Consider the following 60,948-nt stretch of genomic DNA (forward strand, 5'->3'; position numbering starts at 1 on the left):
GCTGGGGCTCCACACTATCACAGACACTAAGCCTTTGTTCCCGACCAGTCAGACACCCCAGCTGCGAGTGGACACACTGTGCTCACAGCGTCTCTCTATGTGAACTCTCTACCTCCACTCATTATGTGTGAAGAAGGCAAAAGCTCATTATCAGTACAGTTGGGCACAAGTAGCCTTTTGAAGTTGTGAGGATACAGCAATTACCTCTGAACTACAGACCTGGGTTTGTTCTCTCAGTTCTATTGAAAACTTCACAGACATTCGGCTTTTTCACTGGACTGTACAAGACAAGAGGCAATTGTTGCATTAGTCTCTAGTGACTGTGATGCATCTGTGGACCTTTGTTTATATGTTTTTTTTTTTCTTGTTCTTTATAGTCAAAGTGGTGAATGCAGGTGTGGATAAATCATCACAGAGAATCAGAGACAGCCACCATGCAAACCACTCAGTCTTTCACATAGGCTAGACTTTAAGCTTTTCTATTATTGTTTAAAAGTTTTGTGTTCACTTTAGTTGGATGAGTTGTCCATATATCAGCTGAGAAATCTAACTGTGTTGAGTGAATAATTTCCAACTCACTGACGCATACATAAACATACATAAACAAACAGTAACCTAAGTAACACTACACTACTTAAATGCATACATGAGTTGTACTTTAAAACACTAAACAGCACCACATTAAAATGTCAGTAAAGCTATCAGCTCTAACATAGCGGTTACTGTACATGCACAGGTCTTGTCAAACAGGTTACGTTGCTCACCTAATTCTAGTAGCCCGTCCTAAATACAAAGTGAATAAAGAGCTTTGTATGACAAACAATGAAAAGACACCAATCCTCTGATGTCATCGCCTATGGTACAAAATACGGTGAAGTTACAAAAAGCTTGTAAAACAATACTATGGCAAAAAGCCACCGCAAACTGCCTTACAGCCCCAAGTCCATTACGCACTCCTGAAAGCTCTCCCATTCATACACAGTTTACTTTACCCACCGATGGATTTCGCCCCTCTTTGCACCGCTGAGACATTTCTGCTGAAGGAAAACTTCTGACCTGAATCATAAAGATATATTTATGATGACAAATGCGTTAGCCATGAACCCCAGCATGTCGTATAGATGGGCATCCAGATGGCAAAGTCCTCCCAGCACAGTAATCCAGCAGCAGAGCTGTCATTAAGCAAGAGATTGAGCAAGAGGTAGCAAGCACAACAGGAAAAGTTGCCCGACAATTCCAGGAAAGCCAGCTCCACCTACAGCTGGAGAGCTGGCCAGTACTAGAAGAAGAGAGAGCAGACAACAGCGAAACAGTGTGTGCATGTGTGTGTATGAGAGAGAGAGAGAGAGAGAGAGAGAGAGAGAGAGAGAGAGAGAGAGAGAGAGAGAGAGAGAGAGAGAGAGAGAGGGAGAGAGAGAAAGAGAGAGAGAGGGGAGAGAGAGAGAAAGAGAGAGAGAGTCAACACTGACAAATAAGCAGAGTACAAGAGTGTGTACAGCCCCAGCCCATGCCCTCACAGGCAGGTTAGTGTCCTCTCAGCCCTGCCCATTCAGAAATTCAAAGCATTGGGATCAGTTTCAGGTTTCCTTGTGTGACCATCCCTCTGCTTCTAGCCACACAATGCTGGGGATTGGAACTTTTTAGCCACCAGGGACCCACACAGAGGAGCTGGAAACACAAACACAGCACAAAGCTAACATGACACAGAGATGCACCCCGAGTGCTACCATTCAAGCTTTATATTTAGAACCCTGACCGGTTTAAAACAGTAACCTCATAAACCTCATGAGTGCACAAAGTGAAATAAACACCACAGCGTCAGTAGCAGACGAGAAAACAAATGAAAACACTAACACTATGTAGCATCAGCCGCTACATCTAACCAAGTCTGTCCCAGTTGGCCCTCGTGTGGGAATCACCGAGGTACCATCTGCTTACCATGTGCCTCTATTTCCAGACACACCCCGCTGTGCACCATTTGAGTCCTCCTGTCATTCAAAGGAGTCCCCAGAGTAACTATCCTCTCTGAGAGACACATACTCACTGTAAATATTAAAGTGCCAAAGTTCAGACAAAACAGTGGGTGTGAGCTACATTGCCTGGGAGATACATGTGGGAATGTGTCAGCCGTTCTCTTGGATTCTGTACGCTACCAAAATGTATTCTCAAATCACCAGAACAAGGAAAGCAGATCAATTATTCTCTTGTCCTTCATCTCTGCTGCTCACTCATGTCCTGCTCCCAATCCAACAAAATGGACTTCAAGGACAGGTGTACTTCAAAATCTGTCTTTGGAAAAATAGATTATTATTATTCCTAACATGAGTATGCTGATGAAACTGACACAGAGTTCATTCAACTAAGATCAAGCTAGAGCTGGAAAGGTTTTCAAGGTAAGAAAAACACAAAATAAACTCAGTAATAGAAAGAATTATCACAGAAATAAAGTATATAGAGTACCTCACCTGATTCTGCTTACTGTTAAAGCTGTCACGTTAATATACAATGATAAAATTCCACTGCCTGTTCACTGGAAGCTAATGTTATAGCAATCTGAGGAAACATTTGTATGAATTCTCTCAATTTAGAGCACAAATCACTTGTAAACGTTCCTGTTTTCCCTGTGTAAGCAGGGATTTATGAGTGTAATAAAAACCTAATGGTAAATGTAAATAGTTATGACAGGTGTGAGACGTTCTGAATGGTTCTTGACTTTAACTGTGTGATTCTTCATCAAACCAGTAATTTGAGTCAAATCTTAACATTAGTTTTTATTCGATTAGGGAATAAGGGGTCATTTGGAGATGAAACAATTACAGTCTCACACATACGAAGACTATTTTCTGCTGAAGCACTTTCTAATCCTTTTGGTTATGGTCTTTTATCACCCTTAATGATGGCTCTGAACCATGTATTCAGCAACTGAAAGAGTGTGATTGCTCTTTGTCTTTTTTCCTGGGGCAGACACCTAACATATTTATCGGTAATCCTGTCTCTACACCGTGGCTGTGACCAATGTGTGGCCTGTTGCTGCTCCCTAAAGCAGCCAGCTCAGCAGCAGCCCACTCAGGACTAATGTGATTTACAGCTGTAGCAGCACAAGCCAGCTGATTAGACTGACAAATCTACCTGATCTCCAGCTGCACACATTACGGAGATTAGCCACATAGATCCTGGCCTTGACTAACATTCATTATTCTGCTATTCCAACAGCAGTGGAGGACAAATTAATTACAAATCTAAACATTTATGCTGTTCAATTTTGCACTCATGTGTAATAGAACGAAATGGATTGTAGTGCATGAGTCTGTACAGGTTTGAAGATGAGGGAAAGTGATCTTAGATATAAAACAATGAAAGTGTTATTAAAGATATGACTCAAATATTTTATTTCAAGGCTTCACTTTTATAGGGATGTATGGTTAATAATGAATTTACAATCAATCTAATGATACACTTATGTTCACTGTTGTTTATGGATATATTTCTCTCTTTGAGTTATTTATTATTTATTTATATTTGGCCAGCACAATTAAGAAATGCAAAGGTAAAAGATTATATGTGTATTTGTATGCATGTATGTGTATGTTTACTTGTATGTTGTGTGTATATTAGTATACAGATGTATGAGTATGTGTGTGAATAGATATATAAATATAAATATAAAAGTAATATACAAAGGAAGAGAGAGATAAATATATATTATTAATGATATTTTATGGAGAGGGGGTGGGATTACATAAATTGCACTTCTTCCCACCCCTTTTCGTGCAGTTAAATGAAACTATTGTGCTGTTTTTCTGTCTAAGATTGTCTTGATTGTTGATGTTTGTGTTATTATTTATGTTTTGCTTGTTCATGTATATTGTAAAATTTCATTGCATGTTGGGAATAAATCACTAAATGTGAAAATCAATCCATCAAACACATCAGAAACTTGAGTAAATTTATAATATTATTTTTCTTTCCTTTTTTAATTGTACTTTTACTTATTGTTGGATCTTTATTCTATTAAATTTATTTATGTTTTGTCTTATTTATTTATTTAATTTATTTATTCTTGTAGTTTTTTTTGTCTTCTTATACTTATTTTACAGAATTTGTGGTACAAATATGTAATGTGTCTAATTATTGTTTTGCAGATTGTGACATATTTCCTTTCTTTTATTCTGTCTCTATGCCCTAGACTATACAAAAGCCTCACTGACTTACTGACTGGTGTCTGAGTTTTATAGGTCATCGTGGTCAACATCAGAAGCTACACCAAACTCTCATTTCCTTTCCGTGGCTTGGCAGGTGGCATCCGCGGGAAAACACTGAATCCTTTCCACGACCACAGGAACTTTACACAGTGTGACTTATTTCCAAGCCTGTTGCTCAGAGATGTCAGAGGAAGACTGTTGAAAACTATCCGAGAGCATCAAAATGTAGGCTACAAACTCCCAATCATCCTTTTCATCATTATTATTTTTTTTTTTTCCAACGTCATGCAACAAGAAATATGGTATTTGTTATAGTTGTGCAGCGCGTTCAAAGTGCGACATCATGTGGCTGATGTGAAAATTACATATAACATCTTCATAAAAATACCTAAATTGGGTGAGGCCAAACCAAATAAAATAAAATAAATAAAAGCATTTTAAGTACTTTTTATTCAGTTTAATGCCTAATAAGTATAGTGAAATGAATGAATAAATCTCTTTTCTATTATTTCTATTAAAACAAATGTGCTGTTGCTGCTGCCTATTCCACCGCCACATGTGTTACCATGGTTACAGCTTGATGTCTGTTTGTCACACCAGCGATCAAAGTGAGTGTGTCCTCTGGGAAGATGTCTAACATTAACAAGAACAAGCTACGTTACTAATTAATAAGGGAAACAGAGTCGACAGCAATGGCCCAATTTTACCCCTTTTCATTTTCCCTTCATATACAAATGACTACAATGTGGGTTCTATTCTATATGACTGTGCAGTTTGTTTAGGGAGGGCGGGGGCGGGGGTCCACATATTCCGCCAGAGCATATATGTTACTTTTAGAACAAGAGACATGTCCCTGTAGGTATCGTTTATTTTATCAGGGGACACATATTCTGTAGGTCATGAGGTTGGCAGGTATGGATTAAATCCTGCTTTTATCTACCTGAGTGCTGCAGAGGAATTCTATTTGAGTATCAGTCATGTCATAAAAACTCACCATACAATAGAAACAATAGCCTGTTTGAATACCGCAAAGTCCAGAGTTTGTTCATGCATGTTAAGATCGATTACATGATCCTGTCTGGTATGAATCCCATGTGAATGTTTTAGGAAATATTACAGAGCGAATACTGATGAGTTACTTTGAGACTGATATCTGCACGGCTACTCCCACTCTTTTATACTTTATAATCACCAAAATTCCCCATGGCTTTCTCACTTAGTCATCTTATCCTCCAAGTATTATTCAGCTCAAAACATGAAGGAATTTGTGAACACAGAACAGGGCCAAACAACTTCAGCGCTTTGAGCCCAGCCTGGCCTGCAGGCTTTAGAAACACATGATGACTCAATGTTTTGGTCGCAAAACACTGAATAACAATCTGACAAAAAATATATATATATAAATAGTGTTCAACAAGAATGCCCCTTTGACTTACCTGCCACATGATTACATCCATAAACAGGCAAGAGAGAAAAGAGACACCTTGAACGTCAGTCACTGTTGATATTTACTGTAGGTTGTACCAGCTCATCCACTGCAGCTATTTGATCTCTAGTACAGTGACTCTTCTGCTCTAGTGTCTTATGTCAGTTATGACCCTCTAACCCTGTTCTCTAAGCCTTTCTGAACACCAGCAGGAGGATCGAAACTTTCCACCCTTTTCTACCCACTCTCTGAGAACTGTATCCAGACACAGTGGGCTGCAAATTGTTATATTAGCCAATCATACGGAAGGGGCAGGACTTCTGCTGTTTGGGTCTATCACTCAGGGCTATCACAGCATGGAGTGAAGCCAGAAGTCTCAACAAAGCTGTTTTTTTTTCCCCCTTGTCATCTTAAAACAAATGTCATCCCAATGTTATGAGCCTAAAGTAAAAAAAAAAACACCAACCAACTGATTTACAGCACGTCGATGGCCAGAATACAAAACCTCCTATCTGAAAAAATCACTTTTTTCAGGACACACAAAAAAAATGTTTAGTTTTATTAAAGTATGGTCTTTGTTAAAGATATCCAAGCATATTCTACTGTTCTCAGACTCTCTTTCTATATTATGAGTTAACAGTACATACTTGGTATTTACACCTCCCAAAGTGCAGTCTATTTAATGTGAAAACTCAAAATCTAAAAATTTGCAGATAGGACGTTTTGTTTTTTGGCCATCGAATAGTTTTTAGTCTTTTTCAGATATCTGCAACTTATCTAAAAGAGAAGTCTGTTATGTACTGTTTAGCAGCCAATGAAATTCAATACCATCAAACTAAGTAGTGCATGTGCTAATAGAGTAATCAATGATGTACTCTTCACAGTGGATCTATATGTGACTCTAACATGGACACACAACCTTCCTGTTATGTTCAACTCTCAGATGCTGATCGAGCAAAACCACACCAAGTCCTGAACCTAAATTCAGCAACCTTAATTTTTTAAACGCTCACACCCTTTTGTTTTTCCATGTGAATACATTCCCTGACCTAGAAACACACAGGAATGTTTTGTGGTTGAGACATTTGACTTAGATAGTGTTGAAAGTTGTCTCAAATTCTTGGCATCTGTTTGCCGCCCTTTGGCAGTATGGAAAATGTTCCCAACACAAACATGCGTTGGCTGACATAACTGGCATCCAAAAATCCGACCGAACCCATAAAAGTTTGATCAATTTCCACCGTCACTATTTGCGTATGAGGATTGAGGGATAAAGTTAGTATTCATTACCTGAGACGACCTTGTCAGCAACATTAAGTCACTGCTTTGGTTACAGTATCTGTGTAAAGCAAATGTTTATATTATGTGGTTAAACCGCACAAAAGAAAAAGTATTGATTTGGATTAATCCAGAACTCCTGCCAAGGATGACTAAAGTTTCAGTTCAGCCTGCAGCATTCAAGAAGGCATTGAAGGTAATGTGAGAGTAGTGAAAAAACATATTTCAAAGTTTGCTTAGACATACTGATAATAGTTAAAAGCATTGTATAAAATAACCTAAGCATCTGAAATACTCGAAACACTTCAAACACTTGAGCTCAGTGATGTAATGCAATCTAAAGTCACCAGTTATAGTATTGACTGTAACATTGTCCAGGTAATCGATCATTAATTTCTGTTTTTCAAAAATACATTTTAAGGTCTAACTTAAAAGAGTCTTCAAACTGTCACCCATTAGAAACACACCACTGGAGATAAACACTTCTTACCTCAGTCAGCCAACCACACACAGTCCATAGTCTTGGTGACAGATGAATACAGAAATAAAGCCCAGGAGAAGATTTTTTTTTTTTTTTTCTATTTCTAAAAACAGTGGCTTTCTTTAGAAGCTTCCTTTAGCGCCCACTTTTTCCTTGGGTTCTGTTGCTTCGTCTGTCTTACCGCTATCTCTGAAATTCTCCTCACACAGCCTCTTCTTCTCTAATCCTCTCTAGAGGAAGCCGAAACTGCTCCAAATGGTTGAACCAGGCACCGACTTCTCAGGCTTTTTCTCTTTGTATTATTTTGTTGGCTGGGATCATTAACTTAGTCCCATGAGAGCATAGGAGGTAAATAACCCCCCTCCTTCCTGTGGGAGGCTGTCAATCACATGTGATGATGAGGTGTGGAGGGGGTGCTTTTAACTGCCAAGGAGACACTCCTGATTGGCCACCGGGGAACAGAAGTGTCGTGCATGACAAATGGGAGCACTGGAATGGATGGGCCTTTAAAGATGCTCTGCTGAGATTACTTGTACATTTATCACAAGATTGTATTCAGCTCGTTCAGTGCTCACCATTCAAAAGAAAATGAAGCTGTTTTTTAGTGATGGAGTAATCAAGGTTGACATATATGCTTTTCTACGCAACTAGATTCATGATAACATTGTACACGGTTAACCGAGTAAATGTTCAGGTCAATGGGAATAATTACAAAAGCGTTAAATGACTGTTTTTTACCGTCTGGACAATCGATGTGTGGTGACTTGGAGGAAGGCATAAAGCTTCTGTTGCCATGGTGGCATGGCAAGAGCAACGATGCATCTTGGCACTCGAGCCAAATGCCACTCTAATCTTTTCACTGGCAAACCTTCAGCTCTCTCTTCACAGCTTGTTTGTTTCTCAGTCAGGCCTACTGCTGTCTGTCACTCTTCACTTCCTTCAAACATCCCATGCCAATCCAAAGTCTGCTGCGTTTTGTAAAGAGCAGAATGTTGTAAAGATGTTGTTAACAGGACAACAATACCGGAGAGGGGTCATTCTGCTCCCAGTGACCATGACTAAACGTCCGAGGCTGACAAGTGAGGAGAAAGAATAGACAAATTAAGCATGGCTTCCAGCGTGAATCCTTTTCCTGTCTTATTCAGCATGTTAGCAACACATTCATGGGTTCAATTGTAAGTAAATGCATACATTCGCAGCATAAAACAGTGACAAATACACATACAGCAGGGCTACAGTACTCCCATGTCACCCCTCAGATGCATGACAATTTAGAAAAGAAAGGGTTTCTCCGTGTTACTGTCGCCTGAGGCCAACTACAGCATTACATCTATAAATGGACTCTTAAATAATGACTTTCATATGTCATGTGCTCCAACTGTGATCTACTCCACTGCAAGAAAATGCCATAAAGCGCATGACATTTACATGGATTGTGGAGTCGTACTGACATTTGAGGCCAGTGCTTTTTAAAGGTGAAAATGGTTTGTTACTCCAGGGTCACATTAAAGTTGCACCCGTTCTGAACAGTAATAAACATCAAGTGGAAAAATGTCTGTTTCTGTTTCAACCATTTCAAATAAACTTGTGGTCTGTAACCCAGACAACTGTCCCTACCTCAACTACTGGAAACCCAAAGTGATTTTTGATCCAGGCTGACACATAAAGCTGGTTTGGCTACTGGTGCAGAAAATAAAAGAAAAAGGTTTTATCTTTTTTTTTCTAAAATTGGCTCCAAATTCCAAACAAATTTTGCAAATATGAAAGTCCAAAAATGTGGTATCTTCTATACCCTACTTTGGCAAAAGGGAAATTGACTGTAAAAGTGTCAACCAAGATGCTGAGAATATGCTGTATTATAATGTACATACTGTATTCAGATGTGCATAAAGAATGAAAGAAAATCTGCTATTCATAACAAATGATTATTCATTCCAACTAAATAAGGCCATTTGCCGCCTGAGGCAGTCCTTTTAGTGTTAGTTGGCATGTCAAGCTGTATTAATTGGTGAAAGAAAAGGGCCCAAAAAGCCCTTTTGAGGGAGCAGATAAGAAGGTGGAACTGGCTGTGTAATCTGATGTAAAATAAACTTTGATCTGCATTTGGTAAAAAGGATTTGTGAAAGGGACCCAGCTAGGAGACTTTTGTAATCTGTGTCATCTTGTAACAAGGCTATAATTCACCTCAGTGTTGAACCATTAATAAACTCACTCCACATTGAACAAAGAAATACTGGAATACATGTGTAACCCCCGGTGTTCTAATATGCAGAACTGTGAGCAAAAACCAAAATGTAGTGAAATAGATCAAGACTTTACAAACATGCTCATTAAATTCAACCAGCAGGAGAACACACTGCATAAAGTCAACAACGTCACCAGAACTACCCACAGAAACAAACCATCGCAACTTTTCCATCAGATTTAGAAGCCAGAAAAAAAAAAAAAAACAGGAAGTCAAACTCACATGATATTGTCCAGGATGATCCTCTTAAAAAAACAGGTGAAATTCATATCTTCAACTGACACGTCGGCATTGTATTACTGTAGCATATGGATGAGAGACTAATAAAAGATACAGTAGCATCCTGGCTAGTCTCTTTCCACACTGACTCCCTCATTTCTAAAGCTCCCCACCCTGTTTCAGCCCCATCCGTATGCTCATGCAAGCGTAAAACGTGCCCAGGAAGCGTCACTTCCACTGGGTCATTTCATACTGTCTCCATTAATACCCCGGCCCATCCTGCCACCCCCACCCCCCCCTCTAGTTCACTCTCTGGGGTTGAGCTCTTGCCCCTGGCTCCCCACCCTCTCAGCAATAAGACAAAGAGGTAGCAAATGGGGAGACAAAGGGGGCTGTATAAACCTTGGGGACCACGTTTTGATGAGTTTGTGTATACACAACCAGGCCTTGAACAGATGGGGTCAGTCTCCAGGGCTCTGCTGCATCGTTGCATTTAATACACAGAGCTATATATTAGAATAAATGTTGTGCTCTGCTGCCCAATATACTGCTCTCTTCACATCATGGATCACATGTGTGTGCAAGGCAACACAAAGCAGAATAGTTTTATCATGCTGAATACCCCTAATCCTGAAGAAACTGCCATAATTAGAGTCTGAGCGAACACGTCTGATTGAGTCAGAGCATGTTTTGGCATCAGTATGGTCTTTTTTAGTACAAACGCTGATCTAAAGAGAAAACATTGTTTTCCTAACTAGGACAGTCCAAAACAGCCACTTCTCCTTCTGGCAATAAGAACTAACATGAAAGTAAAGCCTGCCCTCGTCATGGCAAAGGTTCAAGATTTTAATTACTTTCTTCCCGGAGGCATACTGTCCATAACAAAGCGACACACAATCAATCCAAAACATCAACAAAATAAATGAGCACGCTATTACCGAACCAATTACTATTTATTGTTATTTATCTGAACTTTTAACAGAGGTGCTATTTCAGAGTGTGGATGTGAGAGTGAATGAATAATGGATCAATAATGTAAAGTGCTTTGGGTGCCTTGAAAAGCACAATAGAAATCTAATCAATTATTATTATTATCATTATTATTATTATTATTATTATTATTAGAGGTAGCATTCAAGAAAGAAATGTATAAAACATTATCTGTGAATTCAGTCAGTTTGTGTCTCTATGCATTCGTATGTGCTTTATGATTAGCTGGCAGAACATACAGGACTGTTGTGGCCGTTGACCTGGAACTGATTTGCTTTCTGAGTTCGCTGCAGCTTTAGTGGAGCTGTGTTTATGGTTTACCAACAGAAGAATCAACTGTCAAAATAATAACTGACCTAAAAAGTGATTGAAATTAGTAGTCGATGTTTACAGACACGTGTTTCTGTGTAACCTTGCAGTCTTTAATGTATGGATGTTCATTTTGATGGTCCAGATATTGCCTAGCAAAAGGGTCACGTGTATACAATGAGCAAGTCTTTGATAACACTTGGAGGTAATATAGTATTATATTATACAAGATTTCCAAAAAAGTTGTGACATTTTCTAAAAGATATTCAAAAGCCATATATATATATAACCTGACATTTTTAGAATAAATACATATTGAAATGTTCTATTTTGATTTAATGCACCCTGTTCTCTCTTCTAACTGTATGTTCTTTTAATATTTGGCACTTTTATTTTTCTCTAGATGTTCTTTTTTATGTAAAATACATGGGATTACTTGTTATGCAAGAGAAAATAAGTTTTTAGCTATCAAAAGCACAAACACGGTCAATTATTTTTTGTAATTGTTGCAAAACATAAAGACGAACTCCAGATATAAACATGTAAACATGTATTTGCAACAATATCATTCTGTATATGAGTGAGTTGAGGCATCAGAATCTAAATTTTTTTTATATGCAAAATACAATCATGTTGGTAGATGGAAACATGGTTAATATAGCCTTTTTACGGTTAACCTTGTGCATCTCTCTAATTTACCTCCCTCTAGTGACCCTTGGGCCAAAAATGTAGATGCACAAAACAATGCTATAAAATCATCATATATCAATATTTATTTCTGCTTTTTTCTGCATAAATTCCTTAAACCACTTCAACTCTGCGTAAAACTACCAAAAGGTCAACCTTTTTCAAATTTTAACCCTTTAAATACAAGTTCTACCAAAGCAGCAACAACATTGATTTTATTTGAATTAATATTGTTTATGTGAGTTTAAAAAAAGGGATTCCATCGCAAGTGAATGAGACATTTTTTGCCTGCACTGGGTCCTGCACAAAATTTACTGAAGCAATGAAATCAGTGTTCGTGCTAATCTTTCACAAGTCCAAGACTCTGATATAAAACAATTCCTCCATCATGTATTATCTGGAAAATATCTCACATGTTGTGTTTTATTTGTTTGAATGTATAAGTTTCATTATGTATTCAAAGTGGAATTTAAAAGGTTACAATCCTGAAAATGATTTCAAATTTATGCAGAAAAATACTGATGTGCGTATATGAAACTGGGTTAATATTGGTATCTGGCACTTTTCCAGCTTTTTAGACCCAATAATAAAAGAGAAATGTAGACATATTTTCCCTCCAGGATGTACCTAATGATGGCCTCAGATAAAGGCAAAAAAAATTATACTCTTGCTTTGAGCCATCCCAAAATTAATGAATTTTTCATAAAATATTGGGGCCAAAAAGAGGACCAAAATTGGGACAGGAAAGGCTACCTAAGTGTCAGTGCATTTGATCTGGAAAACATGGCTTGAAATGGTCTTATATACCACTATAAATAAAGACACTGTTTTAAATTTGACGATTTTCTAATCTAGACATGTGGGTTTTTCATGAATTGGCAGTCTCATTCCAGGTTTTGCACGTAAACCATTGTGTCCACTTGCGTTACATGCAGAACCTGCCCATTTAAACACATACAGGGTGTCCCATAAGTCTCCATACATAGGAGACATAATACATTCCATACATATATGGTTCTAACATGTATTCCTTTATATTTCTTCTTTATAGTTCTTCAGCAGACACGTATTGAAATGTGTTCCCGACAAAATGGCAGTCATATAGAGCACATTATATAAATAAAAATGGTTTATGTCAAGAAATGTTTATTTTTCCTATGTATGGAGACTTATGGGACACCCTGTATAAATTGCAAGTGATTTTGCAAGAGCGGTCATTTTTGTGAAACACTCTGCCTCGCATAATTAGTTTGATTCCCAAAATGTACCTGTGAGAGAATAAAAAGATTTTTAAAAAATAGTAGCGCATAATTTTTGTGTCCTTTTAAAGAGTTACATGTGGGTTTTTGCATAAAATAATATAAAAATAATATAAAAATGTGTTTTATCTGAAAAGTTGTTTCTCTTTTGTCTCAGTAAATGTTTATTTTCAAAATAGACCCAAAGTGCTTCCAAACTTGCTTCATAACATTAGTCTACATCTGGTTTGAATTTTTTGCCCCCATGTCCTGTTTTTAGGGACCAGTTTCATAGAAGCACCCATATGATGATTTTATAGCAGTTGTTTAGTATATATATTTTTGACTTCAGGGTCTCCAATGAGTGCAGAAATTGTCTGTAGGGTATAATAGACCTGTGAGAGTAACTAGCATTAGGTTAAAAGAAAAAGTAAAAAAAAAAAACATACCATAATAGCCATAATGATCACCAAATCAAAAAAGAAAACAATAAAAATGTACAAAAATGGCCCGAGGGCTCCCTAAGTATTATATAGACGTTGAGGCAAATTACCAAATCATACATATTATAGAAAATGCCCTGCATGGGTTTCCTGTATGTGGTGTTTATATGTGTGTGCTTCACTGCCTGGTTTCATAGAATGCTCAGCTGGAGTCACAATAACAATCACGATGAAAAAACGGAGGCCAATTCCAACATTTTCCAACAACACTTAACAACCATACAGTGACATGCAGCTGTGACATTTTTTTCATTTGTGTTGTGTGTTTAGTCCTCTGTTGTAGGCTGCGTTTCTTTCAAAAGTATTTTTCTGAAAGGGTGCGGTAAGCGACTGCTGCATTCTTTGTTTGGAAAAAGTCTGTAATTGCTTCCAGCTTCTGAGGGATCAAACAGTACAAACCCAGTGTCACGTCTTTCATCAATACACAGCACAAGGCTTATCTGAGATGGTGCGGCTGAAGTGCTCAACAACTCTTTCCACGTCTGAATCCATGCAAAATCCATCCCCAAACAACACATAAGTAGCAGCGGTGTGAAACAGCAGTATTGCTAACGCTGGAAGCTAAAGGGGCTTTACCTAGAGGTTTTAGACATATGCTATTCCTCCATCATGCAGTCAGAGAAACTCAGACCACAAATACACCCAGATCTGAAACAACCAAGAATTGCTGGAGGAGGTCTAAACATCTGTTGTGCTGTGCTGTGTGCATGTGTCCAAGGAGACTGTTAAAGCCAAAGGCAGAAACCCAGCTGTTGGGCTCTGATTCGCCTGCATGTGGGCCGAGGGATGTTTTCGAAACATTATCGTTCAGAATAAGACACTTCTGCTGCTATCACTGATAACAAACATTTATCTATAAAGCCTAGAAGATTTAAAAGCCCAGTTTCAGTACTGTTAAGGTATAGCTCCAAAGGTTAAAAAACAGTCAAATAGATCAGTTTTCTATTTTTGCAGTGAACCTCAGCTTAGTAAAACCCCACCAAACATCCTCATTTACACTCTACGCACATTCCTTCAAGACACCGCTGGACACATTCCTCTCAGTTTTGGCCTCTGAAGCACATTCTTTGGAGTTTTAAATGGATTTAATATTTGCTCTTTTTGTTCCGAAGTATCACTGATAACGGAATATACTTCAACTGCACAGTGTGATGAGTCCTTATACATGAGCAGCACATTTCCATCCACACTTATTGGCTCTGACACTGGAACTGAATAAGCATCAGCTCTCACCCTGTCACAACAACAACGCCCACAGCACTCACAGCTGCTGACGGAGCTGGCACCGGTGACCTGACGGAGACTGTTTTGTTTACCATTTGAGACCTAGATTGAAGAAACTGTGCTGTGTAATGAGAGTAAGATTTAAAAAAAAAAAAAAAAAAAAGTGATAGAAAAACAATCAGGAGACATCCAAGGCATTCAGACAACTGTCTTCAAAGACCTGATTCTAATTAAAAAGATGTTTCTGTGAATATGACTCAGTACAAATACTAAAACAAGAACAAATCCTGCAGTTTTGGGTCTCTTGAAACTAAGAAGTGTTTTTCACAGCAATAGCAGAACCAGATGCTTCATGGAGAAAAGCACTGAAAACCAAAATGAATTCACCAGAGTTCCCTATCCACAGCTATTTGGCACAATTCTGCATTCTTTTCTTTCCTAAAACAACAAGGCTTTGCTCAGTTCTCACCAAAACCAGAGTTAGAAGAACGGCGACTTCGCTCATGACCATAGGCGATGTTGTGAAAGTACACAAAACTTGGATAACTAAAAACTGACAATGAATTATCCCTTCTGCACAGGAAATGTCATATTTTGCCAGTTCTTTAATTTGCCCAGCAGCTGTTTTATGTGGGAGCTGATATCTCAGAACTATATTCAACTGCCAGCAGATTTAATGCGTGTCTAAACTGGACTGAGCCTGCTTTTAACACAACACATCCACATCCACCCAGGCTGCCTTTAATGCTTTACACACGTGTAGCACTTTGTCTTGTAATAAACTGTTTTTGCATTCATGTGTCGAGTCTTCTTTCTGACTTTTTTTTGGCTACAGTTTGCTGATTTACATGAAGGAATTAGTTCTGCTTCTTCCACAAATACAGATATAATATAATAATAATATGTAATTACTGTAAAACTATTCCACTGAACAAAATGAAACAGAATCTAGCTTTGTGGGTTAGTTTGTGTGGTAGTTTTTTAACCCATAAAGACCCAAACATCCACCAGCGACCGAAATCATTCACTGATATAAAATGTTTCCACTAATCCTATCAATACATCTAAATAATTGGAGTAAAATGCAGTTTGTCATCTTTTTGTGGTCATCACATATGACCCATTTAGACGTTCAGAGGCTCCATTATCTTCTACAACATTGATTCACCAGTAAAACCCATGGAGTTTAATCAATGATAGTGGATAGAGACACTTATTTCATGTTCAGTTAACCCTCCCACCCTTTCTCCAGGGGAGAAAATCAGCGAAAATGCCCATGTAAAGATATTCTTTTCTGTCAAATATTTGTGTATAATCTTATATACCAATATTTGGAACCAATATTCACTTGTAAAGTCTTTGAAAAGGTTTGTTAAGCATCTTTGTGTTATTTATGCAATTAATTATATACATTTTTTAAATCGGATTTTATATTTTTTGCGTGTTTTTTGGCCTTTTGTGTTGATATAGTCGGTTAATTTAGTCCCATCAGCCTGCCCGCAGGCCGAAAAAATTATATTAATATTCATCTACTATAAAAATATAATAAATCAGGACAATGAATGTTTTTTTTTTTTTCAACTTTTGCTCAAAGTTTAGACCCTAATATTAATAAAAGTACATCAAAAGTGTATTTTAGTGCAAACTTTAATGTTCAAACATGATTTTTAATCTTTGTGGGGTGAAATATACACTATTAAAAATCTCCAACACGAACAATTAAATTATGCATGTCATCGTCAATCCAGCCGAAAAAAAACAGGCGAGGATAAAAAATTCCAATTTCTCTTTTAGTTTGTTACAGTTTACTCAGGCATAGTAATAGATACAATATTTTAGACAATGGGAATAGATTTTGTGAGGTCTCTAAATGTCCATAGACACCAAGAACATCCATATGAACCTTATTATTGTGAAGTAATTCTTCATTTACTTTGGGTATGTCTTTTTAGGCATTTTTCCACTGAAAATATGGTCAGGGTTTAACAGGTTAAAGTGAAAAAATAATAGGCAGATGAGATAAATGAAGTTGTGCTGAAAAAAAAAGATACCAAACATGGGTATAATATAGATTTCTTTATATAGTATATAAAAGCAAATTCAGAAGTAATCAAAAATGGCCAAAATAGGCTCAGACCCCTAAGGGTTAACGATATATTTTGCAGAAAAAATAACTTTTCTCTTCAGTTTTCTCTGTTTTGGATATAATAACCCTCATATAGAGGGATTACTTCTTCCATTCCAAACGTTTATTAGAGGTTTTGTTATGATCAGACAAGAAGACAAGTAAACATATTTCCTCAACTCTACTTGTCTGATCACAAGAAAACCTTTAACGAACATAATAACCCTCAACTTTAATCTGAGCTTTAATGAACATCGTCATAAACAGTACGTTAAATACAAGAAAATACCTGATTTTCACTTAAAAATGCTAAAAACAGAGCATAATATTAGAATGAATGGTGATAAATCACTTACGAAAGGTTCAAAAAAAGAGAAAAATGAACGTGGGAGCTGCCACCAAAGTAACACTGGGTCTTTATGGGTTAAAGTGAGAAAAAAATAGTTGTTTGCTAAAATTTCTAGTTCTAGTGCTCGGTTTGTGACAGACAGCATGTGCTATTGTACATTTCACACTAATAAATCAATCTTAATCAAGTTCCACTAAACGTTTCTTGATCTTATCTTACCTGCTTCCCCATGGTTGCAGTGTGGTAAATGCCTCTCCTTGTTTAATTCTAGGCTTTTACAGAGTGTGCCTCTTAGACAGCTGGCAGATCCCCTAAGGTAAAACAGACAGGAGGTTGTAGGTGTTCTGTCTGCCTGCACACTCCCCTTCACTGGGGTGTGTACACGCACATACCTCAATGACACACACTCTGCTTCTCATCTGTGCTGCAGGTTTACACAGGAGCATGGAAAGCTCTGGAGAAGATATTTAACCCTTTGGCAAGCCTTGAATCAGAATACTAAAGGAATTATAATCCCTAAATACTGCTACACATCTGACAAAATGTGTGATCTGCTCTGAAAATGTCAGGCAGGGGCAATGATAATGTTAATAAACATCAGATTTTTTTTTTTTTTTTTACAGTATCATACTCAAATGTAAGAGGCAGAAAAATCACTGAGAATGTATTTCTAAGGCTGTATCTTATAGTGATAAATTGCACGTCAGCATCAGATAATATAAAGGGCTTTTTGTCACAGTCACAAACACCTACATTGAGTTACCAAGCACAGAAAAATAAGACTCACACTCAGGATTCATTGTAGCCAGCAGGCAGAAAACAGCAAGAATGAGGAAAAAAAACAAAACAAAACAAAAAAATGTTATTAAGCAAGTGAGAATTGGTTGTCTCCACCCTAATGAGAATTCATCTGCTGAGATAGATGAGTCAGTATGAAAACACAATTCCATACTTGCAATAATGAGATCATATCTGAAGAACTGGGTGTGCAAACCTTAACAAAAGTAGAGGAAAAAAAAGTCAGTACTCTAAACATTTTTGTAACTCTTAAATAAAACATAGGATGAACCATAGATCATGTCACAGAGGGTTACACAAACAAAAGCTAAAAAATAAAAATAAATAAATAAAAGGCACCTTTTTATGTATTCATAACAAGTGTTGTGCAAAGTGCGGAGCAGTTTTCAACACTAGAAGAAGTCAAAGCCCTGAGAGTTTCTAAGCCACATATTCTAAAACGCCTCATTAAATTAAGAAAAAACAAAAAAACAAAAAAAAACATACAACTTCATTATTAAAATAATAGAATTGTTAAAGCAGTGCTCAATTAGTTTGCGCATCATGTGCAGCGGCTCTTGGGAAAACACCCGACTTATTATGCTGCCAATTATGCAATTACGCTAGGTATTCAGAAACAGGTGTCCTCTGCCGCCTGGTTGATTTTTTAAGCTTTTTCTGACATACTGTGTTGTTTGTGAACCAGTCGTATACAGATGTTGATACCAGTTTACATGTTACTCTTAATGAGTCCGACTCAAATTAAGGGAAGCTTCAAAGTGTCTCTGAGAGGAAATTCCAAAATTAATTTCCCGATTCCCTTTCTAAATTACTTCCATAACAAACATCACACCTCGACATGCACCCTGACTCTCCTGTTGTCATTAACCCTTTTTAGGGCACTCATAGAAATACTCTGAAATTCAACATTTCAATCTTCATGTGGTACTGGACTTTATTACCTCCACCAGGAGGTATTGTGATCACTTTGCTTTGTGTGTTTGTGTGTTTGTTTGTTTGTTTATTAGCAACTTTACAGGAAAACTATTCCAACCATCTTTACCAAATTGTACCCACAGATAGGCCTTGGCCCTGGGACCAACCCATTAAATTTTAGGGCAAGTAGGCCAAAGTTCAAGGTCACAGCAAGGTCACAAAATCTTAAATTTTCCTGTCTCTCATCATTGAGCAATTTTCGACAATTCACAAAAAATTCAACTCCAATTAGCCTCCAATTTGATCCACCCATAGCTTGTAACAATATCTTGTATCTGGCACAAAATTGTCCACATCCACTGTGGAATGTGGACTCTGTGGACATTTCAATTTAACATTGAAAATCCCATTTACCACACATTTTTCATTATAACTCAACAAATATTGATTGGAATTTAAAATAATTTGACAGACACATGACTGGGACCAAGCTTCAGCTTTTTCTGCTGTATGGAACAACCTTGAACCTGTTTAATTTAAAAAGAAACAGTCAATCCACACATGCACACCGTTCAGGGTGCTTGGCAGAGGTTTGTGTTCTCTGAACACTTGTTACTTTCATGAAATTTTATGTTATGTAGAAAATCAAGCTCAATGAAGTTACCATATTTGGTTCCTTACCCGTACATGGCAAAAAATAAAAATAAATCCACGAAATAAATGTAAGAAAATACAAGAAAAACATGTGTAAGATGAAAGGAACATGTATTTTAGAACTGTCGCTGTAACTGTTTTGTAATGTATACGGAAATGACCAAAAATCGTCACTTGCCTGATAAAGAGTTAAAGCCAACTCCATGTGAATAGAAGCATCTTCATGATTATTATTTGTATCCTTTCTCTTTTTTTTCTCTTCTTTTTACCTCCATCAAGAAACAGCGGAGGTTATGTTTTCATCGAGGTTTATCTGTTTGTTTGTTCGCTTGTTAGCAAGATAATTCAAAAAGTTATGGACAGATTTGGATGAAATTTTCAGGAAATGTTGATACAGGCACAAGGAACAAATGATTAAATTTTGGTGGTGATGGGGGGGACTGATTTTTTTGTTGGTTTGTCTGTTTGCAAGATATCTCAAAAAGGTATGGAAGGATTTGGATGAAATTTTCAGGAAATGTTGATACTGGCACAAGGAATAAATGATTAAATTTTGGTGGTGATGGGGGGGAGGGGACTGATCTGTTTTGGTGGAGGTCTGTGCTCTCCGAGTGCTTTTCTAGTTCAGTTTATTTCCTTTTTTGTTCTCTTTCTTTCTGGATTTAGTCCACTGTTCCAGCTTGGGTGAGTGAATAATCATGGAAACACAGCTAGTTTAAAGTTGTTTATTGTTGATTTTATTTTTGTATGTAATACTGACGCAGATTTTACACTGTAACACTCTAAAATGTTTAATAACTTTAAACCATTGTTCCTACCAATGCATTTGCACATTTCAGGTGAAATGCAGTTTTTCCTCTTTTCAGCGATAATAGAAGTGTCTCATTTGGACATTCAGACAATCTGAGCAAAAGCAGTGGTTAGAGACACTTTTCTTTACATTCAGTTAATGATATATCTTGCTGAAATAGTCATCTTTTCTTCCATTTTCTCTTTTTTTATATAACAGCCTTGACATCTGCACTGAGCTTTCATGAACATATACATGATCAGTAGATTACATACTGTTAGAAATACCTGTTTTTCAGAATAAGAAAGGTTTGACATACAGAGAAAGAAAAATAATTTACTTCTATGTGTTTATGGGTTAAAGATCGAGGTTCATGATTATGGATGACTCCTGGATAACGGCCCCATGCTCTCACAGTTATTCCTATTTTTTAACTAAAACATGGCCATGATGGTGTGAAGGCTAGAGAGTGGGCAGAGCTGCATATTCTGTATATTCAAGGCTAAATGTCAACCAGGTCAGACAGGGCTGCAGTGTTAAATAGGAATATGGTGGTGAAAAACATTTAGTTAAGAGAAATAATATTTTTCCAGAGAAAAAAGCAAAGATGCTAAAACTGGAAACAGTGATATATGCAATGCAAATAGTTTTGTTTGTCTCAATTTGTCAGGGAGATTTTATTTCATAGACGCATTCTGTCTAGCAGACTGAGAAGCCACGGAGCACTTTGAAATTATTTGTTTGGAAGATTACAACAAATATGCTGCTGTGACTAAAGAGAAGATTGTTAGCACTCCAGCCTTCTGGGAAAAATAAAAGAGGAAGAAAGCTTTAAAAAGATCCCAGAAGGACACAGCACTATTCACAAGTCCTGCATTAATCGTAAGCATGTGCTTAATTCTGACAAACCAATTTCATGCTTTTGGAAGAAGAAATGTGAAGTATTATATTAGCCATTCAAACCCCTTAAACTTGTCCTCTGATAATTTGGACCCCTATGCTGGAACGGTGTCTGTTTTGTATTATTAAATTACCTTCATGCAGGAACTTGTGTGTTACATTTTAGCAGGAGTCTGTGTTTAGTGCTTTTCAATCATCAAACCAAGCACTGAATGACTGCTTTTTATATATACACGTGTTCCTTAAAATCTCTACAGATGTAAAAATCAGACTGTAGCATGTGCAAAAGTTTTGCTGCATTTTGACTGCCTTTCTTCTTCAACTCTTCTTCAGTTTCGATGAATATTGTGTGCGTGTACTGTGCGTTCTGCTGCCTTCCCTTATGTGCATTTATGTGTAACTTTAACTGCTCACCTTGAGAAATCACTTCATGTACATCACTTCTCTGTCAGATTTTTGTCTACTGGAACTTTCTGCGTGAAATCTGTCATTATACTTTAGAAGGTTCATGGGTCTTTATGGTGTCTAAGCGGCTGCTTCTCGCTCTGTCAGTGTTCACCAGGGAATCACATGGACTTTTAATGAACCTAGCCTCCAGCACGCCGGCAACTGCACACCTCTGAGGACTGAACATGGCATCAACTAGACAAGTCAGCACAAGAGGAAATAAAAGACATTATAATGATAAAAATAATAATTTGTAGTCTCATTTGACCTCTCTGCTGTCCCATATTACAACCCTGACAATAATAATGAGATCATGAAGACACATCTGGATACTGTGTTTACTTATGTTTCATGGGAGTCATGGTTTCAATCAGTAGTTTTCTTTTTCTTGTTCGAGTTTGAAGGCTAAAGAAAACTGCCTGTTGAAAAGTGCCTTTTAGTGACTGCTCTGAAATGTACCGCTGACAAAAATTTAAACAGTCAATCATTTACTGCCTAGCCTGCAAATAAGCTGACATATTGAAGTTGACCCAACTTGATCTCCTGTTCCGCCTGGTACACCGCCTGCATCCCAAATGTAGTGCTGTGCTGCGTCATGTGGACTCAAGTAAAGCAGAGGAAAAACATTGCTGGCAATATGTGCTATCAAATCCGTGGTGAATTTGGGACAGCACACCAATATCCAACGCGCCCACGCACATACTGCTCTTCACAGCCTGCACTGAGAAGAAATATGTAGATTTACTTCCTTATAATGTGTTCTGTCCCTTATTTTTTCTGAATGCGAAGAGGTTTCAAAATGAATACAATTAGCAAGTTTTTTTATGTTTTTTTTTTTTCAGTTGGAAAATGTGACGGCACAGACGGAAAAAATTATATTAGATTTTGTAGGGTATTCAGAATTAGGGCAGAGGAAAAAATGTCCAGTTATATGGCAATAAAGACTGTCTTCTAATCATGTAAAACTAGACAGCACCATTTCAGTGCTAATTATGAAAGAGATATCGCCTAAAACCCAAATTAAACTGAGCTATTTCACAAAATTACGTTAATATGATAGATAGATAGATAGATAGATAGATAGATAGATAGATAGATAGATAGATAGATAGATAGATAGATAGATAGATAGATAGATAGATAGATAGATAGATAGATAGAGATAGAGAGAGAGAGAGAGAGAGAGAGAGAGAGAGAGAGATAGATAGATAGATAGAGAGAGAGAGAGATACATAGATAGATAGATAGATAGATAGAGAGAGAGAGAGAGAGAGAGACAGATAGATAGATAGATAGATAGATAGATAGAGAGAGAGAGAGAGAGAGAGAGATAGATAGATAGATAGATAGATAGAGAGAGAGAGAGAGAGAGAGAGAGAGAGAGAGATAGATAGATAGATAGATAGATAGATAGATAGATAGATAGATAGAGAGAGAGAGAGAGAGAGAGAGAGAGAGAGAGAAGAGATAGATAGATAGATAGATAGATAGATAGATAGATAGATAGATAGATAGATAGATAGATAGATAGATAGATAGATAGATAGAGAGAGAGATAGAGAGAGATAGATAGATAGATAGATAGATAGATAGATAGATAGATAGATAGATAGATAGATAGATAGATAGATAGATAGATAGATAGATAGATAGATAGATAGATAGATAGATACGCCAGTGACAAATTACATAAAAAAACCCATTGGAATCTCTTTATGTAACGCCAATGCCGCCCCCCCATCGGGCCCTTAGGATCCCCCAGTGGTTTGATGGCACTGAAAATGATGTGAATCATACGCTTTCAACATAAAATGACTCTGACAGAAGGCATCCTGCAGACTATTGGCCAGCTGATCCGGAAGGAAGATGAGCGAAAGGCAGTGCGACATGGAGAGGGAAGCAAAATGTGAAGCTCTGGAGGAACATCTCTGAATAGTCCAGACTGATGAAGAAAAGAAGGAGCAGAATGAGGATGAGTCTGAATAACCCCAACAGCACCTCCCCAAGACCACTACAAGACCACACAAGGAAAAGAGGGCATTTATTAAAGAGGAAGAAGATTCTGAATTTCCATCCTTTCATGCTTCTTCACCTATCACACTTTTCCTTTCGATATCATGTTCCCACCATTTCTTCCTTGTATCCCCCTTAATCACAACTGTTGGAGCCAAAATACATTTTTGTTTGTGTATTCCTTTTTTTTGTTGTGACCTTAATTTAATAATTGTTTAATGGGTGTGGCTGTGATGATCACCACATGTGCAATTCTGCATGGGTGTTGGTATGGGTGTTGGAAGGTTATATATACCTGCCATGTGAGGTGGGCAGTGTGTGTGTGTGTGCATGTGTGTGTGTGTGTGTGTGTTTGTGTGTGTGTGTGTGTGTGTGTGAGGACAATTTTCTGACTGTGAGCCATAGCGTAAATTAAGTTGGCTGGTGTTTTTAGTGTTTTTATGTTAAGGAGCCTATTTTGTTTAATTATAGTAAGTATACAGGGTGCATAAAAAAAAAAAAAAAAAATCTATATATTTTGAAAAATTACCCCCAGTTCTACATTTGATCATTTTTGGAATTTTTTTTTACAGACATCGGTAGGTAGGGGATTGGTGGATATTTGTCCAAATTTACAGACCCAGGTTTCCATGCATGAGTGAGCAGGGGCAAATTGTGCAATCCAAGTTAACCCATAAAGACCCAGTGGGACTTTTGCGGCAGTTCCAAAATGAATTTTTCTCTCTATTTAACCTTTCGGAAGTGATTTATCACCGTTTACTATGATATTATCCACTCTACTTTGCATTTCTACAATAAAAATCAGGTATTTTCCCATGTTTAATTTACTGATCGTGTAGATGTTCACAACAGCTCATATTAAAGTTAATTTTCATAATATCAGAAACAGAGAAAAATGAAGAAAATTGGACTTTTTCAACAAAATTTATCATTAACTGAACATAAACCAAGTGTCTCCATCCACTGTCATTGATCCAACTCCATGGGTTTTACTGGTGAATCAGTGTTGTAGAAGATGATAGTGTTTCTATGGTAACTATGGAGCCTCTGAACGTCCAAATGGGTCATTTCTGATGACCATGAAAAGATGACAAACTGCATTTTACACCAATTATTTACACATATTGATAGGATTAGTGGGTCAGAAGTTATTAAACATTTTATTTTGGTAGATGATTTTGGTCACCAGTGGTTGTTTGGGTTTTTATGGGTTAAAACTGGTTTGCGCGAAGTAGCGGTGGGATTTAAATCCAATCAAAGGTCATGGGAGGGGACAATGGGCATCCATCTTGTTCTCCACAAAATTGCCAGGTGACTTTGGCCACCATGTCAGTTTCATTTCTTTACCCATGGCAGCTGTTCCTGCCTTTCAGAGTTAATTCAACTTGTTTAGGCCTGAAAATGTCACTGAGGACAGGCCAAGGTAGGGTTAGGGTTAGGGTTAACAGACCCTGCTGACATTCTCCTCCTCCCATATCTGTTGCCATGTCCACCAGAACTAAGTGTTTTTGAGATAGGTCTGTCTTTTTTGTGTGCTTTTCTTTTCTATCTGATGTCTGTGTGTGTATTTTGATGTCAGTGTGTGTGTTTTTGTGACAAATCCTATGTGCAGTCATGTGGAAACAAATATCCCTTCTGGGACAAATAAAGTCTAAGTCTAAATAAAGTCTAAGTCTAACCATAACCCCTTTTACTGGATTTAAATCCCACTGCTTTTTGTGCAAACCAGTTTTAACTTGGATTGCGCAATTTTGCCACCGCTCAGTCATGCATGAAAACCAGGGTGTGTACATTTGGACAAATATCCACCAATCCCCTACCTAATGACAACAATAAAAGAAAATTCCAAAACTTATCAAATTCGGAACTGGGGGTAATTTTTCAAAATGTACAGTTTTTTTGATACACCCTGTATATTGTGTAAAGTCAGACACCCCATTGTAATTGATAGTAAGTCTGTTATTGCATGCTTTATTCACCAAGAGAGCAGCTTTGAGTACATTGTTAACTTATTAATACTGTTTGGTAAATTCCATATCCATAAATGTAAAGTGTTGTAAATGACCCCCAGTTTACACAGATCTGGGTCTGTAAATTTGGACAAATCCCCTACCTACCAACGTCCATAAAAGAAAATTTCAAAAATTGTCAAATGCGGAACTGGGGGTAATTTTTCAAAATGTATAGTTTTTTTTTTTTTTATACACCCTGTAGAACATAGGTGCCAAACATGCCGGCCAGGGGCCAAAACCCGCCCGCCCAAGGTTCCAATCTGGCCCGCAAGATGAATTTACACAGTGCAAAATGCAAAAATTACCCTGAAGATGTTAACAGTCAAGGGCATCAAACTCAAAAATAACAGCATAATAACCTAGAAATAATGACTCCAAATCCAGCTGAAGTGGCTCGGGCATCTATTTCGGATGCCTCCTGTACGCCTCCCTGGGGAGGTGTTCCGGGCATGTCCCACCAGGAGGAGGCCTCGGGGAAGACCTAGGTCACGTTGGAGAGACTATGTCTCTCGGCTAGCCTGGGAACGACTCGGGATCCCCCCGGAAGAGCTGGAGGAGGTGTCTGGGGAGAGGGAAGTCTGGGCATCCCTGCTTAGACTGTTACCCCTGCGACCCAGCCCCGGATGAGCGGCAGATAATGGATGGATGGATGGATAATGACTCCAAATTTTCTTCTTGGTTTAATGTGAAAAAAATAATATGACATTATGCCTATAAATAATGGCAAAACAATTTTTTTTTTTCTTTGATTTATTGCAAAAAACATTAAATTCTGATATCCTTTAACAATAAAATGGCAACAACCTGAACAAATATGAACAACCTGAAATGTCTAAAGAAAAATAAGTGCAATTTTAATAATATTCTGCCTGTTTTGTGCCTTGATAGATCTGATCCATAATGCACATGTAAAAATCATAAGTTGATGCACAACACTGATAAAACTGTACTTGTTTTTCTTCAGAAATTTCAGTTTTTTCCAGCTATTCACATCTTTTTTGTTTTGGATAGAAATAGTTTCATCATCTAATGTTACTTTTTGCACTAAAAAAATTGGCGTTTTCATTATTTATAGGCTTTTATGCTATTATTTTACTGGTCTGGCCCACTGGAGATCAAATTGGGCTGAATATGGCCCCTGGAAGAAAATGAGTTTGACACCCCTGCTGTAGAACAACAACTGTGACCTATAATGAACGCTCGGATTTGATTAATGTCAATAAATCGATTGGCATATCCAAAGACAAAGAAAACCATCACAACCACATTCATTCATGCACGCGTCAAAAAATCCAACAGGTTGAACCCCTCCACACCATAGTAGTAGCTAAAGGTAAAGCCACTACAACTACCTTATCTATGCAATGTTTCCTGTGTAAAGAGGCTGAGGTGGGAATGACTAGACTGGGAACAGATGGTGGAGGCAGTAAACTGGGATTACAGGTGCAAGCAGGTGGCAGTGGTCAGAACTTCAGGTATAAGTGACAAGGTTTACAGTATGATTGTAAGTTCCAATAAGTTCATATAATACTCAAGGACTACATTTCTGTCAGGCCCAGGTGCTTTCGCTGTCAGCTTTGTGTCTTGTTGACCTTCTCCCTCAGTGTGTTTTATTTACAGATTACATTTTCTGGTGTGCATTTTTCTACCACATACTGAACCAGAGACCAATTTCATCTTCACAATAACAAAAAGTAGTCTCCATAGCATATATACAACTTTGTTTTTTTTGCAATCCCACATCACATTGCAGTGCTTTTTACAGATATATGAAAGTGGATGTTTTGCAAATCTCCGTAGTCACTCTAAATAATGAGTATGATTATGAACTATTGAGCGTTTTTTTTCGACTCTATGTTTTCGTGATGAATGTGGGGATGATTTTAGACACAGCTTCTTATTAAAAATCTTTTTTAATAAGCTTGTTTCCAAGGAATGGTTTGTACAGCCATGACACCGACATCAACCACAAGTGCAAACACATAAAAGCTTGAGAACGAGTGGATTTCGGAAAAAAGAAAACAAATTGCTCACCATAGTCTGAACACAAACCAAAACATGCTTTTCCCTAACCCTTAGCCTTAACCTTACAAGAAGTTGTAATTAAAAACCACCACAAACTCTTAACAGATTTATAGTCAGATACTGTGAGAAAAATATAGCCAAATACAAATAAAACCAAACAAAATGCAATGGAAATCTGTGAAAATATGTGCAGATCTAATTAGGAGCTGTAAAGAGTAAATACAATATGATGTATAATAATTTGAAGCAGTCAGTATGAAGTAGGCCAGGCTTTGTAACTAAAATATATGCAGATTTTTGCACTAGAAATGTCTCTTTTTTTTTTTTTTCTACTGCCACAACAATTGCCTTAATGAGCCTGACTGGGATCTATTTTAGTTCTGGGGAATTTTGTGCATCAATCTCGACCTTGAAACACCAGGGCCAGGGCTCTCTTGATACAGGACATTCAGACTCATTTTGGTGGTGACCTTCCTCTGTCCTCCCCGCAGCTGCTCTTGATGTCAATGAGCAGACTCAGACAGGATGGACCCCTGCTGGGACCACTTACAGCTCCCTGCCAAAGGATCAGTTTACATCCATCAGAGCCGCAAAGATAAGATGCGAAATTAAATATTTGATGTTGATCGCTTTCTTTCATGGGAAGCAGGTTATGAGTGAAGAAAGAGCGTCTTCAGGGTCTTTTTTTTCCATGAATGTGTGGCCTTTTAGTGGTTGGAGCGCTGGATGGGACAGGGTGTAGGCTAGGCAGGCGGTCTGCTCCTTTTTTTTTTCTGAGGCGTAGAAAAATGGAAAGCAATGAGGCCGAATTCTCTGTAAAACACATCCAGACATCCTGCTCTGTCTCTTTGGTCTCATCAGAAAGGGACTGTGGACCGGCCAAATACAGCTTGGCCCACGCAGCTGTGGAGACAAACATGACCTAGAAAGTTTAGCCACAAATCTGGGTGTTGAGGAAATCCCCTGGCTTTGCTCAGAAAGGGAAGGGTTTCTTATCAGGTCAAGAAGTAACTCAATATGTTTATTTAAATCACTGCTTATTACTGTTTAATTTATATGCTTAACTCCCCATAATGCAGCCTATTAAATTTTTTAGATTTGCAATAAGCTGGCTTCTATCATGTGTAGCAAAATAATCACAGTGTGGTATCATCACATATGCATGTTCATGTTCTGCAGATTCAATTCAATAGTCCGTACCAGATTTTAATTCCATACATTTTCCTGCTCTTCTATGTTTGTCAGTATTTAATGAAATTCCAGGAATTTATTAATCAATAAAAGTAGTTCATGCGGTCCATGGGGCTTTATAAGTAACCGTTCAGTGTCCAGAATATATGTCTACTGTACATTCATACTGTTCAAGGATTATCATCAGTGAAGGGAGATAGAGGGAGTGCAGTGAGGAGTTTCCTGATGTCATGCTGCCCTCTTATGGCCAGTTTATGTCATAGAACACACACAGCACCAGTAACTACTTGGTTTTAACTTCCTCGGTGGAAAAGTAGATGAATGCGTTATGTTGCACTATGAATCATACACATACAAAAATGCACAGGATGATGTGTAGGGAAATGCTTTTTACAACTGCCTGTAAAACAAAAGTAGAATCACATGGGCTAAAAATGCACAGAGTACAATTAGTGGATAGAATGTATTATAATATAACAGCAGCATTGTGGTTATATTTACAATAAAGTGTATGTGTATTTTTTGCAGCAATGCAATGCTGTGTCACTTTGCATTAGAAAAATAATCTAAAAATTAAAAATTTAGATAATCATACATAGTTTCTGTAAGATTATAACACCATTCAGTGTTTTTTCTAGGCTACCAACGCACCTTGGCACCTTTTACTGTGATTTATTACAAAAATCTCAAAACTATGATAGGTGCTTTTGCCAGGTTTTAATAAAACTGTTCATTTCCACCTGCAGTCCCCAGACAGGTTGGCGTTAACTAAAGTTGTTTATTCAGAAAAGTCACACTCCCTGTATTAGGTATTTCAGATAAAGTGTCATATTCACAACTTCAACTTGTTTCCCATTTTAAATTTAACTTTTTCTGAAACATAACTATTTCATATCACATCACAAACTCTATCCTGCTGTTAATGTTCATTTATTACACGTGTGGATGTGTTGATGTGGTAGAAACTTCTCCCATTCTTCAACGTACAGCTGCTTCTTGGGAACTCAGGTCCTGAAAAATCAGCTCTGAAGAACTGAAGCCATTGGTGAAATCAACAAATCACACCTTGAAGGCTGAGACTAGTTTAATGGAGGAAATGACAAATAAACCATAAAACAGTGTGACATATAAAAATTATACTTAAGTGGACACCTGACAAAACATAGGAAAACATGTCAGAATAAATTACAAAGTACAACACATTTACAAATGATATTTCTGTATGCAACCAGTCTCTGAAACACTGTTTAGTAATCATTCCTGTGAATCAAACACACAAATAGGGGTGTATCCAAGCAGAAAATGAGAGCAGAGAACTAATGTGATGGTTCAGGCTATTTTACACTATGCTTAAAATCTAGAAAATGATTACATTAAACAGAGTTGTGGATAGTAACTCTTATTAAAGGCATTTTCCAGTATTTAGTTTCTGGGGAAAAAAAAAAAAATATATATATACATATATATTTACACAAGTGGAAATATAGATGATGTACAAAAGCATGAACATAAAGAATATTAATGTTTTTACATTCAGCATCGGGGAACATTCATGTATTCAAATTATAGACTGGTAAAACTCTAGAAAAGTCTAGTAACAATATTCAACTCTGAATACAAAAAAACTGGTTAAACAGAAAAATAATATAATATAATATAATATAAGTACACAAGTCTAGGGTCAATGACAGTATCTACTACTAACACTACTCTAAACACAGTGACAGATGTCTCTATATGGTAGCTTCAGTATGTTTCAACAGGTCACACCAGTGTTTCTGGCAGTGCATCTGCGTTTTCTTTCGACATAATTTTCCATATATTCCATCTTTCTGACTGCCAGTCCAGTGTACCAGGGTGCTGTCCTGGTCCTGGTCCATGTAAATCTGCAGTAGGAACAGTTTGGGAGCCAGAGCACTGCTGGGACAACGGTGGGCTTTGAAAGTCAACACCTTCTGGCGCATATTTAAGAAGTGAAGGAGTGGAGTGAGAAATATGGGTCTCCCTTAGAGGTCCAGAGTGATGAAGGGGAGAGCGGCCATCTGTCCTGACCTTAAAGAATGGACCTGCTGGGTGTCCTGTCCTTCCTGCCAGGTTTTCTGAACTGAAGGCTCCTGATTGGTTGCTCATTCCCTGATGCAATAATGATTCTGGTTGTCTCTGCCCTCGCTGGTCGTGAGGGCCACTGCTGCTGCGAGTCACTGGGAGGTGTGGCCTGCATATCAGCACATCCAATAAGGTTTGTGTCGGGAGCTTGTTGTTACCTTGGTGACTGCTCAGCCCCTCTGATGATCCGTACGACTCACATTCCGACACGTCTCCAACGGAGCCTGGGAGAAACAATTCATTAACATCCAGCATTCATTACACCTCTCAAGACCATCTGCAGCAACATGTAGAGATATTTTTACCAGTGATGGGATCGTCAGTGAAATCCTTGCTGAGCACTTCTTGCCAGACATCCCAGAAATGATCAGGTGGAGCTTCTAAGAACAATAACATTTAAAGATAACTTACTTTGTGGATAAGAATTACTTTATTTACATTTTACTAAAAAAATACACCAAAACCTTATTGAAGATCTACTTGTGGTATTTTACTCTGATATAAATAATCTGTATTAAAATGACCACTTTTATATAATCTAAGCAACTTTAAGTGGAGATTTTGTCTGCTTGAAAAAAAAAAAAAATTACAATAAGCTTCTATAGGGTAGGGTTATATGACACAGGTTAAAATGATCAGTGACTGAAAAAAGAATTTAAAAAATTCAACTGACATGAAAACTAAATAAATACCGCAATGAACATGAAATGAAATTAAACAGAGCTACATGTAACTTAGCTTTGTTTATACTTTACTGACTATTACAAGTTTAGCTTTTGATTTAGTTCCACTTGTAAATTACCAGGCTCTACTTCAGGTCAAGTAGTGTTAATTGATTTTTGTTTTTTTAATAACACAGTAGGGGAGCTTTAAAATAGAAGCCTTACATACATGTTCACTAAATTATATTTGATATTCTATTCTATTATACACCATAGCTCATGAGGTTGGAATATGATGTTTTTACCTCTTATCATGAAATGTTTGTCATAATGTGATTTGTTCTTGATAGATAAAGTGATAAACTGGGACTCAATATGTAATCATTGTAGCTCATCATAAGTGATTAGTGATATGTATAGGAATAAAAAGAGGAGTGTGGCTGAAAACACAACTAACATGGGCAACAGTCTTTAAGTAAAAGCTTTTGTCATGAAACCAAAATAAAAGTAAAATGACTTATCATTCAGCTAAAAGCATAAATCAAAATAGAAACTAACAAACTAAAATTAACTTTTCTATTCATTTTGTTATAAGGTATAATATTCAACAGTGAAAGTAGAAGAAATGGAAGTGGATCAATAAATGTGCATCACCTTTATCTGCTGAAAGTGTGGGAGAGCTTTTTCCAGATGAAGCACCTTTGGGTTTGAAATGCCCTGAGAGTGTGGTGACAGTGGCTGAGAATGGGCTGTCGTCTTCTGGGTATTTACACATCAGCCGATCGGTCAAAACCGGGGAGTTGTTGTCATAGGGAGACACTTCTCCACTGGAGGCTTTGACAGAGTCACTGGATAAGTGTCTCTCAGTCAGACAGAAGGACTCTTCTGGTCTAAGCAGACCTGGATCTCTGCACAAACAAATGCAAATGTAAATCTGTTTGTTTGAATACTAACAAGCAAATAATATCTGTTATGAAAAAACACTGTCCTAAAAACATGCCATCAGGCCATAAGCAGCGACTTTATTGTGTTTGTTTGAATACTTGTTTGGACACTGGGACAGGACACACAAACGACAAAAACTCACGAGTACTGAGAGGCCTTCCTTCGCAGTAAATAATCCACAACGTCAGGATCGGTTTCAAGCAAACTCATGAGCACCTCATTCTGCAAGTCAGCGGGAACCTAGAAGTACAAATACTTGGATTCACTGAAGTGCATAACAAGCACTGACAAGTGTAAGATTAAGTTTTTGTGACTTCAGATTTCAGTGATTTTCAAACACAGATAGATGTTTGTCAGCGGAATCTTCTTCAGGTTTCTTTTTTGTTTCTGTCTTAAGCTAATACTGAATATGATCAATGAAGACATACGCATAACACAAATAATAATAAGATGAAATGACAGGTTACATTAACCCCAAAATAGAAATAAACTCCATATTTCATAGGATGGTGTATCCCACAGACCCCCATAACAATGAAAAGTAATACTTGAGAGGATACTAAAGAGCAGTTCAGTAGTCTCTCAAGTAGATGACGGAAAAATATTGAATGGTTTTCTCATTCTCTAGAAACTAAATAATGACTGTATGGCAGACGGCATGAACAGATGACAGACAAACAGTAAAAGGATTCAGTTGAAAAAAAATATTGAATGGTTTTCCAATCATGCTCTGGAAACTAAATGACACTGATCCTTCATTATTTTCTAAAAACCAAAAGGAGAAATAGATATAGAATCCTGAAGTAAGTGAAATAATGAGACTGACAATACCAGTACTAATATCATACATGATACGAAACAATGAAACATGAAACAATGCATAGGTTTCTTATGGTTACACAGTATTATGATGTACTATGTACCACAGAGGGCATGTTGCTTGTATAAACAGAAAGAAATTAACTGCAGCTTAGAAAAGCTGCACTAATGATGCATAGCAAATGTCTAATGGGCTTTTTTGCCTTTGTTAATAGATAATTCTCAGAAACTCCAATTAAGCGCATTTGCACTTCGGCTTCTCGTAAAAGAAAGAAAACATAATGAAGGGGAGGATTCTGACCTTGCTCCCAGTCTTCTATGAATGAACCAAAGACCCAAATGACATGTATTAACTTCTCCACCAAGGTCTTTCTCTTGCCATGTACTGCACAGTGCCTTCACTCAGTTAAGCGCTTGAAGGTTCAAGAGTGAAAATCAAATGACATGGTTTCCTAGTTTTATTGTAATACAAGTCTGTTTAATAAGCACATAAACACTTAGTCGCTCTGGAAACCCATAAAGTTAGTGTTTACATTTCATTAGATGGCTCCACTGTATTAAGCTTAAGAATGACCGACCTATAAACATTTTTTATGCTGAGAGAAGACAAGTCTAAGAGGACAAGTCCATTCACCAAATAAACCTCGGGCTGTCTTAAGCAGTACCTTGTTTAAATACTTTCAGACTGACAAATAACATTGCATTTAGAGTAAAGGGCACTTACCATAAATAGTGTTTCATATGTATTGATCATCCTTTGAACCACGCTGATGATGGCTGAACTCTCCTCTGCACGGGCAAAACTCTCCACCACAAACTCTTTATCTGAGTTTTTTTGCTTGTGTAGGAGGTTCGGTCCAAAGATGGTGGCTAAATTAAGTGACGTCATCTTATTTCCTGTTATCTGAAGTAAACAAAAGATAGAGTTTATATACATGACCAGTCACTGATGTTCTTTTTACTGTTGTGACTTAAATTAAAATGAATCCTCAAAGATCTAAACAGCCACTGATGCCTAAAAATATGTACAAAGCAAAAGACGAGCTAAATCACAAAGGTTTATATTTAATTTACTGCTCACTGATACCTCCTTATTTAACTTATTGTGTTGAATTATGGGGATCTACTTTTAAAACCGCAACTGATAAAATAGTTCTACAACAAAAACGAGCCATACGTATCATAAATAAAGCAGGATATTATGATCATACTAATCCTTTATTTTTAAATTGTCATGTTTTGAAGTTTAGAGACTTGGTTTATTATAGAACAATGTAAATTATGTTTAAAGCAAAAAAACAAAACGCCACCAGATTGTATGAAAAAGTTTTTTATAGTGTCTGAAAGTAAATATGAATTGAGAGATGAATGCAAATATATGTTACAAAAACAAAAAAAAGAAGTTAAAAGAAGATGTATTTCTTTTAAAGGGGTTCAACTGTGGAATAGTGCTAATTAAAAACTTCAGCAATGTACTTCCTTTGATATGTTCAAAAAAGCATTAAATCCATCTATATTTGTTATATAAGTTATGGCTGTAACTGGAAAGAGAGAAGAATATATACAGCTGCAGAAAAAATTATTAGACCATCAAAAGTCATCAAAAACAATGGTTATGCAATCAAGTACTAACTCCTGTGTGTGTCATGTGACTAAAACAGACAGAAAAGAAAATATGGAATGTCTAAAAGCACTGTTTTTGTCAGTACACTGGCATAACTATTGATGTAAGAACTTAAGTGATTTTGATTATCATCAAGAAAACACAAAAAATGGTTAGATATCAGCTCCGAAATTAAACTCTTATGAGCTATTTTTGTTGTCATTATATTAGTCCAAACAAATGTACCTTTAGTCGTACCAGGCATTAAAATGAACAAGAAATTGAAGAAAACAAGGGTGGTGTAATAATTTTTTCCACAACTGTATATATGTTTTGTTTTTTTTTTGTCTTTCTACTTGACACCATGTATTGTGCCGCTCAAGCTGTAAAGTAGGCGGGCATTAATAAACTTTGCTTCTGCCTGAGCCTTTTTCAGTCAAATTGTATTATTTCTCTCTTCTTCTGTAGTTTTGAAATGCATATGACTGAAATAAACTAACTAAAATATTTTAGAACTTGTGCACCACTAATCCTATCAGTGCATTGAAATAGTTCAGCTTTTCAGTGGCATCAGATATGACCCATTTGGAAGTTCAGGGGCTCTCTAGTGAATGTAGAATGTAATTTTTCACAATATTCATTCATTTTTTTCTGTTTTGTTATAAAAACCTATGAATTTGCTTTTTTTTCATTGAAAAATGCAAAATGCACAGGAAAATATTATAAAAATGCCTATAAATCCCTTTTCACATGTTAAATGTAGAGTTACCGCAAAAAATGAGGGTTAATGAAGCTGCTTTAAAGTTGCCTTTCATTTTCTATTCAATTCCCCGTTACCTCAAATGAAGCAACAGAAGCTCTTAAGACGCATAAAGCAACACATAAGAGAAGGAAATGTTGGGAATGTGCACCTAATACAGACCAGCCACTATCAATAAAGTTGCTGTTTGCCTAGTTCAAAGAGAACTGGCTGACTTCTTATTCTTCTTTTTTTTTCTTTTTTTTTTTAATAACAGTATGCATGTTCTAGGACGGAGGCCAAGACAAAACCAGTTTTAATCCATGGGAAACAATTACTCTCCATTATGCCGATTTAAAGTCAAACAGCGTGATTAACACAAATTAGATGATCATTGCCGCACAAAAGGACTTTAACTTGACTGCTACAAATTGCTAGGTAATGTGCACATAGAGGGGCGACAGCACCCGCTGTATCTGTAGTTGTTATTTACAACACATAAACTGTGGCGTCAACAAATTATGACTGTACAGAACAGTGTATGCAGAAGCACAGCACTTGTGTGATTAATATGCAGCAGGGTGGTTGGTGCTGCTTCATCATTTACTGAATATACCCATAGTGGAACCTATTATGCATTACTGTATGTCACTTCTCTTTGGTTCAGCACTTTATTCAAATTAGAGGCTGCAGATGGAACACACATCTGGCCTCCTGCCTTTCAGTGGCATTCATTAGTTCTGTTATTCAGTATTAGTCTGTGATAGCTACTCAATTCTTTAATAGATTGCTGGTTGAATTATCAAAAATAAATGATGTGCTGTCACAGGAGCTGTTCCTCAGATGTTTATTCTCACAATAACGTCAAAATAGGATTGTGACTAAAATATATATGCTGTATTTTTGTTTGCTGAAATGTCCATACCTCATGTCCCTCCTTGTCTATGCTGTCATCTGCATGCATAGCCACTGTGGACAACAAGCAAAGGAGGCGCTGTAGTGTGTCACTGTTACAGGGAGGAAGCAGAAACATCAGGAGCTGGATGGCGCTCTCTTGGTCTGAATAATCCAGCACTGCAGAAAAAGAAGTCACCCAGTCATTAAACCGCACCAGAAATATGGTGATTTGTTGACTTTGTTTGTCTGCGGTCCTCACATATTGTGTTGATGAAGGCTGTGTAGAGTTCTCTCGTCAGCAGTGGGTCCGGCATGTCTCGGAGGAATTCTTTAAGCAATGCGGCAACGTCATGGACACAGTGCTCCTCATCTAAATGTACCTCCCATCCCTGGTCGAACTCCTCACGAAGCTGGATGAAATATTATATTGACTGTTTTAATGAGGAAAAGAGGGCAAAAACATCTGACATTTTGAAGCCAGCCTTTTGAAATCTTACCTGGCGTACTCTTTTCTTGGAACTTCCAACGCGGAAAATACCAACTGTCTGTAGACCTGAACAAAAATGAAGATGCTCTTAGTGCCAAAAGAAAAATAATGAGCATTTAGAGTCAAAGTCATTCATAGGGTTCATACAGTATGTGTCCAGACTACACTATTTACATTTCTATTTTCACTGTTCTTATGGTTTACAGTAGAGCTGGGTGAGAGGATGTCCGAGGATGAAAAGGATTAATTTATGTTATTTACACGAACCATGCATTTATACTGAACAGTTTCTCATTTCCAAAGTGGAGGAGACATGAGGCAAGATGCATTTAAGAAAATGAGACATCCCTGCCTCTGAGCTGTCATTTTAAATATATATCAGTAAAATATGATGTATGGAACCACTGCATCATCTGTCATCTGCTATTTAGTTAGAGAATACAGCTGTACTTTGTATTTAATTAGCAGAGCAGTGTTTATGTTGGCTTTGAAATGCTAGTGACAGTGCGTAATGTGTAGTGTAGGGTACACTGTGCATTTACATGAGTTGTTTTTAGGTTTTAAATGCATTTTATCTATTTATTGATGCAGTTGCACTTTATGGCTGGACCCTTCACCTGTCCTTTTCATTGACAGATCTGAGTGTATTATATTGTGGAATGTGTGTCTAATGCAGTGGTTCCCAGCCTTTTTTGGCTCGTAATCCCATTTTAACATCACAAATTTCTGACGACCCCAGACATTCAAAACAGAACCATTGTTTTGCTAAAATTAATTGGGTTTTGATCATGTAATAGTTTGCTATATTATGTTGCAAATAAACACTAATATAACATGACATTTAGTCTATATAATATATATTATTATGGATGGAGGCAGAAAAGCCAGGTGTAGATTACTGCATAAAGTGAGAGTTTGATTTTCCTTGGTCAGGATATGTACAGTCAGTCCAACTTGTATTTACAAGGCTGACAATTAATACTGAACAAACAAGAACTCAAACTATAAATTATGAAAGAGCTGCAGCATCTGAAACTGACCACAATGAACATTTGAAAGATAAACAGTACCACAGTGCTTCAGTTTCAGCTTCAAAGTTTGTCATGTCTTTTATGTATAACTCCCCATATATATTTTTTACTAATAATTTTTTAAAATTTATTTATCAATTTTTAGAAATTTCAGGCAACCCAATTTGAATTCCAGGCAACTCCACGTGGGGTCACGACCCCAAGGTTGAAAAACACTCATCAAATATCCTGTCCTGCTGCGACCCATGTCTGCGAACTGAATTGCCCCTATGGGATAAATAAAGTTATCTGAATCTGAATGCAAACTTCTAATTAACTTTTCGTTCAGGTTATATGGGGATCTCATACATTGTTTTTTTATTTTTTGGATTAAGACAAGTTTGATCGTATATTTACAGGGTGGGGAAGCAAAATTTACAATATTTTGAGGCACGGATTGAAAGACAGTGTATGACCAATTAGTTTATTGAAAGTCATGAGAATTTAAATCTTCAAATCATATTTTACTGCATTTCTAACGGTCTTGTTGTCTACCTCAAGTTCAATTGCCATTTTTCTCATGGATTTGGTTGGATCCTTTAGGATTTTGGATTTGAGAGCTTTAATAAAAGCTTTGGTATGTTTTTTGTTGCTTCCTCCACTTCCAGACTTTCTCGTAATAGTTTTGCTCATAGTCATTCTCTTCTTTACATTATAAACAGTCTTTATGGACACTCCAACTATTTTTGAAATCTCCTTTGGTGTGACGAGTGCATTCAGCAAATCACACACTCTTTGACGTTTGCTTTCCTGATTACTCATATGGGCAAAAGTTTCTGAAAAGGTATGGATAATAGTGTTAGGTATGATTATGACATCAATATATGTTTGGTTTCAAAACAATTGACGTAGTGCCTGCTGAGAAAAAACAACTAAATGTTCATTGTAAATTTTGCTTCCCCACCCTGTAGTCATTTTAAATAAATAACTCACTGATCTTAACATTCCCCAGACTTTTAAGCACATCTTTTGTTCTTGTTTTATTGAATCAGTACTTGTTCTTTTATTGATCAGTTTGGGTCTTTGGTTCTTAGAAAGAGAAACCGACTGCAAATCCTTGTAAAGACGTGCAGTAAAATCGGCGGCATATCATAGTTCATTGCTTGATCTCCCTCACCTTTTTAATATGAGATCTGTGAAGAAAGCTCAGTCAATCTTGGCTGACCCAAGCCATTCCCTCCACAGAGAGTTTGTTTTGCTTCCATCTGGTTGCAGATTTTCAAAGCCAAAATGCAGGACAAACAGACTGAAGCCTTCTTTGTTCCTGCTGCTTTTGACTTTTAAATGACTCAGTGTGACATTTAGGTTATTTATTGTTTTTTTTTTTTGCTACTACTGTTGTTTCTGAATGCAGACCTTGGGGATAATAAAGATTTCTTAAACTTGTACTTGAACTATTACAATTGATTTCTATTTTTAAAGTCCAACTAGTGCTATGCTTTATATCCCAGGGTATCATAACTCTTTGTTGAGAAGACAAAGGATCCACCAGAGAATACTTGAGACCCCTGTCCTCACTCTTTGCCCTTTGAAGTGCATTTTAAGAATTTAGACACCTTTAAAGATGGGACTTTCAGATCAATTTCAGGGTCAAAAGCAGGAGGAGTGAAGAGGAAGGAGTCGGGAAGTGCAAAATGGGCCTCTCGACTTTGGAACAGCCTGCCCGAGGAGATAAGGCTTGTGGAATCAGTGACATCTTTTAAATCACTTCTTTAAACACATTTTCATAGACTTGCTTTTATGTGATGTTTGTCCCTTTTTAATTTTTAATTTTATCCGGTTTGGTTACTAATTTATATTCTCATACATGATGTTGTTTTATCTCACTCCTTCATTTTTACATTGATTTGACAGCATCATGTTATGTTATCCCTGCCCTCTTTACTCTGATTCACACAATTTATTTGAAGTGTCATGTTTTTGCGTTTGCGGTACATATCTCTGTTAACGTGTTGTTTTCTGTTTTAGTGTCTTTGCTTGCATCTTGTATCCTGCTGTTGTGCCCTTCTGCTTTGTCTGTCAAAGCACTTTGTAAACTTCATTTTTAAAGGTGCTACATAAATAAAGCTATTATTATTATTATTATTATTATTATTATTATTATTATTATCATCATCATCATCATCATCATTATTATTATTATTATTATTATTATGATTATTGCCAAGGAGGTTATGTTTTTGCTGGCGTTGGTTAGTCTGTCTGTCTGTCTGTCTGTCTGTCTGTCCGTGTGCAAATAACTCAAAAAGTTACGGACATATTTGGATGAAAAGTTCAGGAAATGTTGATACTGGCACAAGGAACAAATGATTACATTTTGGTGGTGATCGGGGGGGGCAATGATTTGCCTTGGCGGACGTCTGGGCTCTCCGAGTGCTTTTGTAGTTATAATAATAATAATAATAATAATAATAATTATTATTATTATTATTATTATTATTATTATTATTATTATTATTGCCAAGGAGGTTATGTTTTTGCCATTGTTGGTTAGTCTGTCTGTCTGTCTGTCCGTGCGCAAGATAACTCAAAAAGTTATGGATGGATTTGGATGAAAATTTCAGGAAATGTTGATACTGGCACAAGGAACAAATGATTACATTTTGGTGGTGATGGGGGGCACTGATTTGCCTTGGCAGAGGTCTGGGCTCTCCGAGTGCTTTTTTAGTTATTATTATTATTATTATTATTATTATTATTATTATTATTATTATCATTAAATAGAGAAATGAGAACGAGACTACAGAATGAAGCTAGCAAACAGCTTCATTATAACAGACTAATGTGTGTCAAATTGGTGGCGATGGCGAAGTTAGTCATTTACTGCAAGTCATAGTGTCATTGCAATATTGAACAACGTTATCAGACACTGCAGACTCTCCTCATATGGCCCAAGTGTTAAGTGTAGATGTTGAACTTTAAAAATGAGTACCGTATTTTTCCAGGTATTGGCAGCAGAGATCAACAACCCTCGGCACCTGTCTGTAAATAGGGTTGAGGCTCAGCTTTTTGTCTTGGCGCTTCTTCCTCTTTTCAGCCGCCTCGACAGGCAGAGACAGCTGGAGCGCCTCCAAGAGACGAGACTGGTTATCGTCAAGGTCAGTGATGCAATCCACAGACACCCCACCCTGTCAAAAGAGAGGTAACAAGAATACACTGAACGGATGCGCAGCTGATGTTGTTAGTGAGAAACCGCTGTGCAGTCCTGTTAACGGCCACACCACCTCCTCTCACTGAGAGAATAGCCAAAAAGGTCACAAATTTCCAGAGAAATCAAGTGTGCAAATGTAGGCAGACAGATCCCCTGTTGCTTCATGACACAGTGTCAGGTTTATTGACAGAAAAGCCTACCCTCCTGTGTGTCCTTGGCGCTGTGTCTGCTGTGCTGGGCAGAGGTGACTCATTAGGGGTCTCAGAAGTAGAGCTAAGCGACGAGTTGCTGCTGGAAAGCTCTTTGTTAGCCCTTTTGAAGTTGGACGTGAGGTGGAGGAAGGATAGCATCAATTCACTGGGGTCACTGTGCTCGCCCCGCAAGGGATCATGCCGCTGCTTGTGTGTTCGGTCGTTGGATATGACCTGTGACAGTGGTATACCAAACGCTTGGGGCATGGTCTCTGTGTGAGCGAGAGGATGACACAGGGAGACTTAAAGTTCATCTTGTTGGCTGCTAGTCAACTGAGAGATGTTAAATTAGATCCTAGATACACCACTTCTGTTGCCCTTTTTTTTACCCAAAGGATCTTATTATATCTATTTTCTGTACAGAGTCTAACAATTGTGTACATTTGTTCTTCATATTCAAAGCTTGACCAATTAGATAAACGCTGCTCAAAGAACAATATCTGAAGAAAACTACCAGCAGGGTTTTGCAGCGCACATTCTTTTTGAAGTGGCTTTGTAAACAAAAGGACATGAGAGGAAAGAGGAGGCCGGCCTTGCCAGAGGATAGACTATAATGAATGAACCACCACTATTTAAGATTGTTTTTGTTATTTCCCCTGACTGTCTGACAGAAAACATCACTTTCCTGCCAGATTGTTGCAGTAGGCAGGGCAACTCACAGCTCCTCTGAGACTTCTTTACTGCACTGTAGATTCGGATCAGTCAGAGCTCCACGGGTATAAAATGCTGAGAATGTCTGCTTTAGTGATTCTATACGGATTCAGCCCAAAAGGATCAAAGTGGTTTTTCAAGTGTCAGACGCAGACTAGGCTAGAAACTGGAAGTGAATAAATGTCTGACAGGAATCAGTAACTCTACCAAAGCCCAAAAAAGGGACTGTGTGCACCTTCATTCATCTGGAAAGGGTAACTATGATAGTGTGTGTTGAAGGTTTTGAAAAGGAGCACTGAAATTTCTCCTGTACTCATGTTAGAGCAGTGGTTCCCAAACTTTTTTGGCTCGTGACCCCATTTTAACATCACAAATTTCTGGCGACCCCAGACATTCTGAGACATTTTTTTGCTAAAATTAATTTGTTTTTGATCATGTAATAGTTTGCTATACTATGTTCCAAATAAACATTAATTTTAGATGACATTTAGTCTGTATAATATATATTATTATGGACAGAGGCAGAATAGCCACTTTGAGATTACTGCACAAAAGTGAGAATATATTTTCCTTGGTCAGGATATGTACAGTCAGTCCAGCTTGTGTTTACAAGGCTGACAATTAATACTGAACAAACAAGAACTCAAACTATGAATTATAAAAGAGCTGCAGCATCTTAAACCGACCACAATGAACATTTGAAAGATAAACAGTACCACAGTGCTTCAGTTTCAGCTTCACAGTTACTCATGTCTTTTATGCACTGTAAAAAAATGACTGTAGAATCAACACCAAAAAGTTGTAAAATTGCAACATAAAAAAACTGTAAGTGACAATATGATGCAAAGTTGTTCATTTGAAAAGATTTTTGATTTAATGATTAAATCAAATACAGCTGTAGTTTTTACAGGAAGAGCATGTGAACAAAACCAGATTTGTTTGTAGAAATTATGTATTTCTATTGTTTTTAGAAAATAAAACTGTAAGTTGAAAAACATTGTGGTGTTGTTTAAACTGCAAGACCATAATGTTGAAATAATGGCCTATTTGCTTTTTTCTTTTTTTTTTTTTAATATAAAAAAGTTTTTTTAAAAAAAAGTAAACATTTAACAATTTAACATTTTAAATTTGTAAATTAATGGGTTGGTAGAGTGGCTCATCCAGTAACCAAAGGGTTGGTGGTTTGAATCCTGGCTCCAACTGTCCATATGTCAAAGTGTCCATGGAAGACACTGAACCCTAAATTGCTCCCAGTTGGACCTGGTGGCTTTGGAAAGCGCTTTGGACACCATGAAGGTGGATAAAATGTGCTAAATAAGTGCAGTCCATTTACCATTTAAATCTACATATTTAAAATGTTAAATCTACATATTACGCCGTAAATATGTTTACAGTTGGATGTGTTTTTTAAAGTATTGTTCTGGAAACCACAGCTGCCAGTTTTTTTCCATAAAAACAACAGGATTTTTTTTTTACAGTGATTGCCTCTCTTAACTCACCATATAGTTTTTATTAGTAAGTTTTTATTTTTATTTTTATCAATTACTAGAAATTTCAGGCGACCCCATTTGAATTCCAGGTAACCCCAAGGTAGAAAAACACTGTGTTAAGAGTGTCTTAAAACACTGTAAAAACACTATAGAGATTAAATCCAGACCCACATTACCTTTGTCTTTACTTTTCTCCTTAGATAATGAATCCAACTTCTGTCTGAGTGACTTTTTATGCTTATGGTCATCTGAAAAGACAAATGTTAACATGACAAGACAAGACAATGTTAAATATTTAATGTGTTGCATGCATTTCAGAAATTATATCCTGGGAAAGAATTGTAAATTGAGTTTTAAGGAGGAGGGTTGTTATCTGTGTCTGTTTTAATACATTTAGGGATGGTGATGTGGCAGCTGAGGTCATGATCCTGAAGCAATCTCCTGAGGGCCACATCCTGGAGACGAACCCTCTCCAGTTCTGAGAGGCTTTGCAACGGCACAGGCTTCAGGCCAACACTACGCCCTGACACGCTGTTCCAAGTGAAGTCACCCTGAGGACACACACAAACATAATACACACCTCACAATGTGTTAACTGACAGATGCCTTTTATGCAAATGATATTAAATGACACGACATTAATCCTCTAATGTACAATTAACCCTTAAAATAAATATCAGATGCTGACAGTTACAGAAAATGTACTAAATGCTGTTACCTGCTTTATATCAGCATGTAGCATTTGAATTGTATGCCTATGTAATTAAAAAAAACAACTTGATTTTCTGTTTGCAGACAAGGGAATTATGTTTTCCTGACATGAAGTGTAATCTCTGGCAGATCCCCTGTTGCTGCTCCACTGTTAAGATTGTTTGGAAGTAATTTAGCCAAAGCAAGAGCCGATTTGCTCCACAGATTAGAGTAGATTATCCTCTGTCACAAGTTACTAAAAGATGCTTATTAACAATAAAAAACACTTTTCCATAAACCATTAAAAGGGAAATATCTGTTTGTTATTCTACTTTTATGCCCCACACAATATCGAATAATCCATCACCAGTACAACATACCTCAGCTCTTCATTGATAGAAACTGCGATCAACACAGTTTCTGGGGGTAAAGCACTAATAATGGAACAAATAATCTGATCTGAAGGCCTCAACCTTTGAGCATCTTCATGTTAGAGATTACAGGGGCTTTGATCCAGTACAGTCAAGCCAATCATATGAGCCATGTACTAAAGAGGCTTAGTAACTCATTATCAGGATAAGGCTTACACTTAAATGGCTCACTCCTATTAAATCAGAATTAGGGCTGAGCTACAGTGGCATACTTTTCCTAGTAAACATACAATATGACAAGCTAGAGATTAAATTCACACATGATGAATATGTCTGCCCTGATGTTTACAGTACAAGGCCAAAAAAAAACCCCCTCATATAATACACAATCGAAACCACAGCTAGACGGCGGGTACTTCTTAGAATAATAGGTAACAATAACAACTGTTTCATGTTTGTTTGAATAAAGAGTGCATTGTTTGGTTTCTTTTCTTTTTTTTTTTTTTGTTAATCTAAATAAGTGACAGTTGCCAGCTCTTGGCACATTTATAACTGGCAGTTAAAGACCTGATCTGACTCTATTCCTTCATCACATACTGATTCAAAATAACATCCTCCAGCCAAGTTAGTCAGCTGCCAATTTGCAGCTCTGTTTTAACAAGGCTTTTCTGCATAATCATATTTTTGTGTCCTCTAATCTGAAATAGTGTCAGAAAAAAATAAACAAAGCTGGTAGATGAGGCGCAGGCTACACACAGCAAAAGAACAACAAATAAAATCACATTTTTTGCCTCACTTGTATTATTTCAACATGACACCGGTGACTGTGACTCTAAGACATACTGTATTCAAGCACAATCTAGAGCTGAGAACCGAACGTGGTTATTCCCATACACTCAACTTTGTATTGCATTCACATTGTTTACACTGCTTTTATCTCACCATTTACTGCAGACATTCCACTCGTGTGACCATACAGTAATGGAAAATTTCCTCCTATCTGATGTGAGTAAGCTTCGTTCCCACAGGATGTCTGTGCCAGTAAAGTGACATCCTCAAATCAAAGATATGTACATTTATCGTACAGCTACAGGTATTATTTAGAGCACATTGGTGTAATATTATTTTAGCAACTCACTTATCTTAAGTATGACAGCAGTAACTACAGACATGTCACATGACCTCTTCTTAAACTATTACTTCCCCAATCCCTTCACTAAATAATCTACTTGACCTCAGCACAATAACAGAGAGATGGAAGAAATGTTTTGGTTTTTTTTTCCCAAAAGAAAATTTAAGTATTTGATAAATGGAAATATATAATTTGTTTCAGTTGACTTTCGAGAACCCCTTCTACCTCAACTTAAATTATTATTGATCATTTGTTCAATCCAATTAGTCTTGAACAAATTGTTGCGTTTAGCTTTTTAAGTTGATTTAACCCTTAAACACTTTTCTGTCTCCACATGAAAGCTTTCCTGAGGAATTTATCACCATCTATTAAAACATTCCCTTTGAATTTGGTAATTTTTCAGTGAAAATCAAGTATTTTCATTTATTTAATATACTGCAAATGTAGATATTCCTCAAAGTGTTGAGTACATTCAAATGTTATTGTATCAATAAAGGGAAAACTTATGGAGAAAGAGACTTTTTCCACCAAATATGTTTCTGTCATTTGTCAAACTACATGGGTTTTATTGATCAATAAATGCAATAAAGGTGTTTCCACCTTCACCACAGAGCCTCCCAGTGTCCAAATGGATCACATCTGATGCCAATGAAAAGCTGAGAAACTATATTAATATGTCTTTATTAGTATCCATTTAACAGTATCTAAATGTATTGGTAGGAATAGTCAGTCAAAAGGTCAAAGGTCAAACATTTTAGACTAGTACACAGGTGTCAAACATGTGGCCCATGGGCCAAATCCAGCCCACCAAAGGGTCCAATCCGGCCCATGGGATGAATTTGTGAAATTTACACTTAAGATATTAACAATCAATGGTGTCGAAATCATTTTAATTCACGTTCCACATACAGACGCGTACAGTCTAATTAGATCTGAAGTGGGTCAGACCAGTAAAATATTATCATAATAACTTCTAAATAATGAAAACCCCAAATTCTCTCTTTGTGTTTTTTAGTGTAAAAAAGTAAAATTACATGAAAATGTTGACATTATCAAACTATATTTTAACAAAAAACCTGAACAAATATGAGCAAATGGAAATTTCTTAAGAAAAGTAAATGCAATTTTACCAATACTCTGCCTGTTACTAAATGTTTTGTGCGATTGTAATGCACATGTATAAACGATAAACTGATAAAACAGAGGCATAATATTGTTAAAATTGCACTTTTTTTCCCCTTTTTTTTTATAATTCAAGTTTTTTATTAGAGTTTTCACTTGGATCATGACATTCATACAATGTTGCTTAGTAATAACATTGAGGGCTTCTGTACATACATGAAAAGTATAAAAAAAAAACAAAAAAAAAAAAAAAAACTACAAAGCGTGGAAGGGCTCAAGGAAAAAAAAAAAATAAATAAAATAAAAATAAAAAATAAAATAGATAAGTAATTAATTAATTAATTAATTAATTAATAATTAACCCTTTCATGCACTGTCCACTCCAATGGACAGTTCTTCTCCAGCTGTTCTCTTGTATATTCATGGGTTTTGTTGTTTTAGTTCCATATCAGCCAACACAGTGGATACTTATGCACCATCCCATACACTGTAATTCAGATAATTACTGTAACTTTGCTGTTCTTGATAAACCTGATCTGCACTAACATGTTTGAGTGTCAATCAATTGTTATTTGTTAGACAAGGAGTTTTTTTTTTTTTGCATATTATCTCCATGAAGTGAGTAATTACTAGCATTAGAATATGTTAAAATGTGAGAAGACATCAGATTAGCAGCATTAAAAATGTTTTTATTTCATTGTTTTCATATAACTCTCTGATATTGGGTTTTAAACACATGTTTCTTTACTTCAAAAATTAAATGCATGGATATTTTTGTAACTCCATAGAAACAAAAAACTCGATCGCATTGTTTTTTTCATGGCTAAACACTGAAGAAAAAAATCTTGACTAAGGTTCTCATAATTCGTGCATGAAAGGGTTAATTAAATACATGAGGGAAGTAGTTCAACTATCATCCTGCTGACTGTCAGTCATAGTTATGTAAGACCCAAACTGGTGCTGTGGCTCCATCCCTGTTATTGACCTTATGAAGCATACATTCATATGAAGCAGTCTTTATCACCCTGTTGACCCATTCTTTAAACTGTGGGGTTTTAGGTGTTTTCCAGTGCTTAAGAATAATCCTGACTGCTACTGAAACCCCAAGCACTTTTTTTTTTCTTAAGACAATTCAAGTTGTTCATGTGTTTCAGATTTTTAAGGAAACTTTGTAGATGTCAACCTGATCATAACATAATTTGACTTTTTCACGGTTAATATTTTACTGGTCCGGCCCACTTGAGATCAAATTGGGCTGAATGTGGCCCCTGAACTAAAATGAGTTTGACATCCCTGGACTAGTAGATACTTTTAACTTTTTCACCGGTAGCTGTTTAGGTGTTTGAATGTTAGCGTAGTATATGCACTGATGGGTGTAACCAGGTTCGGATCAAACTTTTACTGCTTGACTTGTGCATTTCTGTACAAATTTGTTTCCCTGACAAAAAATCGTGATTCGTTCCAGTCATTTCTATTTGTTTACTTCCTTACTGCATTCAGAACTTTCACCTGTCCACCTAATGTCCCCTAACACACTCCTATTGTAATGAACACAGACAAGGGACCTTGAGTTACCCATAACTAGCACTTAATTCAAAGCTTTGCAACAACAGAAAGCTTTTTTTTTTTGTTTTTTTCACCTCCTCAAATACAATGAGAGGAAACATGCAAGGTAGCTCATACAATATAGTGAGATTGAAAGGCCAGATTGGGCTGCACCAAACAGTCACACTTGAAATAGAGGTGATGAATATTCCTCAATGTTCAGGAAACCATTCAATGGGACATGACAGGAACAGCACTGTGCAACAGAAAGTTTTGTTGTTGTAGAGAAACAGTAAATTAAATGTATGATATATTAAACTGAAACTACACGTTTAGAATGTACTTACACGGATATAAAATGTATTTGCTAATGTTGATAAAAATAAAATAACTGTGGTGGGTTTTCTGTTAGTATCATACCGGAACAAGAAAATGCTGATTCACTTCCTGTTATTCTTTCCAAACTGTACTGTGCAGATTATTCTCCTTATTTGACATGTTATTAAAAATGAATGGTCATCTAATATCAATAAGGACTTAAGCAGCAAGTGTATGAATGGAAACCACAATGACATAATGCATTGAGTTTACTGCATGAAAGTACAAAATATTCATACAAAACATGTTCATGCAATATTTTTTTACATGCATTTTGTTTCTTTTTGAGTAAATTCCACACTAGGCTACAAGTGAACGTCACACACAGCGTACACCTCCGCCAAGGCCCCATAACCTTCTGATGTTTTGCTGGTTTGCAAACAGAATTACGCACAAAACTCCTGCAAAGTTTTTCATTTTAGTGCATGTAGATTTTCTGTTTACAGGTAAACAAACAAACATACATCAAAGGGCATCACAGTAACTCCTATGCGAAGGAAATTAAAAAAAAAAAAAGGTATTTCACTTTTGATTGCCACTTGGACAAGCAGGAAACACCAGCTACTTACAAGATACACAATGTCTTTCTGCAGAAGAGGATTACCCATGTCAGGCGCTGCTGTCGCCGTTTCAGACAGTTAAGTCTCCACCCGCCACAGACCTAAAGCCACCTCTCCAAACTTTAATATCTGACTGGAGCGAATATGCGCATTTCCCATGATGCATCCCCTGCTTGCGGCTACGGCCCCGGTCTCACAGCGTGCACCAAAGACAGGACGGAATCCCAATGAATAACACTGCGACTAATAAGTGGATTGGGAGGGGTTGACGGGAGGGGTCAGTGCCCATAGTGTCAGGTCACAACTAAACAAAAGACACTCAGCAGGGAAGTCAAAGGGAAAGTATTATTTTACCTCCACACAGTTGACTGATCACGTAAAAAAATTAAAAAAAATAAAAATAAAAATAAAATAAAAAGAAGCAGACTGGAAGAAGCAAGTCAGACAGCTGTAAGAATAATCTGTTACAGTATTTAATTTATGACAAATTAAAAACTAAATGTTTATGCTGCATGGAAGGCAGCGTACCAAAAAAAACTACAATACCCATAATCCTTTGTTCCGGTCGTTTCGCTTAGACTGCAAAAAAAGATGAAACTTTTTTTTGTTTGTTTTTAATGACATCTATCTGAATCAGTAGCATATTATTTAAAAAATCCGAGTTACTTAATAAAAAAAAAAAAAAGAAAGAAAAAAAAAAAGAAAATATTGTAGTGACTATTTGTCATCAGAATTAAACCAACTTAAAAATGACTGAACTTAAGACTTTAACCCTTTCATGCATAGTGGTCACTACAGTGGACAGTTATTCGACAGCTGTTCTCTTGTATATTCATGGATTTTATTGTTTTAGTTCCGTATCAGCCAACACAGTGGACGCCTATGCATCATCCCATACACTATAACTGTAACTTTGCTGTTCTTGATAAATCTGATCTGCAGTAACATGTTTGAGTGTAAATCAATTGCTTGTTATAGTTAATAGACTGTAATTAACCATTTTTCTTAAACAAAAATGTTTTGTTTTGTTTTTTTGCATATTATCTCCATAAAGTGAATAATAACTAATATAAGAATATGTTAAAGTGTAAGAAAACACCAGATTAGCAGGATTAAAAAAAAAAAAAATCATACTTTTCACACAGTGTATCAGGAAATACATGTTTCTTTGCTTCAAAAATTAAATGCATGATGTCCAGCTGAGTGAATATTTTTGCAACTCCATGAAAAATAGGTTCATAAAAAAATTTTCAATTGCATTGTTTTTTTCATGCCTACAGAGGAATAAAAACACCCAGGAAAAATATCTTGATTAAGGTCAAAAAACGGTATTCAAAATCTCTCTGAAGGGACATTTTAGAGACAATTTGACCCACATTTTTACTTTTAAATTCATTTTTGCTTTACTTGGACCATAAGGAATTATCCAAAACAAGGAGCTACTTTATATTGAAATAAATGTTGGAATGGCAATCAATTAAATTTCGCTCTCTGATGGGACATTACTGCGTTTTGACCCATTAGGGTTCTCATAATTCATGCATGAAAGAGTTAACATAACTCAAATAACCAGTAGATGAACCATTGGTTTGTGGCTTGCGCAGTCAAAAACACAATCCATTCCATAGATGTATTTTAAGTGTTTTAGTCTTAGGTTTTGCAGGCAAACAACAATTAAGGCCTATTTGCTGCCTCTCCTGCTCATCCTGTCATTCTGGCTGACTGAATGTGACTGACTGGTAAATATGTCCAAAAAAGCCAGAAAACTTTCTTCTAGTTTATCTAAGTCCTTGCTTTTTTAATTATATCTTGCCTTAGCTATTTGTGCTCTATTGTCCAGTCAGATTATTTATTTATTTTTCTGTTCCTCCATTTTCATTACACTTCAAATGTCTTAATCTTTTTGTTTATTTTGTTTCAGATATTTGCAATAGTTCTGTTTCACCATTCCACCATGTCTCCTCATGTATTTCTGTGCTCTTCTGTAATATTTCCCCATTCTTGATATGTAAATTTGCTTTGTGCCAATAAAAAAAAAAAAAAAAAAAAATCCCTATTACTGACTGGTATAAAACCATAGGCCCACCCAGGTGCATGCTGGTCTCCCTTGGTACAGCCTATTTATACCCAGGTGCCCACGGTCTAAACTAGGGTTGAACGATATGGAAAAAATTTCATACCTCGATATTCATGCCAGATATCTCGATATCGATATGATACGATATGACTACGGGTTCAGTGAAAACCAAGCATTTTTCAGAAAAATACAAACATCATAATACAAAAGAATGTGAAAAGTGCAGTTTTATTTATAAGAACTTACTGCCAGTCATCAACATTAACATAAAGTACGAATAAATGAAATTTGTTGTGACTTCCAGAGCTGTACATGCAGGGTGAGCGCGGGGGAAATCTATATCGTTTATATCGTTGCTTTTCCGATATTAATATCTTGAATGTCCATATCTAGATATCGATACGATATATCTTTTAGCCCTAGTCTAAACCAATAAGAAAAACAAAATAAAAGGTGCCAAATACTAAAGAATGAAAGCAATAACCATGAAAGTACAAAAAAATACTCTAAATATTAAACAAACAAAAAAGCAAACAATTAGCAAAAATACTAAATTACTAAACAAAAACGTAAATTAACTTTGAACAAAAATCTAAATGGACAAATAGCTCCTACAGATATATTTCTAAACTCATAACACAGTCCTGTCAGATTGTTTAAGAACTCGACCTCTGTACGAGTCAGTTGTCAAGTTTGGACAGATGCAACATGGGAATGAAGTTAAGCGTGCATGTCCGCAGTGTCCAGTGGAAACGTCTACTATTGAAGAACAAGTCAAAGAAACGTGGTAAGACTGTATGAGCAGCTGTCTGAATGATGCAGGTATAAAGAAAATATAGAGTTCCATGAGATCCAGTACCAACACGCAAAGGGAGAATCAGCCCCGGGTCAATGAAATAACCTTTTTGCATGCTTCATGCCTAAGTGAGTTATTTTTCAAACAAATATGTGTTTTACAGATGCATTTTATTCCATGAACAGTCGACTAATGTTCTTTTTATACGGTGCAGGGCAGCGCGGATAGTACATCTATGTTTGACTGCATTATCATATTTAACATTTTTATACACTTTTCTTCTTTTTTTTTGAAGTAGTTACCATTGAAACAGTTCAGTTCAGTTCAGTTCAGTGTGCTGCTTCCTCACTGTGGTTGGCTTTCCACAACTGCAGAGTTAAAATGAGGTTGTTTAATACTATGCAGGCTGACGATAAACAGGAAACATGTCAGAAACAAACCATTTGGAAGGCAGTGTTGGGTGGAGGAATCTTCATTCACTTGAGACTCTGACCAAGAGTTTTAGACATAAAAGTCTCTAAAGTCTGAAGAATTTTAACCTATAATCCATTGTCGGCATACCAGTAACTACATATTTTTTTGGCATTTAAAGAGACGGCAATCATGGTTAGACATGTTGAGCCACGCAGCTGTGGATGATGTTTTTAATACAGAATAAATGTGTGTTTTTCAACCATAATAATTAACCTGACAGAGTTGAACTGCGTGTGTCTGCATATTTGTTTTGTTGTGATTATACTCACACTATAACTCCATAACAAATGCAGCCAAAATGATCAAACTCTGCAGTGATGTTCAGTGTGAGCCTCCCTAGACACCCATAAATGTTGGACTCAAAATGCCAAAGTTCAAGCTCACAGGATAAAAATAAAGGGTTCAAGCCCCTATTTGGACTGCATTGCACCCATAGTATGCTCATGTAGTGATTTAGACTCATATTGTGTGCTTCTGTAGATATAAATATATATTATGTGTCATATTTTACAAATTAGAATTGTATCTGAAAAAAACACAAACAAGTGGTGCCAGGCACAACAAACCCCGCCCCTCACATGCATTGTAGATTATTTTGGCATCAATCCAGCTGATGTCATCATGTCTATGCATGTGCTGATGTCAGTATATGAAGTGCCTCTGTATATGTGCCAAGTTTGAAGTAAATTGAAACAAAATTATTATAAGTAAATGGGGAAAAAGTAATTTAAAAAATTCTGAAAAATTTGAACTTTGACTTACTTTTACCAAAATGTGACCACATCTATTCTGAGTCACTGGTGATCTATAAACCAAATTTGGTATGAATTCAAGTAACAGTTCTGCTACTACAGATGTATGAAATTTTGCCCATTATAAGTAAATGGGGAAAAAAAAAGATTTTAAAAATTCGTAAAAAATTTTAACTTTGATCTACTTTTCCCAAAATGTAATCAGATCTACCCTGGGTCACTGGCAATCTATAAACCCAATTTGGTAGGAATTAAATCAAAAATTTTGCTGCTAGAGTGTTAACAAACAAACAAACAAATGAACCAAACCAAAAACAGTACCCCTTGCCTCCCCTTCGGGGGTGCGGGGTAATACAGGAAAATGCATTTAAATATTCCTAACAGGTACCTGGTGTGATTCAGCATCTCTTTTGCATGTGGTTTAATCTAACAAATATACTGATAAAAGACCTATGGGACTGAGCAAAATAAATAATTAAAATTCAAATGAGATAATATATCACAATTTCTATATAATTCATTTTTAAATAAAAAATCAAGGGGCATGTGGAAGTGCGTTGCAGAGCAGCTGCAGCAGGTATTGTCTGGTCTTAAATCACAGCGTATTGTCAGTTTACCAACCAACAGCTGCATCAGTCTGATAATATTTTTTTATTACCCATTCTGACAGCCAAGAGAAAAAAGCAACCACAGTTGACAAGTACTTATATGACACTTCTGTTTGTCTATTTTTAAGTTTTATTTAAGTTTTATCTTACATTTTCTGTGAGAGGAATCTGGAATCTGGAAAAAGAAGAATTACCTCTTGAGTTCATTTTTCTTCAAGTAGTTTTGTGCAAGTTCTTGGCCCCTCAGGCTGTTTCTCCTCCACGGAGCTCAAAGTAATGCAGGTGACATTTCACCCCAACAATCCAACAGTGCCTGTCAAATGTTACTTTCTCTGCATCATCGGAGATACAGCCAGAAAAATAGGCCTACATGCCTCAAGAAGAATCAGGTAACAATGTAAACAGAGTTAAAGCATATTTTGTCATCCAAGGGCACATTGGACACCCCAGTGTAACTCACCACCATTTGGCTTCTTTCTTTTCTTTACAGAGACAGGTTGCATTTTGTTTGGCCAATGTATTGTTTTCTGAATGTAGTCATTCTAGTATCCAGCTAAAACCTGAGTCTCCTTTGGCTTAAACAAAGTAGGTCATGCTGTATAGATACTTATGTAACAATTTAAAGGTACAACCGTACTTAAGACCACTATTAAACCGTTATTTATAGACATATGCATGTTTAAATCTAACATATTGTGTATTTTATCTTTGTCAGACACAGACTGGATGCTGCAATACTGTGGTATAAGCCAGCACGTTTGGTATCTTGCCATGCAAACGGTCAATCTCCTGTGGGAAGAAATATGTGCCTGAGGGACTGTAGCCAAGGATCAGGTCATGCTGCTCAACTGTGAGAAATAAGAGTTGAGGCTTTCTTCATGTAAACCAGATGTCTCTGCTTTCCATCTCAGCTCACACTAGACCCTGAGTGAGTACACCTCTAATAGAGCACGGTGGTATTCAACCTATGGAAAGCATAAGGTCAGTATGAGGTCTTTTTAAACAATGGAAAGAACTAGGTTTTGTGCCATGGTCGTGCTCCAAATACTTGTGTTACCAGTTGTTGATCATTTGAATCATATATCACAAACAAAGCATAACACTGAGCATAAATTAGGTTAAACACCAGCCTCCAGGGTATACACCAGCTGACCCCTACTAATGATGGGTCTTCACTGACTGTAGCCATGGCACCCGCTAAGCTTTGTGATCTTTACAAAGCAATAAACGTAGACTCAAAGGTTTTAAAAATCAGTAAAGAACATTTTTACAAGACAACACCTTGAGCTGCAGGACATATCCATGTCACAGAGTCTCATACCGTAACATTGGGGCTGGGGTGTAGCGGAAGGGCCATAGGGTTTTGTGCCACGGAGGATAAACTTTCAACCTTACTTCAGTCACGTTGCAATGACCTCATAAATAATACTGTCCCTGAATGAACTCTTGAGTAGTACCCCGCCCCTGAAGAGGAGGCAAGGGGTATTGTTTTTGGTTCTGTTTGTTTGTTTCTTTGTTTGTTAACATTCTAGCAGCAAAACAATTGCTTCAGTTCACACCAAATTTAGTTTATAGATTGCCAGTGACCCAAAATAGATATATTTACTTTTGGGAACAGTAGGTCAAAGTTAAAAAAAATTTTTATGAATTTTTAAAATCTTTTTTTTTTCCCATTTACTTACAATGGGTGAAATTTCAAATGTCTGTAGCAGCAAAACTATTGGTTGAATTCACACAAAATTGGGTTTATAGATTGCCAGTGACCCAAAACAGATATGTTTACATTTTGGGAAAAGTAGGTCAAAGTTCAATTTTTTTATTACCTAGAAGCACTTGGAGAGGGCAGACCCCCCCCCCCCCCCCCCCCCAGATCACCACCAAAATTGAATCATTTGTTCCTTGTGCCAGTGTCAACATTTCTTGAAATTTTCATCCAAATCCATTCATAACTTTTTGAGTTATCTTGCACACAGACAGATAGATAAACAGACAGACAGACAGACAAACAGACAAACCAACACCAGCAAAAACATAACCTCCTTGGCGGGGGTAAATTAATAAAATCTTTTTTTCCCCATTTATTTATAAATTTCACACATCTGTAGCAGCAAAACTATTGGTTGAATTCACACCAAATTGGGTTTACATGTGTACATGTGTATTGGGTTTATATTTTGGGAAAAGTAGGTCAAAGTTCTTTTTTTTTTTTATTATGAATTTTTAAAATCTTTTTCTTCTCCCATTTACTTATAATGGGGAAAATTTCAAATGTCTATAAATACATCCATTTTGTTTCAATTTACTTCAGACTTGGCACATATATAGAGGCAACTGATATGCTGACATCACCACATGCATAGACATGATGACATCAGCTGGATCAATGCCAGACTAATCTACAATACGTGTGAGGGGTTGGGTTTGTTGTGCCTGACACCACTTGTTTGATATTGATATTCGTACACCCCAAAAATGTGACTTTAATTACATTACTGAGTTGCTGACTTGGAGTGGGCTTTACATACAGTATGGCACATACTTAATGTCAGTGTAAGCTGACAGGGTGTCATGTGAGCGTCCAGGAAGAATCTCACACCTCTACCTCAGTTCAGTTGGCTGGGGTTCCACTAAGTGTAACAATAGTAATGTGGTTATTCTGTGCACTGGCTGTACCTACATTTGTGTTGTATTAAAGAAAAAAAACAAAAAAACAAAAACAGACTATACGCCTACCTTTTAGAAAATATCTGAGATTGCTTTCTGCAGCAGGGTTGCCATTTTAATTTTGACAATGCTTGGTCAAATACTGTGGGCAACAGGCACCCCAAACCCATAAATTGCATTCGATATCCTCTCTGGCACATGGCTGTCTGTATAGTTAATCAGCTTCGTACAGATTTACTGTGATTACATTTCTAAGGGCTCTGGCTGTAAGATCTGACTTTGTTGATGGCTGTAACAGAGACCAGATACCTGGCATTCATTACGAGTCTATTACAGTGTCATATGTAATACATTTCCGTTATACTAAACAAACAGCGTTACCATGAGAACCAGATTAAGAACGGCAGATTTCTACACACTAAGGGACAATTTGGACAGACAGAGTGTGACGTCATCTGTTGCACTGACTCAGGCTGGAATATGTGATAATAATTCAGGCATTGGTGCCCCTTGTGAATAAGAGAAAGGCTGCTTATATAACAGTTACTGTGCTACGACGACATATTATGATAATTATATAAAAAAAAGTAATAATAATCATTTAATTTGAGATCAAGACTTGTTTGGGTTTTGTGGATTTTGAGCAACCACAAAAGAAACCACAGTAAATAGAGAAAGAGCAAAAAGAAACTCATATTTACATTTTATTTTTTTCAAATTTATAAATCAGCAGTTCATTTATGGCCCTGTTTTGCAAATCTCAGTCACTTCCAAACTTTTCCAAGAGCCGCACCTTACTGTGATGTAAGTATGTTTTTACTTTAGTCTCAGTGAGCACTTTCCAAATGTGGCAGGGTTGAGAAACGTTCAAACATGCGAGCAAGTCAGTGCATGTACAAACTGACATCATGTTTGAATCACTTTTGGCGTCACTGACCACAGAACTGTAATTCATCAAGACCCACAAAAGTAGACAGTTTTAGCCCATTAGTCACAGTTTCGGAGCTGCTGTAATAGTTTCAGAAAGCCATGATTTAAACAAAAAAGATCTATAAGTGCTGTGTAAGATATAAGGGACAGATGGTGAGTATAAATCAAAATGTTGTCATTATGATGAAAGAAAAAACCACAGTCCTGCACAAAGCTGCATCACTCTTCAGGGAATTCCAGCAACTTCCTGCATTGGATTCAGAGTTTGTGCAATTCTTTGCCAGCTCATATGTTCACTTCACTGTTCTAGGAATTACATTTTTATGGCGGATTTTTGTCTAGAGGAAATAAACCCGAAAACACAAAACATGAAAACGTCTGAGACTCTTTTATCATACCTGTCATACTAATAATAATGATAACACAGCTTGCATGAAAGGATTTTAGATTTTCAAAGAGACAGTTAAATCACCTGTACCGTGAACGCGTCCTTCTGCGCCCTCTCCTCCGGTTCGGTCCCATAATGCCGCATCAGAGCCGGGTCCAAACTCCTGGTCTGCCTCAGCCCCCGCTTGGAAATAGTTTTTGGGCTCAGCGAGCATGAGAAAACTGTACTAAGCAGGCCATGAGCCGACATGTCTGCGTTACCTGGCCTGGTTTAGGATCAAGTAAGTTTGATTTCATAACTTCTCCACAGGGTCCCAAACGGAACGGCGCAGGAGCGTCTAAGCGCGCGCACAGCCGGTCCCCAGTGGGTCACCCTGATGAGGATTATGAAATACGCGCCTGTTGCACTGGATTCCCTGCTTTCCATCCCCTCCCACAGACTCACCAGTACTTCCTCCTTCCACATTTTAATAATTAGAATCTCATACACCATTATGTGCAAACTCAAGCAGTGAATTAGCAGAAAAGAGTTATATGGAGGCATTGTATCATTACAGTTATGGTATGTAAATGTATTGTGATTTATATATTTATTAGTTATTGAGAAAAAAAATGGAGATTACAAAGAATCTACACCCAAATATTCTGTAGAGATGTCTGTGGAAGGCAAAATGTCTTAACCCTTTCATGCATGAATTATGACAACCTTAATCAAGATTTTTTTTTTCTTAGTGTTTTTATTCATGACATTTAGGCATAGAAAAAAAAAGAAAAAAAAACAACAACTATATGATTGATTTTTTATGATCCTATTTTTCATGGAGTTACCAAAATATCCACTCAGCTGGACACCATGTGTTTAATGTTAGAAGCAAAGAAACATGTATTTACTGATATAATACTGTGTGAAAACTATGAAATAAATGCTGATAATCTGATGTTTTCTCACATTTTAACATACCTGCATGGATATAATATGCAAAAAAAAAAAAAAAAAAAAAAAAAAAACCTTTTTGTTTAACAATTAGCAATTTTTTCCCACTCAAACATGCTACTGCAGATCAGGCTTATCTAGAACAGTTAAGTTACAGTAATGGTATGAATTGCAGTGTATGGGATGATGCATAAGTGTCCACTGTGTTGGCTGATATGGAAATAAAACAACAAAATCCATGAATATATGAGAGAACACCTTCAAACAGTGGTCCACTGTAGTGACCACTATGCATGAAAGGGTTAATGTAGCAATATGTCTCTTTTAATACTACTTCTACTATAACTACACAACAACTACTACTATAATAATAATAATAATAATAATAATAATAATAATAATAATAATAATAATAATAATAATAATAATACAAAGTGGTGCCAGGCACAACAAACCCCATCCCTCACACATATTGTACCTTATTTTGGCATTAATCCAGCTGATGTCATCATGTCTATGCATGTGCTGATGTCAGCATATCAATTGCCTCTATATATGTGCTAAGTTTGAAGTAAATTGAAACAAAATTGATGTTTTTATAGACATTTGAAATTTCACCCAATGGGGGAAAAAAAAAGATTTAAGAAATTAATAAAAATTTTAACTTTGACCCACTTTTCCAAAAATGTAATGACGTCTATTCTGGGTCCCTGGCAATCTATAAACCAGATTTGGTATGAATTCAACCAATAGTTTTGCTGCTACAAAGATTTTAAATTCTGCCCACTATAAGTAAATGGGAAAAAAATGATTTTAAAAATTCATAAACATTTTTTTAACTTTGACCTACTGTTCCCAAAATGTAACCAGATCTATTCTGGGTCACTGGCAATCTATAAAAAAGTTTTTGGACATCCTTACATATTTACATAGTCTCAAATATGATCATGACATATTTGCGGACAAATCTTTTTTGAGCTTCAAAAGGCGTGGCTGAATCACACAGACACAAACAAATACAAATTATTATTTTTTAATTTGTTGTTAGCAAGAAATAAACAACAGTACTAAATTCTTGACAATTTCAACATATCGTGGCCTGGATGGGTTTCATTGTCTGTAGAAACATCCAGTTTTGTCCTCGATGGAACAGAGCACGTGCAGAAGGGAGCATGTGGGTTTGGAGAATGGAACAATACAGGGCAGAGTTCAATGACTTATCCCATGTCTTAAATACATTTATATTCTGTTTTTAATCAATTCCTCAAGAAAAAAGTGTGAGGCACTAGTGACAGCCAGAGGCTTTGCAGAAAATCATTAGATAAATGAGGATTATTTCTGCAAACTAAAAAAAGAAAAGACAGTGGACAGTGGAAAAAAAAATGTTAAGAGTGTGATTTTTATAGAAAATAACTTTTTGTTTCACAGTAATGCCAATGACATGACTCAAGGAGACTGCTACATTCATTAGGAATGTTATAATATTTTGGGGGGCAAGTTTTAATATGTCATCACACACTGTATTTATACATATATATATATATATATATATATATATATATATATATATATATATATATATATATATATATATATATATATATATATATATATATATATATATGTATATTGCTGC

The 60,948-nt window shown here is 36.7% G+C and overlaps 2 protein-coding genes across 3 annotated transcripts in view; both read right to left on the reverse strand.

Annotated features, from left to right (window-relative positions):
• mid1 (midline 1) overlaps positions 1–1,322 on the reverse strand; it is a 20,415-nt gene extending 19,093 nt beyond the window's left edge. Inside the window, 1 exon segment of the mRNA XM_030124958.1 lies at positions 997–1,322. The gene's annotated coding sequence lies outside the window, so the exon portion shown is untranslated.
• Positions 1,323–30,087: 28,765 nt separating this feature from the next.
• Positions 30,088–58,751, reverse strand: LOC115411890 (rho GTPase-activating protein 6). 2 transcript variants are annotated; one of them, XM_030124158.1, is made up of 13 exons: positions 58,464–58,751; positions 44,284–44,443; positions 44,069–44,140; positions 41,701–41,963; positions 41,282–41,477; positions 37,290–37,345; positions 37,052–37,202; positions 36,821–36,969; positions 34,278–34,457; positions 32,877–32,974; positions 32,444–32,697; positions 31,433–31,507; positions 30,088–31,351 (listed from the first exon to the last, which is right to left on the reverse strand). In XM_030124158.1, exons 1-13 carry the CDS (start codon positions 58,626–58,628, stop codon positions 30,786–30,788), a joined length of 2,385 nt encoding a protein of 794 aa, XP_029980018.1. In that variant the 5' UTR covers positions 58,629–58,751; the 3' UTR covers positions 30,088–30,785. The 2 variants fall into 2 exon arrangements, with proteins under 2 accessions (XP_029980018.1, XP_029980019.1); XM_030124159.1 differs by lacking the exon at positions 58,464–58,751 and adding an exon at positions 49,700–49,882.
• Between the last annotated feature and the right edge of the window lie 2,197 nt (positions 58,752–60,948).

The sequence above is a fragment of the Sphaeramia orbicularis genome, chromosome 21 (assembly GCF_902148855.1).
Source record: "Sphaeramia orbicularis chromosome 21, fSphaOr1.1, whole genome shotgun sequence".
NCBI lineage: Eukaryota > Metazoa > Chordata > Actinopteri > Kurtiformes > Apogonidae > Sphaeramia > Sphaeramia orbicularis.

Excerpts from the sequence above, each read along its gene's own strand:
- LOC115411890 (XM_030124158.1), bottom strand. The coding sequence starts at position 58,628 with ATGTCGGCTCATGGCCTGCTTAGTACAGTTTTCTCATGCTCGCTGAGC. Across the intron at positions 36,970-37,051 it reads AGCCTTCATCAACACAATAT|TGCTGGATTATTCAGACCAA; the intron begins GTGAGGACCGCA and ends CTTTTTCTGCAG. Across the intron at positions 32,975-34,277 it reads CATATGAAACACTATTTATG|GTTCCCGCTGACTTGCAGAA; the intron begins GTAAGTGCCCTT and ends TTGTACTTCTAG.